This window comes from Triticum urartu, chromosome 2A (assembly GCF_056163025.1).
Source record: "Triticum urartu cultivar PI428250 chromosome 2A, HENAU_Tu73, whole genome shotgun sequence".
Lineage (NCBI taxonomy): Eukaryota > Viridiplantae > Streptophyta > Magnoliopsida > Poales > Poaceae > Triticum > Triticum urartu.
The window spans coordinates 41,959,883-42,031,971 of record NC_141874.1 but is presented as its reverse complement, the minus strand read 5'-3'; the positions used below and the strand labels follow the sequence as shown (position 1 = coordinate 42,031,971).

General features: G+C 48.1%; 1 protein-coding gene and 1 pseudogene across 4 annotated transcripts; one reads left to right on the top strand and one right to left on the bottom strand.

Moving 5' to 3' along the window:
- The first annotated feature begins 21,368 nt into the window (after positions 1–21,368).
- LOC125540801 (DIBOA-glucoside dioxygenase BX6-like) lies at positions 21,369–62,418 on the top strand. 4 transcript variants are annotated; one of them, XR_015615668.1, is made up of 4 exons: positions 21,369–22,351; positions 55,810–55,904; positions 55,990–61,080; positions 61,164–61,939. XR_015615668.1 is itself a non-coding variant. In XM_087542945.1 (3 exons), the coding sequence occupies exons 1-3, from the start codon at positions 21,440–21,442 to the stop codon at positions 56,186–56,188; spliced, it is 1,206 nt and encodes a 401-aa protein (XP_087399071.1). In that variant the 5' UTR covers positions 21,369–21,439; the 3' UTR covers positions 56,189–61,939. The 4 variants fall into 4 exon arrangements, 3 of the variants coding, with proteins under 3 accessions (XP_087399071.1, XP_087399072.1, XP_087399073.1); XM_087542945.1 differs by having other exon boundaries at positions 55,990–61,939; XM_087542946.1 differs by lacking the exons at positions 55,810–55,904; positions 55,990–61,080; positions 61,164–61,939 and adding an exon at positions 61,961–62,418 and having other exon boundaries at positions 21,378–22,351.
- LOC147983431 (uncharacterized) lies at positions 41,557–43,534 on the bottom strand (annotated as a pseudogene).
- Positions 62,419–72,089: the final 9,671 nt, after the last annotated feature.

Sequence of the window (72,089 nt, the reverse complement as noted above, 5' to 3'; positions counted from 1 at the left end):
TCTCCATGTTCCAACAAGGAACAAACTTCAATCTTCACCTGCAACTAACAATGCTATAAGAGGGGCTGAGCAAAGCGGTAACATAGCCAAACAACGGTTTGCTAGGACAAGGTGGGTTAGAGGCTTGGTTCAACAATGTGGGAGGCATGATAAACAAGTGGTAGGTATCGCAGCATAGGCATATCAAAAGAGCGAGCAACTAACAAGCAAAGATAGAAGTGATTTCGAGGGTATGGTCATCTTGCCTGAGATCCCGCAAGGAAGAAGAACGAGTCCATGAAGAAGACAAATGGACGTAGTCGAACGGATCCTCACAAACGCAACGTTATCGGAACCAACCCGAAGAAGCAACACCGGAAAGAAAGCAAACAATATAGTAAAACAACCATCACATAATCATGGCACGATGCGCAATCAAGTATGATGCATGTCCGGTTTAAAGAGGCATGGCATGGCAAAGTGCACAAGCAATTCTACAAATTAAGTGGAGATCAATATGCAACGAGTTGCATATTGACGAAACACCACAACAAGTTATTTAGTTCGATCTCGTTTAAGTACCCAACAAAATTAAATGTTGTTAAACATGGCAAGAGGGTGAAGCAAAGAAACTATCTATCTAGGCAAGTTTAAATGAGGCCGGAAACAACGAACAACAATTCCGGTAAATCCCCATGTGCATATATTAGGTTTTGTCCTGTTCTGCCCTAAACCATATTTTATAGTTATTAAACATGCAAGATGATGCCACCATGTTAAACTATGCATTTTTCTACCCCATTTACATATAAAGTTTGTTAAAAACGGAGCTACGGTTATTTAGTTATGAATTAAACCATTTTATCATGACATAGGAGCAAATTTAACCAAACACCATTTTAAACATTTTAAACATAGATGAAAGTTTCATATTATTAAACTAGATGAGATTCTAAGCAAGTTTCATATATAAATTATTTTAAACCGATGCACGGTTATTAAGTTATTATACGCATGTAGTTTAGGGACCTTTCTGCAAATCTACAGTCTCAGGATTAATAGAAAAAAACATTCTGCGGAAAAAAAATATGTCCCGGGCCAAATCTGGCCGGCCCAAATGTGCACAGGGACAGGGGCTGCCTCACCAGGCCTCATGGGCCGGCTTGTGGAGAGGCTGGGCGCAGCTGTGGAGGCAGACTGGGCCTACTGGATCTGGGCCACGCACGGAGGGTATGGGCCCCGGAGGCCCACGTGGTGGCTGGGCTCGCTGGGGAAAACGAGAGTGGGAGGATTTTTGGATCAGGAGGGGATCCCGAGGAAGGGGAGACAAGAGGAGTGGCGGCGGCGGAATGAGAGGATGGGACAAGCTACCACAAAATTAGGGTTGGACTAGTTTATATATAGGCCTGCGGATTAGGTTGGGGCTATCTCGTCCCTTGGATCGAAATCGGACGATCGCGAATAAAATAGCTAGGGCGTCCAAATAAGAAAACGTCGACGTTTTGTAGATGTTTGGGGATGATCTGGGCACAACGGTGACGACTGCTCGGGTCGGGTCTGGGACAACTTTCGGGCGCGCGCGAGGAGGGTCGCGGGCTGACGAGAGAGGTTAGGTAGGGCCTGGCGGAGAGTAGTGGGCTGTGTAGACGGTCTCGAGCTGAGAGAAGAGAAGAGAGAGACCCGGCGGCTGTTTCCGGAGACCGAAAACGTCCGACGAAAAGACCGGCTATAATGCCGCTATAGTTTAACGGTTGGGCTATCAAACAAACTCCGAATGTGATGAAACTTGACAGGCGGTCTATCTACACTATAATAAGACCACACGCCAACTTTCATCCCATTCCGAGAACATTTTCCGGCCACTTATAAAATACTATTTCGGACATGTCGCGGGCGCGTGCGAGTGTGCCTAGACTCAGAACGAACAACGGAAGGAACGAGGAGGCCGGGACGGATGCAAGTTTTGAAAACATGATGATGCAATGCGGATGATGACATGACAAGATGCAACACGCAATCAAATGACAAGGCAACAACAGCAAATAAGCAGAGGACACCTGGCACATCGGTCTCGGGCGTCATAGGGCGCCCCCACCCTCGTGAGCACCTCGTTCCTTCCTTGACGTAGGGTCCAAGTCCATCGGGTGTGTTTCCTTCCAAAAATAAATTCTCAAGTTGATTTCGTTCCGTTTCGACTCCGTCTGATATTCCTTTTCTTCAAAACACTGAAATAGGCATAAAACAACAAATCTGGGCTGGGCCTCCGGTTAATAGGTTAGTCCCAAAAGTAATATAAAAGTGGATAATAAAGCCCAATATTGCCCAAAACAGTAGATAATATAGCATGGAGCAATAAAAAATTATAGATACGTTGGAGACGTATCAAGCATCCCCAAGCTTAATTCCTGTTCGTCCTCGAGTAGGTAAATGATAAAAAGATAATTTTTGATGTGGAATGCTAGTTGGCATAATTTCAATGTAATTCTTCTTAATTGTGGCATGAATATTTAGATCCATAAGATTCAAGACAAAAGTTTAATATTGACATAGAAACAATAATACTTCAAGCATACTAACAAAGCAATCATGTCTTCTCAAAATAACATGGCCAAAGAAAGTTATCCCTACAAAATCATATAGTCTGGCTATGCTCCATCTTCACCACACAAAATATTTAAATCATGCACAACCCCGATGACAAGCCAAGAAATTGTTTCATACTTTTGGTGTTCTCAAACTTTTTCAATCTTCACGCAATACATGAGCGTGAGCCATGGACATAGCACTATAGGTGGAATAGAATGGTGGTTGTGGAGAAGACAAAAAGGGAGAAGATAGTCTCACATCAACTAGGCGTATCAACGGCTATGGAGATGTCCATTAATAGATATCAATGTGAGTGAGTAGGGATTGCCATGCAACGGATGCACTAGAGCTATAAATGTATGAAAGCTCAACAAAAAAAATAAGTGGGTGTGCATCCAACTTGCTTGCTCACGAAGACCTAGGGCACTTGAGGAGGCCCATTATTGGAATATACAAGCCAAGTTCTATAATGAAAGATTCCCACTAGTATGACAAAACAAGAGACTCTCTATATGAAGAACATGGTGCTACTTTGAAGCACAAGTGTGGAAAAAGGATAGTAGCATTGTCCATTCTCTCATTTTCTCTCATTTTTTATTTTTTTATTTGGGCCTTTTCTATTTTTTATGGCCTCTCTTTTTGGGCTTCTTTGGCCTCTTTTATTTATTTATTTATTCTTATTTGGGCTTCTTTGGCCTCTTTTATTTATTTTTCGTCCGGAGTCTCATCCCGACTTGTGAGGGAATCATAGTCTCCATCACCCTTTCCTCACTGGGAGAATGCTCTAATAATGATGATCATCACACTTTTATTTACTTACAACTCAAGAATTACAACTCGATACTTAGAACAAGATATGACTCTATATGAATGCCTCCGGCGGTGTACCGGGATGTGCAATGACTCATGAGTGACATGTATGAAAGAATTATCAATGGTGGCTTTGCCACAAATACGATGTCAACTACATGATCATGCTAAGCAATATGACAATGATGAAGCGTGTCATAAACGGAACGGTGGAAAGTTGCATGGCAATATATCTCGGAATGGCTACGGAAATGCCATAATAGGTAGGTATGGTGGCTGTTTTGAGGAAGGTATATGGTGGGTTTATGGTACCGGCGAAAGTTGCGCGGTACTAGAGAGGCTAGCAAAGGTGGAAGGGTGAGAGTGCGTATAATCCATGGACTCAACATTAGTCATAAAGAACTCACATACTTATTGCAAAAATCTATTAGTTATCGAAACAAAGTACTACGCGCATGCTCCTAGGGGGATAGATTGGTAGGAAAAGACCATCGCTCGTCCCCGACCGCCACTCATAAGGAAGGCAATCAATAAATAAATCATGCTCCGACTTCATCACATAACGGTTCACCATACGAGCATGCTACGGAAATCACAAACTTCAACACAAGTATTTCTCAAATTCACAACTACTCAACTAGCATTAATCTAATATTACCATCCTCATATCTCAAAACAATCATCAAGTATCAAACTTCTCTTAGTATTCAACACACTCATAAGAGAATTTTATTATTCTTGAATACCTAGCATATTAGGATTTTTAAGAACATTACCATGCTATTTAAGACTATAAAAATAATATAAGTGAAGCATGAGAGTTCATCTATTTCTTCAAAATAAAACTACCACCATGCTCTAAAAGGTATAAGTGAAGCACTAGAGCAAATGACAAACTACTCCGAAAGATTTAAGTGAAGATCAATGAGTAGTCGAATAATTATGCAACTATGTGAAGACTCTATAACATTTAATAATTCAGATCTTGTTACTCTATTCAAACAGCAAGGAAAGCAAAATAAAATGACATTCTAAGAATAGCAAACATCATGTGAAGAAGCAAAAACTTAGGATCAACCAAAACTAACCGATAGTTGTTGAAGAAGAAAGGTGGGATGCCAACCGGGGCATCCCCAAGCTTAGATGCTTGAGAATTCTTGAAATATTATCTTGGGATGCCTTGGGCATCCCCAAGCTTGAGCTTTTGTGTCTCGTTAATTCCTCTCATATCATTGTCTCCCTAAATCTCAAAAGCTTCATCCACACAAAACTCAACAAGGACTCGTGAGATAAGTTAGTATAAACCATTGCAAAAACCTTATTATACTCTACTTTAGCAAATTACTAAAATCATTATTCAACATTGCATAGTAAATGCCTCTGCATATTTAATAGTCCTATCCTCAAATAGAATCATTAAAGAAGCAAACATATGCAAACAATGCAAACATAACAACAATCTGCCTAAACAGGATAGTCTGTAAAGAATGCTGCAACATCCATACTTCCCTAGCTCCAAAAATTATGAAATAAAATTCCCACTGTAGTAAATTTATCAGATCTTAATATGCAAAAGGTTTAAACATTTTATCACATTCTGACTTTTCTTGGGAATTATTGCAACAGCGGTAAACTTTCTGTTTTCAAACAGCAACATGTGGACTTCTAAAATAGGCATAGTAAAGGCTATCAATTCCACTTTTATTGAAATAAAAGATGAAAAACATTGTTCTAAATAACAGCAAGCAAATCCTAACAAAATAACTTGACGCTCCAAGCAAAACACATATCATGTGGTAAATAAAAATATAGCTCCAAGTAAAGTTACTGATGAACGAAGACGAAAGAGGGGATGCCTTCCGGGGCATCCCCAAGCTTAGGCTCTTGCCACTCCTTATTCCATAGTCCATCGAATCCTTACCCAAATCTTGAAAACTTCACAACACAAAACTTAACAGAAAGCTTGTAAGCTCCGTTAATATAAGAAAGCAAAACACCACTTCAAGGTACTGTAATGAAATCATTCTTTATTTATATTGGTGTTAAAATTACTGTATTCCAACTTCTCTATGGTTTATAAACTATTTTACTAGCCATAGATTCATCAAAATAAGTAAACAACACATGAAAAACAGAATCTGTCAAAAACAGAACAGTCTGTAGTAATCTGGATCAAACGTATACTTCTGGAACCCCAAAAATTCTAAAATAAATTGTTGGACCTGAGGAATTTATCTATTAATCATCTGCAAAAATAATTAACTAAATAACATTCTCTAACAAAAAATGGCAGCAATTCTCGTGAGCGCTAAAGTTTCTGTTCTTGACAGCATGATCAACAAGACTTTCCTAAAGTCTTCCCAAAGGTTCTACTTGGCACAAACACTAATTAAACACATAAAACCACATCTAAACAGAGTCTAGATGAATTATTTATTACTAAACAGGAGCAAAAAGCAAGGAATGAAAATAAAATTGGGTTGCCTCCCAACAAGCGCTATCGTTTAATGCCCCTAGCTAGGCATGATAATTTCAATGATGCTCACATGAGGGATAAGAATTGAAACATAAATAGAGCATCATGAAGAATATGACTAGCACATTTAAGTCTAACATGCTTCCTATGCATAGGGATTTTGTGAGCAAACAATTTATGGGAACAATAATCAACTAGCATAGGAGAGCAAAACAAGCATAACTTCAAAATTTTAAGCACATAGAGAGGAAACTTAATATTATTGCAATTCCTACAAGCATATGTTCCTCCCTCATAATAATTTTCAGTAGCATCATGAACGAATTCAGCAATATAACCAGCACCTAAAGCATTCTTTTCATGATCTACAAGCATAGAAATTTTATTACTCTCCATATAAGCAAGATTCTTCTCATTCGGGATAGTGGAAGTATCATAAGAGACTTGGATACTATAAATTGTTTCAACATTAAAAGAGTAATGTTCAGAGAAGGGGTAATCATAATCATAACAAGTTTTATAAATATAATCACTACTTTTTATAGCATATGTATCATCACAATAATTATCATAAGTAGGAGGCATGCTAACATCATTATAAATTTGCATATCAAAACTTGGGAGACTAAAAATATCATCTTCATTAATCATAGCTTCCCCAAGCTTGGGACAAACATTAATTGCAGAAAATATATTCTCAAAAACATCATCTTCATCAAACATAGCATCCCCAAGCTTGGGCTTTTTCATATTATAAGCATAATCACTCTCATCATTAATAGTATGGATAGCACCAATAGTATAGCAATTATCATATTCTCCCAAGCAAGTGCCAAAAAGATTTTCAAGATCATAAGAAGTATCATTATCTTCCCAATCATAATCATCACAACAAGCAATAGGCATAACAAGATCATCATCAAGTGTATCATCTTCATTTTCATGAGGCACAACAATAATAGGAGCAACTTTATTTGGGAGAGATACCTTTTTACCCCTCTTCCTTTTTCTTTTCTTCTTATTCACCACATCATGTGTGGGTTCAATCCTCTTTTTTGGAGCTTCTTATTAATGAGATTGGTTGAATAGGAGGCTCCTCCTCATTACCTGATTCATCATAAGAAATAATAGGAGGGTATTGGGAAGTCTCTTCCCTTTCATTAGTATTCTCTTCATCTTCTATTTGTTTTCTTTTCTTTATGTAATTGGCAATATAAGGATTTTCAATGCAATTCACCGCACAATACATATAAATCTTCTCTAGATCAAAATGAAGAACTTTATCAAGATTAAACTTTGGAATACCCTCAGTTATACGTTTCATTTCTTCATAACCCAAAAGAAGGCTAAGCTCTTTATGATGCTCAAGGGTAATCAAATTATCACAATGTTTGAACACGACTTGATCATGAAACAAATAGCATTGGAGCTTTAAATGACCATGTTCATTGCAAAGTTCACAAGGGGCACGAAAAATATTGAATTTTTCAGCACATTCATCTAGCTCTTCTTGCAACAATTTGGTTTCTAAGTACTTACGCCTCTTGCAATATCTATCTTCCCTATTTGGTGTGTACTTGCAAACCTAGTCTACTCCACAAAAATTGACATGTTTACAGGAGGCATTTTCATCATAACTAGTGCAATCATCATTAGCATCATGGATATTCAAATAATTTGTACTAACAACATTGCAATCATGCTCATCATTCAAATATTTAGTGCCAAACATTTTATAGATTTCTTATTCTAGCACTTGAGCACAATTATCCTTTCCATCATACTTACGGAAGATATTAAAAAGGTGAAGCATATGAGACAAACTTAATTCCATTTTTTATAGTTTTCTTTTATAAACTAAACTAGTGATAAAACAAGAAACTAAAAGACTCGATTGCAAGATCTAAAGATATACCTTCAAGCGCTAACCTCCCCGGCAACGGCGCCAGAAAAGAGCTTGATGTCTACTACACAACCTTCTTCTTGCAGACGTTGTTGGGCCTCCAAGTGCAGAGGTTTGTAGGACAGTAGCAAATTTCCCTCAAGTGGATGACCTAAGGTTTATCAATCCGTAGGAGGCGTAGGATGAAGATGGTCTCTCTCAAGCAACCCTGCAACCAAATAACAAAGAGTCTCTTGTGTCCCCAACACACCAAATACAATGGTAAATTGTATAGGTGCACTAGTTCGGCGAAGAGATGGTGATACAAGTGCAATATGGATGGTAGATAAAGGTATTTGTAATCTGAAAATATAAAAACAGCAAGGTAGCAAGTGATAAAAGTGAGCGTAAACGGTATTGCAATGTGTGGAAACAAGGCCTAGGGTTCATACTTTCGCTAGAGTAAGTTCCCTCAACAATACTAACATAATTGGATCATAAAACTATCCCTCAACATGCAACAAAGAGTCACTCCAAAGTCACTAATAGCGGAGAACGAACGAAGAGATTATGGTAGGGTACGAAACCACCTCAAAGTTATTCTTTCCAATCAATCCGTTGGGCTATTCCTATAAGTGTCACAAACAACCCTAGAGTTCGTACTAGAATAACACCTTAAGACACAAATCAACCAAAACCCTAATGTCACCTAGATACTCCATTGTCACCTCAAGTATCCGTGGGTATGATTATACGATATGCATCACACAATTTCAGATTCATCTATTCAACCAACACATAGGACCTCAAAGAGTGCCCCAAAGATCTACCGGAGAATCACGACGAAAACGTGTGCCAACCCCTATGCATAGGTTCATGAACCCGCAAGTTGGTCAACTTAACATACATCAAGTGGCACGCGGTATCCCATTGTCACCATAGATATCCACAGCAAGACATACATCAAGTGTTCTCAAGTCTTTAAAGACTCAATCCGATAAGATTACTTCAAAGGGGAAACTTGATTCATTACAAGAGAGAAGAGGGGGGAAGAAACATCATAGGATCCAAATATAATAGCAAAGCTCGCGATACATCAAGATCGTATCACCTCAAGAACACATAGCTACTGGTACATACCCTCAGCCCCGAGGGAGAACTACTCCCTCCTCGTCATGGAGAGCGCCAGGATGATGAAGATGGCCACCGGAGAAGGATTTCCCCCTCCGGCAGGGTGCCAGAACGGGTCTAGATTGGTTTTCGGTGGCTACAGAGGCTTCTGGCGGCGGAACTCCCAATCTATGTTGCGTTCTGGAAGTTTTAGGTCACGTAGGTATATATATATGGGTGCAGGAGGTACGTCAGGGGAGCCACGAGGGCCCCACGAGACAGGGGGGCGCGCCCTAGGGGGGGGCGCCCCCACCCTCGTGAGCACCTCGTTCCTTCCTTGACGTAGGGTCTAAGTCCATCGGGTGTGTTTCCTTCCAAAAATAACTTCTCCAGTTGATTTCGTTCCGTTTCGACTCCGTCTGATATTCCTTTTCTTCAAAACACTGAAATAGGCATAAAACAACAAATCTGGGCTGGGCCTCCGGTTAATAGGTTAGTCCCAAAAGTAATACAAAAGTGGATAATAAATCCCAATATTGCCCAAAACAGTAGACAATATAGCATGGAGCAATCAAAAATTATAGATACGTTGGAGACGTATCAAGGAGGAGGGCCGGGGAGTGGATAAGGGGGGCGGTATGCCGACGGCATGGCCGTCGACATAGGCTTGGTCCCACGTGCCACATGGCAATCTATGCCGACGGCTAAGCCGTCGGCATAGATACTTTGCATTTTTTATTTTTTTATTATGGCATATGTGTGACTCTTAGCACACTGTAAAAAATAGCCCCACCTCACCCAAAGACAAGCAACATGACCTGTTTAAATAGTTAGCTAATCCATACGACGTGAGCCCTCGGGGGTGGTGTGGTGGCATGTCCGAAGAGGCAGCACGCGTCTCCGGGGTGTGCCCCCCTCACGGACAGTGCCGCCGCCGACACCTGGAGGGGGTAAACGGACGCGTCGGGTCTACACGGAGGGGATCTTGCTGTGGGTCTGGCCCGGATGTTGCTCCAAAGTGTTCCTATGGGCTGTCCTAACATAACCAGGTGAATACGTCCACTGGTCAAAGCCCGCCCGTGCAAAGTCAAAGGGGTAGATCCCGTGGTCAAACGCTATAGGGTTAGGCGGGACGGGGGCCCTGGGGGGGAGGGGTAGCAATGCCACCAGAGCGTCGCACCAGTGTTGGAAATATGCCCTAGAGGCAATAATAAATTAGTTATTATTATATTTCCTTGTTCATGATAATCGTTTATTATCCATGCTAGAATTGTATTGATAGGAAACTCAGATACATGTGTGGATACATAGACAACACCATGTACCTAGTAAGCCTCTAGTTGACTAGCTCGTTGATCAATAGATGGTTACGGTTTCCTGACCATGGACATTGGATGTCATTGATAACGGGATCACATCATTAGGAGAATGATGTGATGGACAAAGACCCAATCCTAAGCCTAGCACAAGATCATGTAGTTCGTATGCTCAAGCTTTTCTAATGTCAAGTATCATTTCCTTAGACCATGAGATTGTGCAACTCCCGGATACCGTAGGAGTGCTTTGGGTGTGCCAAACGTCACAACGTAACTGGGTGGCTATAAAGGTACACTACAGGTATCTCCGAAAGTGTCTGTTGGGTTGGCACGAATCGAGACTGGGATTTGTCACTCCGTGTAAACGGAGAGGTATCTCTGGGCCCACTCGGTAGGACATCATCATAATGTGCACAATGTGATCAAGGAGTTTATCACGGGATGATGTGTTATGGAACGAGTAAAGAGACTTGCCGGTAACGAGATTGAACAAGGTATCGGGATACCGACGATCGAATCTCGGGCAAGTATCGTACCGCTAGACAAAGGGAATTGTATACGGGATTGATTAAGTCCTTGACATCGTGGTTCATCCGATGAGATCATCGTGGAACATGTGGGAGCCAACATGGGTATCCAGATCCCGCTGTTGGTTATTTACCGGAGAGTCATCTCGGTCATGTCTGCATGTCTCCCGAACCCGTAGGGTCTACACACTTAAGGTTCGGTGACGCTAGGGTTATAGAGATATTAGTATGCGGTAACCCGAAAGTTTTTCGGAGTCCCGGATGAGATCCCGGACGTCACGAGGAGTTCCGGAATGGTCCGGAGGTAAATAATTATATATAGGAAGTGCTATTTCGGCCATCGGGACAAGTTTCGGGGTCATCGGTATTGTACCGGGACCACCGAAAGGGTCCCGGGGGTCCACCGGGTGGGGCCACCTGCCTCGGGGGGCCACATGGGCTGTAGGGGGTGCGCCTTGGCCTATATGGGCCAAGGGCACCAGCCCCAAGAGGCCCATGCGCCAAGAGAAGAGGAAAAGGAAGAGTCCTAAAGGGGGAAGGCACCTCCGAGGTGCCTTGGGGAGGAGGGACTCCTCCCTGGCCGCACCCTTCCTTGGAGGAAGGGCCAAGGCTGCGCCCCCCTCTCACTTGGCCCTATATATAGTGGGGGGAAGGGAGGGAAGCACCAACCAGAGCCCTGGCGCCTCCCTCTCCCTCCCATGACACATCTCCCTCCTCCCGCAGCGCTTGGCGAAGCCCTGTTGGAATCCCGCTACTTCCACCACCACGCTGTCGTGCTGCTGGATCTCCATCAACCTCTCCTTCCCCCTTGCTGGATCAAGAAGGAGGAGACGTCGCTGCTCCGTACGTGTGTTGAACGTGGAGGTGCCGTCCGTTCGGCGCTAGGATCATCGGTGATTTGGATCACGACGAGTACGACTCCATCAACCCCGTTCTCTTGAACGCTTCCACGCGCGATCTACAAGGGTATGTAGATCCAATCCTCCCTCGTTGCTAGATGACTCCATAGATAGATCTTGGTGACACGTAGGAAAATTTTGAATTTCTGCTACGTTCCCCAATAGTGGCATCATGAGCTAGGTCTATGCGTAGTCTCTATGCACGAGTAGAACACAAAGTAGTTGTGGGCGTTGATTTTGTTCAATATGCTTACCGTTACTAGTCCAATCTTGATTCGGTGGCATTGTGGGATGAAGCGGCCCGGACCGACCTTACGCATACTCTTACGTGAGACTGGTTCCACCGACTGACATGCACTAGTTCTTATGAAGGTGGCTAGCGGGTGTCTGTCTCTCCCACTTTAGTCGGATCGGATTCGATGAAAAGGGTCCTTATGAAGGGTAAATAGCAATTGGCATATCACGTTGTGGTTTTTGCGTAGGTAAGAAACGTTCTTGCTAGAAACCCATAGCAGCCACGTAAAACATGCAAACAACAATTAGAGGATGTCTAACTTGTTTTTGCAGGGTATGCTATGTGATGTGATATGGCCAAAGGATGTGATGAATGATATATGTGATGTATGAGATGATCATGTTCTTGTAATAGGAATCACGACTTGCATGCCGATGAGTATGACAACCGGCAGGAGCCATAGGAGTTGTCTTAATTTATTTATGACCTGCGTGTCAACATAAACGTCATGTAATTGCTTTACTTTATTGCTAACCGTTAGCCATAGTAGTAGAAGTAATAGTTGGTGAGACAACTTCATGAAGACACGATGATGGAGATCATGATGATGGAGATCATGGTGTCATGCCGGTGACGATGATGATCATGGAGCCCCGAAGATGGAGATCAAAAGGAGCAAAGTGATATTGGCCATATCATGTCACTATTTGATTGCATGTGATGTTTATCATGTTTATGCATCTTGTTTACTTAGAACGACGGTAGTAAATAAGATGATCCCTCATAATAATTTCAAGAAAGTGTTCCCCCTAACTGTGCACCATTGCGAAAGTTCGTCGTTTCGAAGCACCACGTGATGATTGGGTGTGATAGATTCTTACGTTTGAATACAACGGGTGTTGGCGAGCCTAGCATGTACATACATGGCCTCGGAACACATGCGAAACACTTAGGTTAACTTGACGAGCCTAGCATGTACAAACATGGCCTCGGAACACAAGAGACCGAAAGGTCGAGCATGAGTCGTATAGAAGATACGATCAACATGAAGATGTTCACCGATGTTGACTAGTCCGTCTCACGTGATGATCGGACACGGCCTAGTTGACTCGGATCATGTAATCACTTAGATGACTAGAGGGATGTCTATCTGAGTGGGAGTTCATAAGATGAACTTAATTATCCTGAACATAGTCAAAAGGTCTTCGCAAATTATGTCGTAGCTCACGCTTTAGTTCTACTGTTTAGATATGTTCCTAGAGAAAATTTAGTTGAAACTTGGTAGTAGCAATTATGCGGACTAGGTCCGTAAACTGAGGATTGTCCTCATTGCTTCATAGAAGGCTTATGTCCTTAATGCACCGCTCAGTGTGCTGAACCTCGAACGTCGTCTGTGGATGTTGCGAACATCTGACATACACATTTTGATGACTACATGATAGTTCAGTGTGTAATGCTAAATGGTTTAGAATTGAGGCACCAAAGACGTTTTTGAAACATCGCAGAACATATGAGATGTTCCAAGGACTGAAATTGGGATTTCAGGCTCGTGCCCACGTCAAGAGGTATAAGACCTCCGACGATTTTCTTAGCCTGCAACTAAGGGAGAAAGGCTCAATTGTTGAGCTTGTGCTCAGATTGTCTGAGTACTACAATCGCTTGAATCGAGTGGGAGTTAATCTTCCAGATGTGACAGTGATGGTTCTCCATAGTCACTGCCACCAAGCTATTAGAGCTTCATGATGAACTATAACATATCAGGGATAGACATGATGATCCTTGAGCAACTCGCGATGTTTGACACCGCGAAAGTAGAAATCAAGTTGGAGCATCAATTGTTGATGGTTAGTAAAACCACTAGTTTCAAGAAGGGCAAGGGCAAGAAGGGATACTTCATGAAACGGCAAATCAGTTGCTGCTCTAGTGAAGAAACCCAAGGTTGAACCCAAAACCCGAGACTAAGTGCTTCTGTAATGAGGGGAACGGTCACTGAAGCAGAATTACCCTAGATACTTGGTAGATGAGAAGGCTGGCAAGGTCGATAGAAGTATATTGGATATACATTGTGTTAATGTGTACTTTACTAGTACTCCTAGTAGCACCAGGGTATTAGATACCGGTTCGGTTGCTAAGTGTTAGTAACTCGAAACAAAAGGCTACGGAATAAAGGGAGACTAGCTAAAAGGTGAGATGACGATATGTGTTGGAAGTATTTCCAAGGTTGATCAAATATCGTACGCTCCCTCTACCCTCGAGATTGGTATTAAAACCTAAATAATTGTTATTTGGTGTTTGCGTTGAGCATAGACATGATTGGATTACGTCTATCGCAATACGGTTATTCATTTAAGGAGAATAATGGTTACTCTGTTTATTTGAATAATACCTTCAATGGTCTTACACCTAAAATGAATGGTTTATTGAATCTCGATCATAGTGATACACATGTTCATGCCAAAAGATATAAGATAGTAATGATAGTACCACCTACTTGTGGCACTACCACTTAAGTCATATCGGTATAAAACGCATGAAGAAGCTCCATGTTGATGGATCTTTGGACTCACTCATTTTTGAAAGGATTGAGACATGCGAACCATGTTTGTTGGTAGATGTGCATGAAGAAACTCTATACAGATGGATCGTTTGGACTCACTTGATTTTGAATCACTTGAGACATGCAAATCATACCACATGGGCAAGATGACTGAAAGCCTCGTTTTCAGTAAAATGGAACTAGAAAGCAACTTGTTGGAAGTAATACATTTTGATGTGTGCAGTCCAATGAGTGCTGAGGCCTGTAGTGGATATCGTTATGTTCTTACTTCACAGATGATTTGAGTACATGTTGAGTATATTTACTTGATGAATCACGAGTCTGAATTATTGAAAGGTTCAAGTAATTTCAGGGTGAAGTTGAAAGATCGTCGTGACAAGAGGATAAAAGATCTATGATATGATCATAGAGATGAATATCTGAATTACGAGTTTGGCACAGAATTAAGACATTGTGGAAATTGTTTCACAACTAATATAGCCTGGAACACCATAGTGCGATGGTGTGTCCGAACATCATAACTGCACCCTATTGGATATGATGCATACCATGATGTCTCTTATTGAATTACCACGATAGTTTATGGGTTAGGCATTAGAGACAACCACATTCACTTTAAATAGGGCACCACGTAATTCCGATGAGATGACACCGTATGAACTATGGTTTAGAGAAACCTAAGCTGTCATTTCTTAAAAGTTTGGGGCTGCGACGCTTATGTGAAAAGGTTTCAGGCTGATAAGCTTGAACCCAAAGCGGATAAATGCATCTTCATAGGACACCCAAAACAGTTGGGTATACCTCCTGTTTCAGATCCGAAAGCAATAAGGGATTGTTTCTGGAATCGGGTCCTTTTTTGAGGAAAAGTTTCTCTCGAAAGAATTGAGTGGGAGGATGGTGGAGACTTGATGAGGTTATTGAACCGTCTCTTCAACTAGTGTGTGGCAGAGCACAGGAAGTTGTTCCTATGGCACCTACACCAATTGAAGTGGAAGCTTATGATAGTGATCATGAAACTTCAGATCAAGTCACTACCAAACCTCGTGGGATGACAAGGATGCGTACTACTTCAGAGTAGTACGTAATCCTGTCTTGGAAGTCATGTTGCTAGACAACAATGAACCTACGAGCTATGGAGAAGCGATGGTGGGCCCGGATTCCGATAAATGGCTCAAGGCCATAAAATCCGAGAGAGGATCCATGTATGAAAACAAAGTGTAGACTTTGGCAGAACGGCTCGATGGTCGTAAGGCTATTGAGTACAGATGGATTTTAAAAGGAAGACGGACAATGATGGTAAATGTCACCATTAAGAAAGCTCGACTTGTCGTTAAGATGTTTTCCGACAAGTTCAAGGAGTTGACTACGATGAGACTTTCTCACTCGTAGCGATGCTAAGAGTCTGTTGGAATTATATTAGCGATTACTGCATTATTTATGAAATCTTGCAGATAGGATGTCAAAAACATTGTTTCCTCGACGTTTTTTTGAGGAAAGGTTGTATGTGATACAAACCGGAAGGTTTTTTTGTCAATCCTGAAAGATGCTAATAAGTATGCAAAGCTCCAGCAATCCTTCTAGGGACTGGAGTAAGCATCTCGGAGTTGGAATGTATGCTTTGATGAGATGATCAAAGATTTTGGGTGTATACAAAGTTTATGAGAAACTTGTATTTCCAAAGAAGTGAGTGGGAGCACTATAGAATTTCTGATGAATATATGTTGTTGACATATTGTTGATCAGAAATGATGTAGAATTTCTGGAAAGCATATAGGGTTATTTGGAAAGTGTTTTTCAATGGAAAGCCTGGATTAAGCTACTTGAACATTGAGCATCAAGATCTATAAGGATAGATCAAAACGCTTAATGGTACTTTCAAATGAGCACATACCTTGACATGATCTTGAAGGGGTTCAAGGTGGATCAGTCAAAGAAGGAGTACTTGCCTGAGTTGTAAGGTATGAAGTTAAGACTTAAAGCTCGACCACGGCAGAAGAAAGAGAAAGGACGAATGTCGTCCCCTATGCTTTTGTCATAGGCTCTATACGGTATGCCATGCTGAGTACCGCACCTGATGTGTGCCTTGCCACATATCTGGCAAGAGGGTACAAAGGTAATCTAGGAGTAGATCACCAGATAGCGGTCTAAATTATCCTTAGAGGAATAAGGATATGTTTCTCGGTTATGGAGGTGATAAAGAGTTCGACGTAAAGAGTTACATCGATGCAAGCTTAACACCTATCCAGATAGCTCTGAGTAGAGATACCGGATACGTATAATGGAGCAACAATTTAGAATAGCTCCAAGTAGAACAGTTATTTGAAATGGCTCCAAATATAGCGTAGTAGCTGCATCTACAAGATGACATAGAGATTTGCGAAGTACATACGGATCTGAAAGATTCAGACCCGTTGACTATAACATCTCTCACAAGCATAACATGTTCAAACCCAGAACTCATCGAGTGTTAATCACATGGTAATGTGAACTAGATTATTGACTCTAGTAAACTCTTTGGGTGTTAGTCCCATGGGGATGTGACCTTGAGTGTTAATCACATATCGATGTGAACTGGATTATTGACTCTAGTGCAAGTGGGAGACTGTTGGAAATATGCCCTAGAGGCAATAATAAATTAGTTATTATTATATTTCCTTGTTCATGATAATCGTTTATTATCCATGCTAGAATTGTATTGATAGGAAACTCAGATACATGTGTGGATACATAGACAACACCATGTCCCTAGTAAGCCTCTAGTTGACTAGCTCGTTGATCAATAGATGGTTACGGTTTCCTGACCATGGACATTGGATGTCATTGATAACGGGATCACATCATTAGGAGAATGATGTGATGGACAAAGACCCAATCCTAAGCCTAGCACAGGATCATGTAGTTCGTATGCTAAAGCTTTTCTAATGTCAAGTATCATTTCCTTAGACCATGAGATTGTGCAACTCCCGGATACCGTAGGAGTGCTTTGGGTGTGCCAAACGTCACAACGTAACTGGGTGGCTATAAAGGTACACTACAGGTATCTCCGAAAGTGTCTGTTGGGTTGCCACGAATCAAGACTGGGATTTGTCACTCCGTGTAAACGGAGAGGTATCTCTGGGCCCACTCGGTAGGACATCATCATAATGTGCACAATGTGATCAAGGAGTTTATCACGGGATGATGTGTTACGGAACAAGTAAAGAGACTTGCCGGTAATGAGATTGAACAAGGTATCGGGATACCGACGATCGAATCTCGGGCAAGTATCGTACCGCTAGACAAAGGGAATTGTATACGGGATTGATTAAGTCCTTGACATCGTGGTTCATCCGATGAGATCATCGTGGAACATGTGGGAGCCAACATGGGTATCCAGATCCCGCTGTTGATTATTTACCGGAGAGTCATCTCGGTCATGTCTGCATGTCTCCCGAACCCGTAGGGTCTACACACTTAAGGTTCGGTGACGCTAGGGTTATAGAGATATTAGTATGCGGTAACCCGAAAGTTGTTCGGAGTCCCGGATGAGATCCTGGACGTCACGAGGAGTTCCGGAATGGTCCGGAGGTAAAGAATTTTATATAGGAAGTGCTATTTCGGCCATCGGGACAAGTTTCGGGGTCACCGGTATTGTACCGGGACCACCGGAAGGGTCCCGGGGGTCCACCGGGTGGGGCCACCTGCCCCGGGGGGCCACATGGGCTGTAGGGGGTGCACCTTGGCCTATATGGGCCAAGGGCACCAGCCCCAAGAGGCCCATGCGCCAAGAGAAGAGGAAAAGGAAGAGTCCTAAAGGGAGAAGGCACCTCCGAGGTGCCTTGGGGAGGAGGGACTCCTCCCTGGCCGGACCCTTCCTTGGAGGAAGGGCCAAGGCTGCGCCCCCCTCTCACTTGGCCCTATATATAGTGGGGGGAAGGGAGGGCAGCACCAACCAGAGCCCTGGCGCCTCCCTCTCCCTCCCATGACACATCTCCCTCCTCCCGCAGCGCTTGGCGAAGCCCTGTTGGAATCCCGCTACTTCCACCACCACGCCGTCGTGCTGCTGGATCTCCATCAACCTCTCCTTCCCCCTTGCTGGATCAAGAAGGAGGAGACGTCGCTGCTCCGTACGTGTGTTGAACGCGGAGGTGCCGTCCGTTCGGCGCAAGGATCATCGGTGATTTGGATCACGACGAGTACGACTCCATCAACCCCGTTCTCTTAAACGCTTCCGCGCGCGATCTACAAGGGTATGTAGATCCACTCCTCCCTCGTTGCTAGATGACTCCATAGATAGATCTTGGTGACACGTAGGAAAATTTTGAATTTCTGCTACGTTCCCCAACAACCAGGCCCTCATACATGCGAGGTGGTGTGGTGGCATGTCCGAAGAGGCAGCACGCGTCTCCGGGGTGTGCCCCCCTCATGGACGGCGCCGCCACCGGCACCTGGAGGGGGGGGGGAACGGACGCGTCGGGTCTACACGGAGGGGATCTTGCCGTGGGTCTGGCCCGGATGTTGCTCCAAAGTGTTCCTATGGGCTGACCTAACACAACCGGGTGAATACGTCCACTGGTCAAAGCCCGTCCGTGCAAAGTCAAAGGGGTAGATCCCGTGGTCAAACACTACAGGGTTAGGCGGGACGGGGGCCCTAGGGGGGTAGCAATGCCACCGGAGCGTCGCACCGGGACCTCATACAAGCCGCGTGCCGGGTGCCTACGCCCGCCACCATGCTTCTACAACCTTAGGAGGGCCACCGCAACACCTGGCGGCATTGCTACCTCCCCAGGTACACCATCCCGTCTAACCCTGACACAGACGACTGTCGGGTCTATCCCTTTGACTTTTGTTGGACGTTATTTGACCGGTGGACCTTTCCATGATGAATACCAGAGTTTTTAATAAATTCAATTATTACGTTTTTTAGATTTTTAGTTTACCGTGTGTATGGGACCCAGTGCGTGCAAAGTCAAAGGGCTAGATCCCGTGGTCAAACTCTAAAGGGTTAGCAATGCCACCGGATTGTCGCACCGGGCCCCCATACATGCTGTACGGTGTGGTGGCATGTCCGAAGAGGCAGCACGCGTCTCCGGGGTGTGCCCCCCCTCACGGACGGCGCCGCCACCGGCACCTGGAGGGGGGGGGGGACAGACGTGTCGGGTCTACACGGAGGGGATCTTGCCGTGGGTCTAGCCCGGATGTTGCTCCAAATTGTTCCTATGGGATGACCTAACACAACCGGGTGAATACGTCCACTGGTCAAAGCCCGTCCGTGCAAAGTCAAAGGGGTAGATCCCGTGGTCAAACAATACAGGGTTAGGCGGGACGGGGGCCCTAGGGGGGTAGGAATGCCACCGGAGCGTCGCACCGGGACCTCATACAAGCCGCGTGCCGGGTGCCTACGCCTGCTACCATGCTTCTACAACCTTAGGAGGGCCACGGCAACACCTGGCGGCATTGCTACCCCCCAGGTACCCCGTCCCGTCTAACCCTGACACAGACGACCGTCGGGTCTATCCCTTTGACTTTCACTAGACGTAGTTTGATCGGTGGACCTTTTCACCTTGTTGTCATAGCCCAGCTATAGCTACACCCCCAACATAGTCCCGGCACTACCCACCCCAAGATTCCCTCTGCGTCGGCCCGACGTGGCCATTTTCCCCCCTCCGGGGCACGGCGGCATCGACGCCCGTGAGGGGGGCACACCCCAGAGCCGCGTGCCTGCGCCTGCCACCACGTTTCCACAACCGTAGGAGGGCCCACCGCAACACCTGGCGGCATTGCTACCCCCCACAGGTACCCCGTCCCGTCTAACCTCTCCGTGACACGACGGAAGAAGGCCCGTGTGGGGGGCAATCGATATATGTTTTCTATACATTTAAGTTAATGAAATTAGTATTGGAGAAAAATAAAAAATAAAAAGAGAAAATAAATAAAATATTAAAATATTATTAGAAATCTATGTCTATGGCAAAGCCGTCGGCATAGCTACGACCACGGAACGGTAGAGCCCTGGATCGATGACGTGGTGTAGGGCGGGGATCGATGACGTGGCAAAAACCATGAGCCAGGCCTATGCCGACGGCCTAGCCGTCGGCATAGAAATGCCACCCCGCAGGACCGGCGAACGACGCGGATCGATGACGTGGCGGCGCCGCGGATCGATGACGTCGGCATAGCTATGCCGACGGCCACCGTTAGCCTGTCGGCGTAGCCTGACGCCGTCAAACTGCCGTCGCCGTCCGGGTAGACGGGCCCACGTGATATGCCGCCGGCCGCCGTAGGTATATTCTAAGCAACGCCGACGGCTGATCTATGCCGACGGCCCCCGTCGGCATAGAGGGTCATACGCCGACGGCTTTAGCTGGGCCGTCGGGGTATGCCCATCTATGCCGACGGGGGCCGTCGGCATAGATTTGGCCGTCGGCAACACAAGTTTTTCTGGTAGTGCATCTCCGGGCGAGCGGTGAGGACCCCGGCAGCTCCAGGATGCGTGTGGGTCTGCGCGGAGGATGTAGGCGAAGGTGGTGGTGCCAGATTGAAAATATCAATCCATCGTCAGTGTAGTACGATCATAGTTTTAAACAGTGCGTTAAGCATCTTAGTGCCGGACCTTTCCCAAATACTATAGTGAAGCTATAGCGCGCTATTTAAAATATGTGTTCATTTGTTTGGACCAAAGTCTTTTAGCGCAAAACCTTTTATAAACACTATAGCGGGCTATTTAAAACAGTGAGTACGATCCATCACTGTAACTGATGAATGGCTTCCGAATATGGTTACAGTTTTGTGCTTTCAATTATCCACTGTTTGTTGACGAGTCATTGTAATTAAGGAGGCGAGAATATTGCCGCCCGGAGACAGGGACGGAGAACATCCACGTCCGCGTGTAGCGATGTACGTACGCGACATGGTACACAAGAAAACGATTTATATCAACCGATATGGAGAGCCGTCACATGATTTTATCCATGTAGATGGATCTCTAGCTACATGGTTCATCTGTCACCATCGCCGGCCGGCCACCAGCTGCCAGGTTAGCAGAGCATATATACTCATTTAAGATGAAGGAATGTTGCACTTATGGCGTCCCATCTCACCTGCCCCATCAGAATCATGCCCATCACGGAAGCAGTACTCGCCGTGGCCTCAGACGGTTTTGACCGCCGGCGAGAGCTGCAGGAGTTCGACGACACCAAGGCCGGCGTCAAGGGCCTGGTCGACTCCGGCAGCAAGTCTATTCCGGCCATCTTCCACCACCCCGCGGGCTCCCTGCCCCAGGGCCAGGAGGCAGTCACTGCCACTGCCACTGCCACTGATGCGGCGGTCCCGGTCATCGACCTCCTGGCCGCCCCGCGGCAGGAGCTGGTCGGCCTGGTGAGAGCCGCAGCCGAGACGGCCGGGTTCTTCCAGGTGGTCAACCACGGCGTGCCAGGCCAGGCCATGGCCGCCGTGCTCGCGGCGGTGAGGCGGTTCAACGACGAGCCCGCCGAGGCGAAGAGGCCCTATTACACCAGGGACACCACCACCGGCAAGGTGCGTTTCTACTCCAACCTGGACCTCTTCCAGTCGCCGGCGGCCTGCTGGCGTGACACCATCTTCTGCGACATGGCGCCGGAGCCGCCGCAGCCGGACGAGCTGCCGGAGGCCCTCAGGGGTGTGCTCATCGAGTACGCTGATGCTGTGCGGAAGCATGCGCTGTGGGTGTTCGAGCTGCTCTCGGAGTCCCTCGGGCTGGCCGGCGACTACCTGGTCCGTGAGATGGGCTGCGGGGAGAGCCTCAAGGTGGCCGGCAACTACTACCCGCCGTGCCCGGAGCCGCACCTCACCCTCGGCAACAGCAGGCACACCGACCCGACTTTCCTCACCGTCCTCCTGCAGGACGCCGTGGGCGGCCTGCAGGTGCTTCTCGACCACGGAGGCGGCCGCAGGGGCTGGGTGGACGTCCCTCCCGTGCCCGGCGCTCTCATCATCAACGTCGGCGACCTTCTCCAGGTATTCACCGATCGCTCAAGTATCCATCAACAGCCATCCACGTGCGTGCATTCCGCCGGGGCTGATTCCGGCCTGCCTCTCGAACGTACTCGTCCAGCTCGTCAGCAACGGCCGGTTCAGGAGCGTGGAGCACCGAGTTCTGGCCAACAAAAGCGCGGACACGGCGAGGGTCCATCCAAGAACGCTGCCACGGAGAGGGTCCAGTTCGTCAGCAACAGCCATCCAAGAACGATTGCCTGCGGAGTGACTTTAGGTCTTCTGGCAGTCGAGTGGTTGGCTTCGTGGTCGAGTGATAGCTTCTTGGTCGAATGTCTTGAATCCGTCGAGTGGGATACCTTCAAGTCGATTGAAAGGTGACTTCCTCTAGAGACGTCCTTGGGTAGGTCTCTTTGGACGGGTCCGTGCCCCTACCCTAGGTACGTAGCTTCATCAGCCACGTCTTCGTCTATCTTCAGATTTTCTGAACTGCTCTTTCGGCCGCAGTTGACCTCTCTCGGAGGCGCCGCACAAAGACTGCTTCTCCATGGCCGTGCACATGCAGCTATCGCCGCACCCGCTCCAGCAAAGTTGGCACTTACGTCCATAGCACTGACATAAGTGTCAGAATCACTCCCCGCATCTATAGCTTCGACACAGGTTTCCGAACCACGATCATGATGGCAAACTTTTCCTTCCGCAAGCTCGACAATTTCTTTAGTCAACGCTTGTGAGTCTGGATCCTCGTCATCCACTAGTTTACACATTAACATCATGTCACCATCATCTCCTTGTTGGGCCATGAGCGCCTTCTGCTTTGGTGCTTCCTCGCAGTCAGCCTTGAAATGGCCGAGGAGGCCACAATTATAACACCTCACTTTCTTGATGTCAAGCTTTCTCCTCGGTGGTGGTGCAGCCTCATCGTCTGAGTCGCCACCCGAGTCGGCGAAGTTCTTTCTCGCCGAACGCTGCTTCCCCTTCTTTTTGCTGCTACTCGTGGATCCGCCTTGATTTTCTAGGGCAATCCACGGCGCCTTTGTGAGCATCACAAGCTCGTCGTTCTTCCCATCCCCAAGACTGCACCGCATACGCTCATCGTGAGCCTTGTACCGTCCGACAAGATCGTCGATGGAGAGTCGTGAGATCGACGCACTGCTCGATCGCCGTGACAATTTGCAGGTACCGGGGAGGGACCGCGCGCAAAAACCGCCGGACAACCGAGGCCTCCGTGAGGTTTTCTCCAAGCGCGCGAATCCGATTGACGAGAGTAGCTACCCGTGAAGCGAACGCATCTACGGACTCATTGTCGCCCGTGACCAAAGTCTCATAGTTTCTTAGGAGAGTTTGGAGAATGGCTTGCTTGACGCGGGTGTGTCCCTTGAACATGAGCTTCAGCGTATCCTACACCTCCTTCGCCGTTGCTTTGGCGATCAGGTGCTGGAGGACATCCATCGGCACCACCGAGTAAATCGCTGACGCCGCCTGCCGATCCTTCCGGTGCTCGGCTCCCTCCTTCTTGTACGCATCGCCTCCGGGATCCACCGCGTCCCATAGCTCATTGGCGCGGAGACCACACTCCATGAGGGCCTTCCAGACCCCAAAGTTCTCGCGATCAAACCGTGGGTACGACGAACTTACGGGAGCAGCAAATACTTTAGCCGCACCGGAGTACTCCGTCAGCTGCTTGTTCTTCTCGTCGTCCGCTATGATCCTCCGTTACTAGAAGATTAACTTTGCTCTGATACCAATTGTTGGCCCAGATCCAACACCGAGTACTTTCCAGCAACAGCGATGACCGACGATGAACCAACTCGCTGACTGAACTCAGCGAAGTTCCTTTATGCCGAGATGCACCGCAGTGCAAAGCTAGCCATACCAAGCAAGCTAGCACACAGGAGGATTGATTCCTTGAGAAGCTTGTACGTGGAACTAGCTTTAAGCTAGCTATCAACTCGCCGAGCGCCAAGACGGCTGCGTACTAAACTCTCGAGAAACTCACGCACGCGAGACCGGCGTATTGCCACAGTCGAGCCTGTCTGAATTGTATTACTTCACAACTCACGGTATTGTTTACAGGGGGTCTACATGGGTATAAGTATCAGCTAGGCTGCCGTAGTTCCTAGACCGAATCAGCCAAGAAACTAATCCTACAAGGATACTAATTGGTGCACTAGTTGAACACGTACACACATATAGTCGGACTGGACGTTGGATTTACTTCCAACAATCACCCTCTAAACACGACGTCGTCAAGTTACAGCTCCGACGCCAATCCTTTCTTGCATCTTCAAGAACTTCTCTCGGTCCAAAGACTTGGTTAGCATATCCGCCAGCTGATCATCGGTGCGAATGTAGTTGACCTTCATCTTATCTTCTTCCACGCAGTCCTTCTTGTAGTGATACATCGTATCAATGTGCATGCTTCTATCATGCCGCATTGGATCCTCGCGTAGAAAACTTTCAGACTTGCTATCAACAATAAGCACCACTTGTTCCGGATCTCGATCCATGAGATCACCGTGTAGCCTCGCCAGCCACACACGGTGACACGCCGCAGCGGCCGTTGCAAGATACTCTATTGCATCAACTGCGGATACTTTACTCTTCATACTCAGCTCAAGACAAGATTTCATTGAAGCATCAACTGGATTGCAATCTTTCATGCCACGGCTTTGAAGTACCTTCCTTGTGTATACCTCCTGGCATAGTGTGATCCCCTCCGGCTTTTGATGTTCCTCCATCCTGAGGTAGTAACTCAAAATACCAAGATCATCCATCTTGAAAAGCTCCTTCATTTGTAGCTTGAACTTTACAATCACCTCTTCATCTGCTCCTGTAATTAATAGGTCGTCGACGTAGATGCCAACTAGTAGACGATCCCTTCCTTCACCTCTCTTGTACATTGCATGCTCTAGTGGGGCTTTCTCAAATCCAAGAGAAATCAATGTTCGATCAAGTTTGATGTTCCACTCCCGAGGTCCTTGCCATAGCCCATACAAGATTTTGTGTAAGTTCAACACCTTGTGCTATTCTCCCTCTTCGATGAAACCCGGTGGTTGATTAACCTACACATCTCCTTCTATCTTGCCATTCAAAAACACGGAGTTTACATCCATGTGATGTACTTTCCATGATTCCTGAGCCGCGAGAGCGATGAGTAATCTCACCGACTCCATCTTTGCAATGGGAACGAACACTTCTTCGAAGTCCATACTTTCCTCTTGCACATACCCTTTGGGCACAAGCCTCGCTTTGTGCTTCATGCACACTTCGACATCTCTCTTGACCTTGAATTCCCACTTGAGCTCCATAGCCTTTTCATTGTTGGGAAGATCCACAAACTCCCATGAATTATTATCATGGATCGACCCCAACTCTTCTTTCATAGCATGACGCCAATACTCCTTCGTATTTGCATCCATAAATTTCACCGATTCATCGGCACTTGCTAGACACCGTCGTCCGCTCCCTTTCACTTTTACCGGGTTAATTGTCCGAAGAGTATTCTCCAGATGTTGGTGTAACGCCGGCTGTAGCAGTACAGGTGTAGGTGTTGGTGTCTTTTCCTCCAGTGCTTTCGAAGGTGAAAAACATCTTTTTCCTGGAGATGCCAAACCTCCAATTCCTGGCGTTTCTAACCCTTCCAAAACAGTCTTAACACATGGGCTGCTTTCCGGCCACCAGCCACAGTCTTTGCTAATTTAGCATGTGGCTCTTCACGTGGTGGTGTGCTCCCTTAAGAGGAGCTGGTCACTTGGACTTGTCTAGCTCCACGACCACACCAATGTGAGGCGTCCTGCTGGTGGCTACCTCGGCTTGCTCTAGCCATGTCCGTTCGGCTGCACTCTGGCACGCTGTTGGGGATCGTAACAGAAATTTAAAATTTTCTACGCATCACCAAGATCAATCTATGGAGTAATCTAGCAACGAGTGGAAGGGGAGTGCATGTACATACCCTTATAGATCGCTAAGAGGAAGCGTTGCAAGAACGCGGATGAAGGAGTCGTACTCGTAGCGATTCAGATCGCGGTTGATTCCGATCTAAGCGCCGAACCACGGCGCCTCCGCGTTCAACACACGTGCAGCCCGGTGACGTCTCCTAGACCTTGATCCAGCAAGGAGAAAAGGAGAGGTTGGGGAAGACTCCGTCCAGCAGCAGCACGACGGCGTGGTGGTGGTGGAGGAGCGCGGGACTCCAGCAGGGCTTGCCAAGCACTACGAGAGACGAGGAGGGAGAGGGGTAGGGCTGCGCCAATAGGGGAAGAACTTCGTGTGTTGGGCTGCCCCTTTGCCTCCACTATATATAGGGGGAGAGGGAGGGCTGCGCCCCCACCTAGGGTTTCCACCCTAGGGGTGGCAGCAGCCCCAATCCCCATCTGGGGTGGCGGCCAAGTGGGAGGGAGAGGGAGGCGCACCAGGCATGGGCCTTAGGGCCCATCTGCCCTTAGGGTTTGCCCCCTCTTCTCTCTAGGCGCATGGGCCTTGGTGGGGAGGCGCCCCAGCCCACCTAGGGGCTGGTCCCTTCTCACACTTGGCCCATGTATGCCTCCGGGGCCCGTGGCCCCTCCCGGTGGACCCCCGGACCCCTCCGGTGGTCCCGGTACACTACCGGTGATGCCCGGAACACTCCCTGTGGCCAAAACCATACTTCCTATATACCAATCTTTACCTCCGGACCATTCCGGAACTCTTCATGACGTCCGGGATCTCATCCGGGACTCCGAAAAACATTCGGTAACCGCGTATGTACTTTCCCTATAACCCTAGCGTCATCGAACCTTAAGTGTGTAGACCTTACGGGTTCGGGAGTCATGCAGACATGGCCGAGACAACTCTCCGGTCAATAACCAACAACGGGATCTGGATACCCATGTTGGCTCCCACATGCTCCACGATGATCTCATCGGATGAACCACGATGTCAAGGATTCAATTAATCCCGTATACAATTCCGTTTCTCTATCGGTACGATACTTGCCCGAGATTCGATCGTCGGTATCCCGATACCTTGTTCAATCTCGTTACTGGCAAGTCTCTTTACTCGTTCTGTAACACATCATCCCGTGATCAACTCCTTGATCACATTGTGCACATTATGATGATGTCCTACCGAGTGGGCCCAGAGATACCTCTCCGTTTACACGGAGTGACAAATCCCAGTCTCGATTCGTGCCAACCCAACAGACACTTTCGGAGATACCCGTAGTGCACCTTTATAGCCACCCAGTTACATTGTGACGTTTGGCACACCCAAAGCACTCCTACGGTATCCGGAAGTTGCACAATCTCATGGTCTAAGGAAATGATACTTGACATTAGAAAAGCTTTAGCATAGGAACTACACGATCTTGTGCTAGGCTTAGGATTGGGTCTTGTCCATCACATCATTCTCCTAATGATGTGATCCCGTTATCAACGACATCCAATGTCCATGGTTAGGAAACTGTAACCATCTATTGATCAACGAGCTAGTCAACTAGAGGCTTACTAGGGACATGGTGTTGTCTATGTATCCACACATGTATATGAGTTTCCTATCAATACAATTCTAGCATGGATAATAAACGATTATCATGAACAGTGAAATATAATATAATAATAACTAATTTATTATTGCCTCTAGGGCATGTTTCCAACACACGCGCTCTCCGGTAGATGTAGCACTCGTTACGCTGCCAGGTGGTGGTGGTGAAGCGGCTGCTTCAGGCCCTCCTGGCCGAGCGCCTCTGCCTTCCAGATGTTGAGCATGCTGCAAGAGGCCACCACTTGCCGCGTGTACTGCAGCATCCGACATGGCTTGGCTCGCCTCGCCATCCTCTGACATAACGCCCACGATCTTTCTGGCAGTGCCTGTCGTCAAGTACATGCCATGCTGGTCAGGTCCGAGCGGCATACCTCGCCACACATCTCGATTTGCCCTGTGATGTTTTGACACGACCACATCGAGACGCCTTCTGCCGTGGACTTCTGATGCCACTGTCGTGGTTCTAACTCTGACAGTGATGTAGGGGTTATGTATGGAGAGGCTAGGTCTCAGCTATTGGGAAGTTGTAAACACACCAAGATGTACGAGTTCAGGCCCTTCGCGGAGGAAGTAACAGCCCTACGTCTCGGTGCCCGGAGGCGGTCGATTGGATTACTGGCGTGTGAATAATAGGGGTGCGAACCCTTCATACTGAGGAGGGGGTGGCTTATATAGAGTTCGCCGGCCCCCTGCTGCCCTCGGTAATGCAGGGTTTAAGGTACATTTAGGGTCGGGCGTTACTGGTAACGCCCCTAATAAAGTGCTATAATGATCATAAAGACTACTCAATAGCCGACCGTTTTCCTGCGAAGTGACTTTAGGTCTTCTGGCAGTCGAGTGGTTGGCTTCGTGGTCGAGTGATAGCTTCTTGGTCGAATGTCTTGAATCCGTCGAGTGGGATACCTTCAAGTCGATTGAAAGGTGACTTCCTCTAGGGACGTCCTTGGGTAGGTCTCTTTGGACGGGTCCGTGCCCCTACCCTAGGTACGTAGCTTCATCATTAGCCCCCGAATGGATCGAGGTTTTGAGTGGGGAAAGAGTTGGGGAACTCCCCGACTGGCTCTTTGGGCTACGTGAGTGCCTCGCTTCGGGTCAATCGTCACGGATGACGTTGCCAACCTTTTTCAGTCGCCTTGATCCATTCCAGGCCTTTCGTCGAGTGAATTTCTTTACTTGTGACATACCGAGCGCCGACGCGGGCGGGGTCTTCTGTTTTGACAAGTTGTTCTGCGGCCCGCGAATGTCGCGGGATTCGGATTTTGGGAAGCGCGCGGGACGGGAGCGGCCGCAGTAATCGCAAGCGATAAAGCGGAGGCTCCTCGATCCTCGCGACACCAATTTCGCCACGTACTGCGCGCGTCTGCTGCGGGATTTGACTGGATAGCCTGGGCCTACCAGTCAGCCACTCGGAAGCGGTCCCTTATAAGTTGCCGGCTCGGGGTTTCCAAGCCGTGCGCTCCTTTCTTCTTTCTTCTTCCTCTCTTCCTTCGCAAGCCCTTCCGCCACCTCCGTTCTCGCCCCAACGCAGCAGGCCCGTGCAAGACTTCGCCGGCGACGATGACGAAGGGCAAGACCTTCGCTCTGGAGCGCGCGAAGAAGGCGGCGGCATAGGGGAAGGGGAAAAGATCTGCTCGGGGCGGATCCTCCTCTAGGACCGCTCTGCCCAAAGGTTGGATCCAGGGCAACTGGATGCCGTCGGTGCTCCGGCAAGAGGACCTCGACGACATGGTCGAGGGGGGAGTCATTCCCCACAAAGCCGCGCGTCTCCCGGGGGGTGAGATCGAGCCTCAACCCCGCGATGGTGAGTGCGTGCTCCTAGCCACCCATATCGACCGAGGGTTTTCTCTGCCGCCCCATCCTTTTTTCCGGAGTTTCCTGAATTTCTTCGGAGCGCAGCTCCATCACTTCACTCCCAACTCCATCGTATACCTCGCCGCTTTCATTTCTATGTGCGAGGCCTTCTTGGGTTGCCGCCCCCACTGGGGACTCTTCAAGCACATCTTTACCTGTCGCTCTCAATCGGTCAAGAAGGCCAAGTCGAGTGACGAGAAGACGCAGGTGATCTAGTTGTGCGGGGGCTTGGCGATCCAGACGAGGGGGAAGAGCTGTTTTCCATCCATTACTTTCCCGGAGTCGGTCCGTGGTTGGCAGGCGACTTGGTTCTACTGTCAGGACCAGGCGACCCCAGGACAGTCGACTGGTCTTCCTCCTTTCTCCCTCGACCGAGCTGAAAAACCCGCTTCTCTGAAAGTGGCACCGGAGGAAAGGGCCCAAGTCAAAGTGTTGGCCGGTCGAGTGGTTGAGCTCGTTCGTGAGGGTGTGACTGGGATGGACCTGCTGGAGGTCTTCCTCCAGAGGCGCATCCAACCGCTCCAGGCCCGTGACCACCCGATGTGGTTGTACTGGGGTCTCGATGACACCACTCGGATCCACCCGGAGGAGGTCACCGACGAGATGCTGGAGGGGTGGCTATCGAGCATCACGGGGAACAAAGACAACCCCCGAGGAGCCAGGAGGGTAACTCCACTCGACAGCTCGTATGAAGTGGACCAGGTATGTCTTTATGCTCCCGACTGAAATCTTGTTTTCTGCATTGGTCTTCTTTGAGTTGGTCGATTGACTTTCGTCTTGTCTATTGTTTTCCAGGCGACCACCGAGATGTACTCGACGCCCAACGGGGCTCAGGAGCCAACTGAGGAAGGGGAGGCGAGCGGAGGTGAGAGTGGGGACGACCAAGGCGAGTGGGAGTCCGACGGTGAAGGGGAGGGAGACGATAACGTCGACTCCAGCGAAGAGGAGGAGGAGGAGGTCGAACCCCCTCGCCCAGAGGGGCGGTCCAAGCACACACACGACCCAGCGCGGGAACGTGGCAAGGCGACTGCTTCTGTTGGGCAGTCGTCGAAACGCCCTCGGACCTTTTCCCCTACGCCGACTGGAAAGGTTCCCAAGCACCCACGCACGACGCTGTCCAAGCCGCCCAAGCCTCTGCCCAAGATGAAGATAGCTGTCCCTACCATTTCCGGGTAATAATAAAACTTGCTTTCCTTCATCGACCATGGACAGATCCTTGGTCGATTCATTGAGCCAACTGACTAGCTTTCGGGATTTGCAGCGCTGCTACTTCTGATGTCTCCGCCAAGGACAACGACCAAGAGATGGAGGATGCTGTTACCTCCAACCCTGGTACGATTACTGACGTTCTGCCTTGAGTCGACTGATCATTTATTGCAACTTTGGTCGATTGAATGTTTCCTTTGTAGCCCCTCCTCATGTTATCAACCTCCCGGATGACGACGACGATGGTCCGTTGAGGGTGAGGAGGCATAAGAAGGCGTCGGCTGACAAGGCCCCCCACTCCGCTCCGACGTCCGAGGTCATAGCTCGGGATGGTGGTGACACCGCTCGGGCTTCTGTGACCTTCGCCGTTCCTCTGGCGAGTGCGCGGCCCTCGTCGTCGACTGCGGATCCATCTTCGCTTTTTGCCGCATACCCCGTCCCTGAGGACCAAGCGGCTGCTGCCAAGGAGGCTATACGCCAGGCGGGGATCATGATGGAGCAAGTGAAGATGGCTCGGGAGGCCAGCCAAGCAGCCTATGACGCGAGTTCGGCTCTTCAGAGCAAGATCCAGGTCAGTCGACTTCAACACTTGTTCTGTTATGATATGTTGTTTGAAGAGTCTCTTTTCCGAAGATCTTTTGTATCTGTATCTGTACACCCACTGGGTGTGTCTGCCAATCCTTGGACGAGTGGGGGCACGCTGAGTGCACCCACTGGGTGTAGTCCCCGAGACTACGGTGGACTGCTGGCAGTCGACTGTAGTCTTTACATTGTGTTGCTGTAGCTATATTTCTTCACTCGGTTTGGTCGGGCCAGGTCGAGTGGAACTTTTTCTCTCTTTCTCTTTTTTTTGGTCAAACCAGTGGGGGCACGCTGAGTGCACCCACTGGGTGTAGTCCCTGAGACTACTGTCGAATGTTTTTTGATTCGGCTGTGGTCTTAGAAACGTCATCATCGTCTCTTAGTTACTCGGAAGCAACTTATCTTGGACGTCTGTCGACTGATTTTTGTTTTTACAGAAATCTTGCGAACTTGTAGCTCGCTATACTGAGTTGGAGAATCAGCAGATCCAGCTCAACCTTAGCTTGAAGCTTGCTCAGGAGAACTTGAAGAAGGCGCAAGAAGAAGCAAAAGGTATGGCTGGTGAGGTTCTCCATTCTTAACGGGTGACTTTTCTTTCTTGTACATTCTTGATGTTGGTTCCACTCGACGCGCCGCAAATAAACTGGAGGAAGCTCTGAAGAAGAAGGACCAAGATCTTGCAGAGGCACAGAAGGAGGCCTCGAGCAAAACGAAGCTCGCAGAAGAGAAACTGGCTTCGGTTGGAGCTCTTGAACAGGAGAACTCCAGACTGAAGACTGCTCTCGAGGCAGCTAATCGAGACGCCAGTCGACTGAAGAAAGAGAATATGGCGCTGCACGACAAGGCGGGTGAGCTGTCGGGGAAGGTAAAAGATCTGGAGGCTTATCTCGGTGGACTCGCCAAGAAGCTGTTTGTCATGCTCGAAGGTAATTATTCCAACCCAGTTGTCTTGTAGTTGTCGAGCCTGCGTACGGCCACCGTCTTACCCTTGAATCGTGTTTGCAGAATTCTTCCAGAACTTTGAAGAGGAGACCAGTCGAGTGGAACCAGTCTTGGACCATGTTAACTCTCTCGTGAAGGACGAGGCTGCAATGAACATGCTCCGTCTGGAGTCTCGTACTGCCAGCGTCGTTGACTATCTGGCTCGGCTGAAAGTTGCGATGTCGTGGATCAACGCATCACTCTGGCCTGGGACGACGCTTTAAAACGACCTCGAGTCTCTGATGGCTCGACTTAATGAAGTCCCAGGTCGAGTGGCGGAATGGAAGAAATCTTCTGCTAGATGTGGTGCTGATGTCGCTCTGTCCCTGGTCCGCGTCCATTGCAAGGAGGCGCGAGAAGAAAAGCTGGCGGCCATCCAAGTTGCCAATACCAGGAAGCACAGCTTTCAAGACTTCATGGAGACCTTCATCGCTGCTGCCACCCGTATTGCCGACGGGATCGACTTGGATGAGTTCGTCGCCCCTTCCAGTCCTCCTCCTGAGGAGTGAAAACTTTAAATTTACCTCGGGATGCCGAGTGGATTTGTAACCGTTTAAACTCTGCCTTAAATTTGCCTCGGGATGCCGAGTGGACTTGTAACAGTTAAACTCCGCCGAGCCGAGGGCTCGAGTACTTTGAGGTCTGGGACCTTTTAGGCTTTATCTGAACTTGATTTCTCGTTGGATACCTTCATGGTTTGATTCGTCGAGTGGAACTTGATCTTCACTCGGAATAACCTTGTATTTGCGGCGCAACTCCGAAGGCGAAGGCAGCAGTCGACTTGCGCCTCATCGTCCTTTCGGATTGGGTTGTGTCTGTACTTAGGCGAGCACTGGGCCGCAGCTAAGTTGCTCTCACTCGATAGGATTTTTAAATACTTAGGCGAGCACTGGGCCGCAGCTAAGCCCCCGAGTGGGAGGTTTGCTCTCCACTCGGTAGGATTTTCAAACTTAGGCGAGTGTCTGACCGCAGCTAAGTCTCTTAGTGGGAGAACTTAGGCGAGTACTGGACTGCAGCTAAGCCCCCGAGTGGGAGGTTTGCTCTCCACTCGGTAGGATTTTTCAATACTTAGGCGAGTGCTGGGCCGCAGCTAAGCCCCCGAGTAGGAGGTTTGCTCTCCACTCGGTAGGATTTTCAAACTTAGGCGAGTGTCTAACCGCAGCTAAGTCTCTTAGTGGGAGAACTTAGGCGAGTACTGGGCCGCAGCTAAGCCCCCGAGTGGGAGGTTTGCTCTCCACTCGGTAGGATTTTTCAATACTTAGGCGAGCGCTGGGCCGCAGCTAAGCCCCCGAGTGGGAGGTTTGCTCTCCACTCGGTAGGATTTTCAAACTTAGGCGAGTGTCTGACCGCAGCTAAGTCTCTTAGTGGGAGAACTTAGGCGAGTACTGGACTGCAGCTAAGCCCCCGAGTGGGAGGTTTGCTCTCCACTCGGTAGGATTTTTCAATACTTAGGCGAGCGCTGGGCCGCAGCTAAGCCCCCGAGTGGGAGATTTGCTCTCCACTCGGTAGGATTTTCAAACTTAGGCGAGTGTCTGACCGCAGCTAAGTCTCTTAGTGGGAGAACTTAGGCGAGTACTGGACTGCAGCTAAGCCCCTGAGTGGGAGGTTTGCTCTCCACTCGGTAGGATTTTTCAAACTTAGGCGAGTGTCTGACCGCAGCTAAGTCTCTTAGTGGGAGAACTTAGGCGAGTACTGGACTGCAGCTAAGCCCCCGAGTGGGAGGTTTGCTCTCCACTCGGTAGGATTTTCTCAAACTTAGGCGAGTGTCTGACTGCAGCTAAGTCTCTTAGTGGGAGAACTTAGGCGAGTACTGGACTGCAGCTAAGCCCCCGAGTGGGAGGTTTGCTCTCCACTCGGTAGGATTTTTTCAAACTTAGGCGAGTGTCTGACTGCAGCTAAGTCTCTTAGTGGGAGAACTTAGGCGAGTACTGGACTGCAGCTAAGCCCCCGAGTGGGAGGTTTGCTCTCCACTCGGTAGGATTTTTCAAACTTAGGCGAGTGTCTGACCGCAGCTAAGTCTCTTAGTGGGAGAACTTAGGCGAGTACTGGACTGCAGCTAAGCCCCCGAGTGGGAGGTTTGCTCTCCACTCGGTAGGATTTTCTCAAACTTAGGCGAGTGTCTGACTGCAGCTAATCTCTTAGTGGGAGAACTTAGGCGAGTACTGGACTGCAGCTAAGCCCCCGAGTGGGAGGTTTGCTCTCCACTCGGTAGGATTTTTTCAAACTTAGGCAAGCACTGGGCTACAGCTAAGCCCCCGAGTGGGAGGTTTGCTCTCCACTCGGTAGGATTTTTTCAAACTTAGGCGAAACGGATTCGCAGCTAAGTCACCCACTGGGGGATTTCGTATGTAAACAAAAGTGACAGCAATTATTGGAACACTCTTGCCTTTGATAAAAACGAACTACAGAAATTTTTCTTATTACATCTTTTCCAAGGGAGAACTCAAGTGTAAAAGGGGCGGAGTAGTTCTGCATTCCAAGCTCGTGGCTCGTCGATCTGGCGATCAACATTGTAGAGGTGATACGCTCCATTGTGAAGGACTCTGGTCACGATGAAGGGGCCTTCCCAAGTGGGAGCAAGCTTGTGCGGTTTCTGTTGATCCACTCGGAGGACCAAATCTCCTTCTTGGAAGGCTCGACTCTTCACATTCCGGGCGTGGAATCGACGCAAGTCTTGCTGATAAATGGTCGATCTGATCATGGCCATCTCCCTCTCTTCTTCTAAGAGGTCAACCGCGTCTTGCCGGGCTTGTTCTGCTTCATCTTCGGTGTAAAGTTCGACTCGGGGTGCGTTGTGAAGAAGATCGCTCGGCAGAACTGCTTCGGCTCCGTAAACCAGAAAGAATGGGGTTCTTCCAGTCGACCGGTTAGGGGTTGTTCTTAATCCCCATAGAACTGACGGAAGCTCGTCGACCCAGCCACCTGCCGCGTGCTTGAGATCACGCATCAGTCGAGGATTTAGTCCTTTGAGAATCAGATCATTTGCTCTCTCAGCTTGTCCATTCGACTGGTGATGGGCGACCGATGCGTAGTCGACTCGAGTGCCTTGAGAGGCGCAAAAAGCTCTGAACTTGTCCGAATCAAAGTTTGACCCATTGTCAGTGATGATGCTATGCGGGACTCCATATCTGAATGTTAGCCCTCTGACGAAACTGATAGCAGTGCAAGCATCAAGATTCTTGATGGGCTTAGCTTCAATCCATTTGGTGAATTTGTCGACTGCCACAAGCACATGAGTGAAACCGCTCCTGCCTGTTCTCAGTGGACCAACCATGTCTAGTCCCCAGACAGCAAAGGGCTAGACGAGTGGAATGGTCTTCAGGGCTGATGCAGGCTTGTGTGACATGTTGGAGTAGAACTGGCATCCTCCACACTTGTCGACTATCTCTTTTGCCATCTCATTTGCTCTTGGCCAGTAAAATCCCGCTCGGTATGCTTTAGCCACAATGGTCCGAGAGGACGCATGGTGACCACAGGTTCCCGAGTGGATATCATCAAGGATTATCTGACCCTCTTCTGGTGTTATGCACTTCTGACCGATTCCAGTCGCGCTCTCTCTAAACAACTGTCCTTTTATGACTGTGAAGGCCTTGGATCGGCGGATGATCCGTCGAGCCTCTTCCTCATCCTCTGGGAGTTCTTTCCTTAGGATATACGCGATGTACGGTATCGTCTAGTCGGGAGTGATTGTCAAGACTTCCATGATTAGGTCGACCACAGCAGGAACTTCGACTTCAGTCGGATCTGTGGCACTTTTTGGCTGCGAGGCTTCTTCTGTAAAAGGATCCTCTTGGACTGACGGCGAGTGAATGTGTTCCAGGAACACGTTGCTGGGAATGGCTTCTCTCTTGGAGCCTATCTTTGCCAAATCGTCAGCTGCCTGATTTTTCAGTCGGGGGATGTGATGAAGCTCTAACCCCTCGAATTTCTTCTCTAGCTTTCTCACTGCATTGCAATATCCAGTCATTGCCGGACTTCTGACGTCCCACTCCTTCATCACTTGATTAACCACCAAATCTGAGTCGCCATAGACCATGAGGCGACGGACGCCGAGTGAAATGGCCATGCGCAACCCATACAAAAGTGCTTCATATTCTGCTTCATTATTGGAGGAATCGAACTGAATCTAGAGAACATATCTGAGCTTATCTCCTCGGGGGGAGACTAGGACTACCCCAGCACCGGAACCATTCAGCATTTTAGACCCATCAAAGAACATGGTCCAGTGCTCCGAGTGAACTTGAGTCGGAAGTTGCTGTTCAATCCACTCGGCGATGAAATCTGCGATTGCTTGGGACTTGATAGCCTTCTTTGCTTCAAACTTGATATCTAAGGGAAGGAGTTCAATCGCCCACTTGGCCACTCGACCAGTTGCATCTCTATTGTGCAGAATCTCTGACATTGGGGTGTCGCTGACGACTGTAATGGAGTGGTCAGAGAAGTAATGTGCAACCTTCTTGGTGGTCATATAAATCCCATATACAAGCTTCTGGTAGTGGGGGTATCTTTGTTTTGAAGGGGTCAAAACTTCAGACACATAATATACTGGGCGCTGAACTCTGAAGGCCTTTCCTTCTTCTTCCCGCTCGACCGTGAGTACTGCACTGACAACTTGTCCCGTGGTCGCAATGTACAGCAGCAGAGGCTCTTTGCTGATTGGCGCAGCAAGCACCGGCTGGGTGGAGAGCAGGGCTTTGAGCTCTGCAAACGCTGCGTCAGCTTCTGGAGTCCACTCGAAATTGTCAGACTTCTTCATCAGTCGGTAGAGAGGCAACGCCTTTTCACCGAGACGAGAAATGAATCGACTCAGAGCGGCCAAGCAACCTGTAAGCTTCTGGACGTCGTGTACACGCACAGGGCGCTTCATCCGGAGTATGGTGCCAACTTTCTCGGGATTGGCGTCGATTCCTCGTTCAGAAACGAGAAAACCGAGTAACTTTCCACCTGGAACTCCGAATGTGCACTTTGATGGATTGAGCTTGATATCATATCTTCTGAGGTTAGCAAAGGTTTCGGCAAGGTCAGTCAGTAGGTCGGAACCTTTCCGTGACTTAACCACAATATCATCCATGTATGCTTCTACGTTCCGACTGATCTGGGTGAGCAAACACTTCTGAATCATCCTCATGAACGTGGCTCTAGCATTCTTGAGGCCGAAAGGCATGGTGACATAACAGAAGCACCCAAATGGGGTGATGAAAGCCGTTTTGATCTCGTCGGGTCCATACAGACGGGTCTGATGGTACCCTGAATAAGCATCTAGAAAAGACAAACGCTCGCACCCCGCGGTTGAGTCCACTACCTGGTCGATGCCGGGGAGAGGGAAGTGATCTTTCGGGCAGGCCCGATTGATGTGTTTAAAGTCAATGCACATGCGAAGTGACATGTCCTTCTTGGGGACCATGACAACATTGGGAGCCACTCGGAGTGGTAAATCTCTCGGATGAACTCCGCTGATAAGAGCCGAGCCACCTCCTCGCCAATAGCTTTCCTCTTCTGGATGGCGGACCGTCGAAGATGTTCTTTCACAGGCTTGAACTTCGGGTCGACTCGTAGACGGTGCTCAGCCAGCCCCCTGGGAACTCCAGGCATGTCAGAAGGCTTCCATGCGAAGACGTCCCAGTTCTCACGGAGGAACTGGATGAGCGCTTCTTCCTATTTGGAGTCGAGCGTCGTCGAGATGTGAGTCGGAGCAGCATCGGGGTCGGTCGGGTGAATGTGAGCTGTCTTAGTTTCACCGGAGGACTGAAAAGCAGATTCTGAAGCAGTGTTCTTGGCTCGTGGCAATTCACTCGGGTCAGCAGTCTTCTGGTACTCTTGCAGCTCAACAACTGCCATCTGAGCATCAGCGATCTTTGAGCCTTTCTGAAAACACTCTTCTGCTTTCTTTCGGTTGCCTGTAACAGTGATTACACCTTTGGGGCCAGGCATCTTCAGTTTGAGGTACACGTAACATGGTCGAGCCATGAAGCGTGCGTAAGCTGGCCTGCCCAGAATGGCATGATAGGCACTTTGGAAGTCAACAACCTCGAATGCCAACTTTTCCTTGTGGTAATTCTTTGAATCACCGAAAACCACATCAAGAGCAATCTGGCCGAGTGACACGGCCTTCTTCCCAAGAATGACTCTATGGAAGCTCATGTTACTGGTACTGAGTCTAGACATCGGAATGCCCATCCCTTTCAATGTTTCAACATATAGTATGTTCAAGCCACTGCCACCATCCATCAGGACTTTGGTCAGTCGAGTGCCTTCGACAACTGGGTCGACCACCAAAGCTTGCCTCCTAGGGGTGGCAATGTGCGTAGGGTGATCGGACTGGTCGAATGTGATGGCAATCTGCGACCACTTCAGATAACTGGGTGTCGCCGGAGCAACCATGTTCACCTCACGGTTAATGACTTTTAGTCGACTTTTGCTTTCGACATCAGCAAAAATCATCAGGGTGGAATTGATTTGGGGGTATCCATCGTCGCTATCTTCCTTGTCCTCGAATCTGTCCGACTCTTTTTCCTTATCTTTGGGCTGTTTGCCTTGAAACTGCTGGATTAGGAGTCGGCACTGTCGAGTGGTATGCTTTGGGTAAATAAAATTACCCTCTTCATCTTTCTTGGTGTGGATGTGACATGGCAGATCCAAAACATCGTTTCCATCCTGATCCTTGACTTTCTTGGGCTTCCAGGTGCCCTTGGGTTTTCCCTTGAAGTTTCCCTGGGCTACGGCCAGGGCCTCCCCAGGAGCGGCTGGCTCGGCCTTCCGCTTCTGTTTCTGACTGGAGTTTCCTCCGGTTTCTTGGGCGACTGCCTTGTGCTTGCCACTCCGGAGTCAGTCCTCGTCTTCACCATTAGCGTACTTGGTGGCAATCTCCATCATCCGATTCATAGACATCTCTCCAGTTCGACCAAACTTCAGATTCAACTCTCTGTATTTAACGCCTTCCTTGAAGGCACAAACTGCTTGATGGTCTGGCACATTCTCAACCGAGTGATGCAGTGTGATCCACCTCTGGATGTATTCCCTCAGAGTTTCATTCGGCTTCTGCACGCAAGACCGCAACTCTGTAAGGCCTGCAGGTCGCTTGCATGTTCCTTCAAAGGTTGTGACAAACACTCGGGAGAGGTCCTCCCAAGTGTAGATGCTGCTGGGTGCCAACTGATTCAGCCACGCTCTGGCTGAGCCCTCTAACATGAGAGGCAAATGCTTCATGGCCACCTCATCATTGCCACCGCCGATCTGTACAGCCACTCGGTAATCTTCGAGCCAAGTGTCAGGCTTAGATTCGCCGGTGAACTTGCTGACCCCAGTCGCCAGCCTGAAGTTGGGAGGAATCACTGCGGCTCTGATGGCTTGACTGAAACACTCTGGCCCTGAAGCACGTGCTCTGCTACTGGCAGGCGCATCTCTGTTGTGGCCCTCTCGATGAGCTCTGTTCCTGTCAACCAAACCTTGAACGAGGATGGATCTCGCATCAAAGCCTGGGTCTCTGGGGTCGACTGGAATCCTCTGCCCAACACTATGAGGGCGTCTGTCATCTTGCCGTCGAGGCGCAGATGACCCACTCCTCGGGGGAGGGGTTGGCACTCGACGTCGATCATCATGGTCGAATCGGTGATCATACTGCTCATTCCTCCTGTACTGATCATGCCGGTCACCACGTCCCTCACGCCTCAGGGGCGATCTCGGGCTGTGAGCTGACTCGACTGTATCTGTTGCGATGGATCGACTGTGGATCCTGTTCCGTGGCTGAGAGACAGCGGAATTCTGGTTTCCCGCCGCCCGGAGCAGCGCTCTGATCTGCAACAAGCCCCTGCCCGCCTCCGACTGGGAGCGCTGAATTGACTCTGCTATACGGGCCGCAGCGGCCAAATTCTGAACTAGGGTTCGGTATACCTGCGGCGGTGGGAAGAGCTGACGCCGACTGGACTCGGGAGCTTGCTGACGTCGACTGGACTCGGGAGCCCACTGACGCGCTTGCTCGTCGAGTATCCACTGGAGATTCTCCAGTCGAGTGCGCTCGGCCAGGTTAGCCAAGCGCGCGTCCTCCAAGGCCCGGGCCTCGGGGGTTTCTCCGACAATAGGAGTGTGGAGCGCGTCCATGTTCCGACAGCGAAGCTCCTCTCGCTGCAATGATGTGAGAGGTTCGGGGAGATACTCATCGTGGGGATGCGACGGGTCGCCCCCACCCGCGCCTCCATCAGCGCGAGGGAAACCGGGAGGACTGTGCGTCCCATCGACCGCCAGAACCTCAGCCGCTGGGTCGCTACTGTCGCACTCGGATGCGGTCTCCGCGGAGCCAGTTGACAGGTCGAACAGGCCGCAGAGGGATTCGTCGGGCTCGATTGCCGCGACTTGCGGGGTGGCCGACTGGCGAGCCACGGCATGCCTCACCCACCTATGAAGTCTCGACCGACCGGAGCGCTTACGCCGGTGGGAGGCAGAGCGAGGAGACGATACGGGGGCCGACCGATACTGGGTCGACGGCTGCCGCAGGAGGACGCCACGAACGCGTGCGCGGAAATGCGTCGCGCCGCGGACGGGGAGCGCGTCGATGTCGAGTGGTGCCTCCTGGAGCCAGGCGTAGTCGTCGGCGATGAACGTGAGCGCGCCGAGACGGATCTCGCGGCCCTCCACCAAAACTCCGCACGAAACCATGATCAAAGGGATCAAAAAAAATCGCAACTTCTCCAATTAGGCGCTAAGATTCCTGCCCCAAGGTGGGCGCCAACTGTCGTGGTTCTAACTCTGACAGTGATGTAGGGGGGTATGTATGGAGAGGCTAGGTCTCAGCTATTGGGAAGTTTTAAACACACCAAGATGTACGAGTTCAGGCCCTTCGCGGAGGAAGTAACAGCCCTACGTCTCGGTGCCCGGAGGCGGTCGATTGGATTACTGGCGTGTGAATAACAGGGGTGCGAACCCTTCATACTGAGGAGGGGGTGGCTTATATAGAGTTCGCCGGCCCCCTCCTGCCCTCAGTAATGCAGGGTTTAAGGTACATTTAGGGTCGGGCGTCACTGGTAACGCCCCTAATAAAGTGCTATAATGATCATAAAGACTACTCAATAGCCGACCGTTTGCCTGCGGAGTGACTTTAGGTCTTCTGGCAGTCGAGTGGTTGGCTTCGTGGTCGAGTGATAGCTTCTTGGTCGAATGTCTTGAATCCGTCGAGTGGGATACCTTCAAGTCGATTGAAAGGTGACTTCCTCTAGAGACGTCCTTGGGTAGGTCTCTTTGGACGGGTCCGTGCCCCTACCCTAGGTACGTAGCTTCATCAGCCACGTCTTCGTCTATCTTCAGATTTTCTGAACTGCTCTTTCGGCCGCAGTTGACCTCTCTCGGAGGCGCCGCACAAAGACTGCTTCTCCATGGCCGTGCACATGCAGCTATCGCCGCACCCGCTCCAGCAAAGTTGGCACTTACGTCCATAGCACTGACATAAGTGTCAGAATCACTCCCCGCATCTATAGCTTCGACACAGGTTTCCGAACCACGATCATGATGGCAAACTTTTCCTTCCGCAAGCTCGACAATTTCTTTAGTCAACGCTTGTGAGTCTGGATCCTCGTCATCCACTAGTTTACACATTAACATCATGTCACCATCATCTCCTTGTTGGGCCATGAGCGCCTTCTGCTTTGGTGCTTCCTCGCAGTCAGCCTTGAAATGGCCGAGGAGGCCACAATTATAACACCTCACTTTCTTGATGTCAAGCTTTCTCCTCGGTGGTGGTGCAGCCTCATCGTCTGAGTCGCCACCCGAGTCGGCGAAGTTCTTTCTCGCCGAACGCTGCTTCCCCTTCTTTTTGCTGCTACTCGTGGATCCGCCTTGATTTTCTAGGGCAATCCACGGCGCCTTTGTGAGCATCACAAGCTCGTCGTTCTTCCCATCCCCAAGACTGCACCGCATACGCTCATCGTGAGCCTTGTACCGTCCGACAAGATCGTCGATGGAGAGTCGTGAGATCGACGCACTGCTCGATCGCCGTGACAATTTGCAGGTACCGGGGAGGGACCGCGCGCAAAAACCGCCGGACAACCGAGGCCTCCGTGAGGTTTTCTCCAAGCGCGCGAATCCGATTGACGAGAGTAGCTACCCGTGAAGCGAACGCATCTACGGACTCATTGTCGCCCGTGACCAAAGTCTCATAGTTTCTTAGGAGAGTTTGGAGAATGGCTTGCTTGACGCGGGTGTGTCCCTTGAACATGAGCTTCAGCGTATCCTACACCTCCTTCGCCGTTGCTTTGGCGATCAGGTGCTGGAGGACATCCATCGGCACCACCGAGTAAATCGCTGACGCCGCCTGCCGATCCTTCCGGTGCTCGGCTCCCTCCTTCTTGTACGCATCGCCTCCGGGATCCACCGCGTCCCATAGCTCATTGGCGCGGAGACCACACTCCATGAGGGCCTTCCAGACCCCAAAGTTCTCGCGATCAAACCGTGGGTACGACGAACTTACGGGAGCAGCAAATACTTTAGCCGCACCGGAGTACTCCGTCAGCTGCTTGTTCTTCTCGTCGTCCGCTATGATCCTCCGTTACTAGAAGATTAACTTTGCTCTGATACCAATTGTTGGCCCAGATCCAACACCGAGTACTTTCCAGCAACAGCGATGACCGACGATGAACCAACTCGCTGACTGAACTCAGCGAAGTTCCTTTATGCCGAGATGCACCGCAGTGCAAAGCTAGCCATACCAAGCAAGCTAGCACACAGGAGGATTGATTCCTTGAGAAGCTTGTACGTGGAACTAGCTTTAAGCTAGCTATCAACTCGCCGAGCGCCAAGACGGCTGCGTACTAAACTCTCGAGAAACTCACGCACGCGAGACCGGCGTATTGCCACAGTCGAGCCTGTCTGAATTGTATTACTTCACAACTCACGGTATTGTTTACAGGGGGTCTACATGGGTATAAGTATCAGCTAGGCTGCCGTAGTTCCTAGACTGAATCAGCCAAGAATACTAATCCTACAAGGATACTAATTGGTGCACTAGTTGAACACGTACGCACACATGTAGTCGGACTGGACGTTGGATTTACTTCCAACAATCATTTGTACTTGCATGCCTTTTTTTGGAGAAACTTTCGATCTGTTTATCAAATATCATAGCAGTACAAAGGATACCCGGCGTAAATATAATTACATCAACGTCCGTATACCATTTAGCTCCAATGCATGTAGTTATCGCTAGTCAATGGCGCTCCTATTGTCATCATCGTCCCCTCCCTCAAATGAGCCGGGGAAATTTTGCTGTAGTGGACAACCGGAAAACCGTCATGCTAAGACCCCAAAGAACTTTTTTTAGATAAAAGGCGCGAGCCCGACTTTATAGATAAAGCCACCAGGCAGAGTCACAACCATAGACCAATATACCAATCTTTATGTCTCGACCATTTCGAGACTCCTCGTTATGTCCGTGATCACATCCGGGACTCCGAACAATCTTCGGTACATCAAAACGCATAAACTCATAATATAACTGTCATCGAAACCTTAAGCGTGCGGACCCTACGGGTTCGAGAACAATGTAGACATGACCGAGACACGTCTCCGGTCAATAACCAATAGCGGGACCTGGATGCCCATATTGGTTCCTACATATTCTATGAAGATCTTTTATCGGTCAGACCGCATAACAACATACGTTGTTCCCTTTGTCATCGGTATGTTACTTGCCCGAGATTCGATCGTCGGTATCCAATACCTAGTTCAATCTCGTTACCGGCAAGTCTCTTTACTCGTTCCGTAATACATCATCCCGCAACTAACTCATTAGTTGCAATGCTTGCAAGGCTTAAGTGATGTGTATTACCGATAGGGCCCAGAGATACCTCTCCGACGATCGGAGTGACAAATCCTAATCTCGAAATATGTCAACCCAATATGTACCTTTGGAGACACCTGTAGAGCACCTTTATAATCACCCAGTTACGTTGTGACGTTTGGTAGCACACAAAGTGTTCCTCCGGCACACGGGAGTTACATAATCTCATAGTCATAGGAACATGTATAAGTCATGAAGAAAGCAATAGCAACATACTAAACGATCGGGTGCTAAGCTAATGGAATGGGTCATGTCAATCAGATCATTCAACTAATGATGTGATCCCGTTAATCAAATAACAACTCTTTGTCCATGGTTAGGAAACATAACCATCTTTGATTAACGAGCTAGTCAAGTAGAGGCATACTAGTGACGCTCTGTTTGTCTATGTATTCACACATGTATTATGTTTCCGGTTAATACAATTCTAGCATGAATAATAAACTTTTATCATGATATAAGGAAATAAATAATAACTTTATTATTGCCTCTAGGGCATATTTCCTTCAGTCTCCCACTTGCACTAGAGTCAATAATCTAGATTACACAGTAATGATTCTAACACTCATGGAGCCTTGGTGCTGATCATGTTTTGCTCATGGAAGAGGCTTAGTCAACGGGTCTGCTATATTCAGATCCGTATGTATCTTGCAAATCTCTATGTCTCCCACCTGGACTAGATCCCGGATGGAATTGAAGCGTCTCTTGATGTGCTTGGTTCTCTTGTGAAATCTGGATTCCTTTGCCAAGGCAATTGCACCAGTATTGTCACAAAAGATTTTCATTGGACCCGATGCACTAGGTATGACACCTAGATCGGATATGAACTCCTTCATCCAGACTCCTTCGTTTGCTGCTTCCGAAGCAGCTATGTACTCCGCTTCACATGTAGATCCCGCCACGACGCTTTGTTTAGAACTGCACCAACTGACAGCTCCACCGTTTAATGTAAACACGTATCCGGTTTGCGATTTAGAATCGTCCGGATCAGTGTCAAAGCTTGCATCAACGTAACCGTTTACGATGAGCTCTTTGTCACCTCCATATACGAGAAACATATCCTTAGTCCTTTTCAGGTATTTCAGGATGTTCTTGACTGCTGTCCAGTGATCCACTCCTGGATTACTTTGGTACCTCCCTGCTAAACTTATAGCAAGGCACACATCAGGTCTGGTACACAGCATTGCATACATGATAGAGCCTATGGCTGAAGCATAGGGAACATCTTTCATTTTCTCTCTATCTTCTGCAGTGGTCGGGCATTGAGTCTGACTCAACTTCACACCTTGTAACACAGGCAAGAACCCTTTCTTTTCTTGATCCATTTTGAACTTCTTCAAAATCTTGTCAAGGTATGTGCTTTGTGAAAGTCCAATTAAGCGTCTTGATCTATCTCTATAGATCTTTATGCCTAATATGTAAGCAGCTTCACCGAGGTCTTTCATTGAAAAACTCTTATTCAAGTATCCCTTTATGCTATCCAGAAATTCTATATCATTTCCAATCAGTAATATGTCATCCACATACAATATCAGAAATGCTACAGAGCTCCCACTCACTTTCTTGTAAATACAGGCTTCTCCGAAAGTCTGTATAAAACCAAATGCTTTGATCACACTATCAAAGCATTTATTCCAACTCCGAGAGGCTTGCACCTGTCCATAAATGGATCGCTGGAGCTTGCACACTTTATTAGCTCCCTTTGGATCGACAAAACCTTCCGGTTGCATCATATACAACTCTTCTTCCAGAAATCCATTCAGGAATGCAGTTTTGACATCCATCTGCCAAATTTCATAATCATAAAATGTGGCAATTGCTAACATGATTCGGACAGACTTAAGCATCGCTACGGGTGAGAAGGTCTCATCGTAGTCAACCCCTTGATCTTGCCAAAACCCTTTTGCGACAAGTCGAGCTTTGTAGACAGTAATATTACCGTCAGTGTCAGTCTTCTTCTTGAAGATCCATTTATTCTCAATTGCTTGCCGATCATCGGGCAAGTCAACCAAAGTCCACACTTTGTTCTCATACATGATCCCATCTCAGATTTCATGGCTTCAAGCCATTTTGCAGAATCTGGGCTCACCATCGCTTCTTCATAGTTCGTAGGTTCATCATGATCTAGCAGCATGACTTCCAGAACAGGATTACCATACCACTCTGGCGCGGATCTCAATCTGGTTGATCTACGAGGTTCAGTAGTATCTTGTCCTGAAGTTTCATGATCATTATCATTAGCTTCCTCACTAATTGGTGTAGGTGTTGCAGAAACAGGTTTCTGTGATGTACTACTTTCCAATAAGGGAGTAGGTACAATTACCTCGTCAAGTTCTACTTTCCTCCCACTCACATCTTTCGAGAGAAACTCCTCCAGAAAGTTTCCGAACTTAGCAACAAAAGTCTTGCCTTCGGATTTGTGATAGAAGGTGTATCCAATAGTCTCCTTTGGATATCCTATGAAGACACATTTCTCCGATTTGGGTTCGAGCTTATCAGGTTGAAGCTTTTTCACATAAGCATCGCAGCCCCAAACTTTCAGAAACGACAACTTTGGTTTCTTGCCAAACCATAGTTCATAAGGTGTCGTCTCAACGGATTTTGATGGTGCCCTATTTAACGTGAATGCGGCCGTCTCTAAAGCATAACCCCAAAACGATAGCGGTAAATCAGTAAGAGACATCATAGATCGCACCATATCTAGTAAAGTATGATTACGACGTTCGGACACACCATTACGCTGTGGTGTTCCGGGTGGCGTGAGTTGCGAAACTATTCCGCATTGTTTCAAATGTACACCAAACTCGTAACTCAAATATTCTCCTCCACGATTAGATCGTAGAAACTTTATTTTCTTGTTACGATGATTTTCAACTTCACTCTGAAATTCTTTGAACTTTTCAAATGTTTCAGACTTATGTTTCATTAAGTAGATATACCCATATCTGCTTAAGTCATCTGTGAAGGTGAGAAAATAACGATATCCGCCACGAGCCTCAATATTCATCGGACCACATACATCTGTATGTATGATTTCCAACCAACATCTTGCTCTCTCCATAGTACCGGAGAACGGTGTTTTAGTCATCTTGCCCATGAGGCATGGTTCGCAAGTACCAAGTGATTCATAATCAAGTGGTTCCAAAAGTCCATCAGTATGGAGTTTCTTCATGCGCTTTACACTGATATGACCTAAACGGCAGTGCCACAAATAAGTTGCACCATAATTATCAACTCTGCATCTTTTGGCTTCAACATTATGAATATGTGTCTTACTACTATCGAGATTCAATAAGAATAGACCACTCTTCAAGGGTGCATGACCATAAAAGATACTACTCATATAAATAGAACAACCATTATTCTCTGATTTAAATGAATAACCGTCTCGCATCAAACAAGATCCAGATATAATGTTCATGCTTAACACTAGCACCAAATAACAATTATTTAGGTCTAATATTAATCCCGAAGGTAGATGTAGAGGTAGCGTGCCGACTGCGATCACATCGACTTTGGAACCGTTTCCCACGCGCATCGTCACCTCGTCCTTAGCCAATCTTCGCTTAATCCGTAGTCCCTGTTTCGAGTTGCAAATATTAGCAACAGAACCAGTATCAAATACCCAGGTGCTACTGCGAGCATTAGTAAGGTATACATCAATAACATGTATATCACATATACCTTTGTTCACCTTGCCATCCTTCTTATCCGCCAAATACTTGGGGCAGTTCCGCTTCCAGTGACCAGTCTGCTTGCAGTAGAAGCACTCAGTTTCAGGCTTAGGTCCAGACTTGGGTTTCTTCTCTTGAGCAGCAACTTGCTTGCTGTTCTTCTTGAAGTTCCCCTTCTTGTTCCCTTTGCCCTTTTTCTTGAAACTAGTGGTCTTGTTGACCATCAACACTTGGTGCTCCTTCTTGATTTCTACTTCCGCAGCTTTCAGCATTGCGAAGAGCTCGGGAATAGTCTTATTCATCCCTTGCATATTATAGTTCATCACGAAGCTCTTGTAGCTTGGTGGCAGTGATTGGAGAATTCTGTCAATGACGCAATCATCTGGAAGATTAACTCCCATTTGAATCAAGTGATTATTATACCCCAGACATTTTGAGTATATGCTCACTGACAGAACTGTTCTCCTCCATCTTACAGCTATAGAACTTATTGGAGACTTCATATCTCTCAATCTGGGCATTTGCTTGAAATATTAACTTCAACTCCTGGAACATCTCATATGCCCGATGATGTTCAAAACGTCGTTGAAGTCCCGGTTCTAAGCCGTAAAGCATGGCACATTGAACTATCGAGTAGTCATCAGCTTTGCTCTGCCAGACGTTCATAACATCTGGTGTTGCTCCAGCAGCAGGCCTGGCACCCAGCGGTGCTTCCAGGACGTAATTCTTCTGTGCAGCAATGAGGATAATCCTCAAGTTACGGACCCAGTCCGTGTAATTGCTACCATCATCTTTCAACTTTGCTTTCTCAAGGAACGCATTAAAATTCAACGGAACAACAGCACGGGCCATCTATCTACACTCAAACATGCATAAGCAAGATACTATTAGGTACTAAGTTCATGATAAATTTAGGTTCAATTAATCATATTACTTAAGAACTCCCACTTAGATAGACATCCCTCTAATCCTCTAACTGATTACGTGATCCAAATCAACTAAACCATGTCCGATCATCACGTGAGATGGAGTAGTTTCATTGGTGAACATCAATATGTTGATCATATCTACTATATGATTCACGCTCGACCTTTCGGTCTCTGTGTTCCGAGGCCATATCTGTATATGCTTGGCTCGTCAAGTATAACCTGAGTATTCCACGTGTGCAACTGTTTTGCACCCGTTGTATTTGAACGTAGAGCCTATCACACCCGATCATCACGTGGTGTCTCAGCACGAAGAACTTTCGCAACGGTGCATACTCAGGGAGAACACTTCTTGATAATTTAGTGAGAGATCATCTTATAATGCTACCGTCAATCAAAGCAAGATAAGATGCATAAAAGATAAACATCACATGCAATCAATATAAGTGATATGATATGGCCATCATCATCTTGTGCCTGTGATCTCCATCTCCGAAGCACCGTCATGATCACCATCGTCACCGGCGCGACACCTTGATCTCCATCGTAGCATCGTTGTCGTCTCGCCAATCTTATGCTTCCACGACTATCGCTACCGCTTAGTGATAAAGTAAAGCATTACAGCGAGATTGCATTGCATACAATAAAGCGACAACCATATGGCTCCTGCCAGTTGCCGATAACTCGGTTACAAAACATGGTCATCTCATACAATAAAATTTAGCATCATGTTTTGATCATATCACATCACAACATGCCCTGCAAAACCAAGTTAGACGTCCTCTACTTTGTTGTTGCAAGTTTTACGTGGCTGCTACGGGCTTAAGCAAGAACCAATCTTACCTACGCATCAAAACCACAACGATAGTTTGTCAAGTTGGTGATGTTTTAACCTTCGCAAGGACCGGGCGTAGCCACACTCGGTTCAACTAAAGTTGGAGAAGCTATCACCCGCAAGCCACCAATGTGCAAAGCACGTCGGGAGAACCGGTCTCGCGTAAGCGTACGCGTAATGTCGGTCCGGGCCGCTTCGTCCAAAAATACCGCCGAACCAAAGTATGACATGCTGGTAAGCAGTATGACTTATATCGCCCACAACTCACTTGTGTTCTACTCGTGCATATAACATCAACACATAAAACCTAGGCTCGGATGCCACTGTTGGGGAACGTAGTAATGATGGTGTAGTCCGCGTACTGGAGGTGGGAGATGCCATTAGGAATAAGATGGGAGCTAACCGGCAAGATGTGACCAGCAGTCGCAGCCCTAGACAGAATATGAGATAAGGCATCTGCCACAAAATCGAAAAGCAGGGGAGACGCCGGATCTCCTTGCCTTAGGCCCCTACCGTTGGCAAAGAAGTTACTGGTCTGGCCATTGACAGCAACCGTCGTGTGCCCACCAGAGACAAGTTGCATCAGGCGGTGTACCACCGCACCATCGAAGTGTTGGGGAACGTAGTAATTTCAAAAAATTTCCTACGCACACGCAAGATCATGGTGATGCATAGCAACGAGATGGGAGAGTGTTGTCTACGTACCCTCGTAGACCGACAGCGGAAGCGTTATGACAACGCGGTTGATGTAGTCGTACGTCTTCACGGCCCGATCGATCAAGCACCGAAACTACGGCACCTCCGAGTTCTAGCACACGTTCAGCTCGATGACGATCCCCGGACTCCAATTCAGCAAATTGTCGGGGAAGAGTTCCATCAGCACGACAGCGTGGTGACGATCTTGATGTACTACCGTCGCAGGGCTTCGCCTAAGCACTGCTACAATATTATCGAGGACTATGGTGGAAGGGGGCACCGCACACGGCTAAGAATATGATCACGTGGATCAACTTGTGTCTCTAGGGGTTGCCCTTGCCTCCGTATATAAAGGTTCAAAGGGGGGGTGCGGCCGGCCTAGAGGTGGCGCACCAGGAGGAGTCCTACTCCCTCCGGGAGTAGGATTCCCCCCCCTTTCCTAGTTGGAATAGGATTCGCGGAGGGGGGGAAAGAGGAAGGGGGCCGGCCCCCTCTCCTTGTCCTATTCGGACCAAGGGAGGGGAGGGGCGCGCGGCCCATCTCTGGTTGCCTCTTCTCTTTTCCACTAAGGCCCACTAAGGCCCACTAAGGCCCATATATCTCCCGGGGGGTTCCGGTAACCTCCCGGTACTTCGGTAAAATCCCGATTTCACCCGGAACACTTCCGATATCCAAATATAGGCTTCCAATATACTAATCTTTATGTCTCGACCATTTCGAGACTCCTCGTTATGTCCGTGATCACATCCGGGACTCCGAACAACCTTCGGTACATCAAAACGCATAAACTCATAATATAACTGTCATCGAAACCTTAAGCGTGCGGACCCTACGGGTTAGAGAACAATGTAGACATGACCGAGACACGTCTCCGGTCAATAACCAATAGCGGGACCTGGATGCCCATATTGGTTCCTACATATTCTACGAAGATCTTTTATCGGTCAGACCGCATAACAACATACGTTGTTCCCTTTGTCATCGGTATGTTACTTGTCCGAGATTCGATCGTCGGTATCCAATACCTAGTTCAATCTCGTTACCGGCAAGTCTCTTTACTCGTTCCGTAATACATCATCCTGCAACTAACTCATTAGTTGCAATGCTTGCAAGGCTTAAGTGATGTGTATTATCGAGAGGGCCTAGAGATACCTCTCCGACGATCGGAGTGAAAAATCCTAATCTCGAAATACGTCAACCCAACATGTACCTTTGGAGACACCTGTAGAGCACCTTTATAATCACCCAGTTACATTGTGACGTTTGGTAGCACACAAAGTGTTCCTCCGGCACACGGGAGTTACATAATCTCATAGTCATAGGAACATGTATAAGTCATGAAGAAAGCAATAGCAACATACTAAACGATCGGGTGCTAAGCTAATGGAATGGGTCATGTCAATTAGATCATTCAACTAATGATGTGATCCCGTTAATCAAATAACAACTCTTTGTCCATGGTTAGGAAACATAACCATCTTTGATTAACGAGCTAGTCAAGTAGAGGCATACTAGTGACACTCTATTTGTCTATGTATTCACACATGTATTATGTTTCCGGTTAATACAATTCTAGCATGAATAATAAACTTTTATCATGATATAAGGAAATAAATAATAACTTTATTATTGCCTCTAGGGCATATTTCCTTCACGAAGCCCTTGGCCAACAGAACTTGGCGAAGAAAACTCCAGCTGACTGAGTCGTACGCTTTTTCGAAATCAAGTTTAAGAACTACAGCCTTAGTGTGCTTTGAGTGAAGGTCATGAATGAATCTCCCCTTAATGAACGCGGATTGGAAGGGGCTAATAACCCGATGGGCGATCAGAGAAATCCTAGTATCCATTCCCTTGGCAGGAATCTTAGCAAAATTGTTAATCAAAGCAATGGGTCTAAATTGGGATATCAAGTCAGCGCCTTTGACTTTAGGAATGAGGGTGAGAACAGCGTAGTTAAGTCTGGAGATGTCAACAGTCCCCAACCAAAAGCTTTGAGAAATAGCCATAATTAACCCCTTTAGCTGAGGCCAGAATTGCCAGAAAAAAGGAATGGAAAAGCCGTCAGGCCCAGAAGCCGCATTCGGGTTGCCAGTCCGGATCGTCTCGAATATTTCCTCTTCCGTGGGAGGGATCAGCAAACTCTCATTATCAGCGCCCAACAGCTGGTCCAGAGGGGACCAAAAGGTCGAAGCCAACTTAAAGCCTAGCACGGGCTTATCAGCTAGGAGGTTAGAGAAGAAATCAACCACATGCCGCATGATCACCGATGGGTCAGAGACCCTGACGCCATCAATCAAAAGGCTATCAATAATGCATCTCCGGCGCCTGCCGTTAGCAATCGCAAAGAAATAAGACGTAGGAGAGTCACCCTTTAAGGTCCAGTTTATAGTACCGCATTGTTTCCAGTATACTTCCTCTTGCCTATGGATGCCCAGTAGCGCCTGTTGTAAACCATATCGGGTTTGCCATTCAGACGAGGACAGCCTAGTACTATCAGCGCGATCATCTAAAACGCCAATTTGAGCCAGCAGCCTAGCTTTGTCCCGCCTAGACTCAGCGTAGTGGTTTTTAGACCAGCCTCTAAGAAATCTACACAAAAAATAGGAGCATTGATGCCAGTCATCCATAGGGCCAAAAGAACGTCGAGTAGAGGAGAGGAAAGACAGAATCTTTTGTGCCACCAACTCATTAAACCCCTCCACTTGGAGCCATGAAGCATCAAACTAGAATCTCGGAAAGCCCGCTGGGCGCAAACCATCATCAAGAATCAAGGGGGTGTGATCAGACCCAACACAAGCCAGGGCTCTAAGACTGGCACGGGGGAATAAGGAATCCCACCTATAGCAAACAAAAACCCTATCAAGAACCGAACGAATTGGGGGAGTTTGATGGTTGGACCAAGTGAAACGGGCTCCAACCCTAGGAATCTCACAAATAGCCGTGTCCCTAATGAATGCATTAAAAGCGTCAGCCAGGGGCCAAGAGAAGTTAGACGAGCTCTTGTCAGATGGGAAACGGAGCATGTTAAAATTTCCCCCGATCAAGAGGGGCAACTGACATGATTCAATTTTAATACTAATCTCGTCCAAGAAGGCGTAAGATATCGCGTGGTCAGCTGGACCATAAACCACCATGATTTCCAACAAGGAGTTGAGGGATCGAAGGGAAACCACCATACTAGCCCAATAAATGCCATGGTCAAAAGCCACAAAATCGAAAGTATCTTTTTTGGCACCAAGCAGAAGGCCACCGGAAAGCCCAGCCGAGGCCACATAGTTCCAATGAAATCTGTCTACCCCAGCAATGGCCGAAAAGTCGCTCAAGGAAAAGGAAGATTTGATAGTCTCAACAAGGCCGATAAAATCTATATGTTCGGATCGAACCAGGTCTTTAAGCTGGTCCCTGCGCCCCCTAGCGCCGAAACCACGAATATTCCAAAATAAAGCCTTCATCTAAAAGATAAGTTTTTGATACGGAGACTGGACCTGCTCGGCGCCATGCAGGATTTAGCACGCTTCCTTGCCACACAAATAGAAGTCATCGGGGGAGCTTGACACCTGTCATCTCCCCCCTCTTCCCCACCGGCCACAACCGGTGGGGCGACCGAACCCACCCTAGCCTCCTTGGCCTTCGCAATATCAGCTTGGGCAGCCTCATTTGCCCTAATAACATCAAGAATATATGAGGGGGAACCCAGGCTAGAATCTATGTAAATACCAACACCATCTAGAATTGTGAGTAAGTGCTCATCTGATTGTGAAGGAAGAACTAAACGCACAGGGGATACAACCGTGGGTAGGGAGGGAGAAGGGGCTGGGAGCGAACCTGAAGGGGGCATATCCCGAGCCGCAGCACGCCGAGCCGCCCGATCGACCACCCGCTCACCGCTATTGGAGACGCGGCCGCTCTTGCGGGCCGTGGACGCAGGCGAGCGCACCGGCACCGGACGTGCATGGCTGGGGGTAGCCGAGCAGAGGACGGGCCCGAAGCCGCACCCATATCAGCATCAAGCCTACGGCAGAGCCCCGCCGCGGACTGCCTCGAATCTCCAGAAGCCCGGCTCTTGGCGGAATATTTGTTGACAGAGGACTTCTTCTTCTCACTACTAGGAAAAGGGCTATACATAGGATTGATACTAATGGCACACCAGGGAAGCAGTGCGCCACTACTATATACTAATGGCGCACCTGTTGGTGATACGCCATTAGTGTGGAAGACACTAATGGCACACCAGAAACAGGGTGCGCCACTAGTATTAATTTTTTTTTCCATTTTTCCATACATACTAATGGCCCATCAGGTAGGCAATGCGCCATTACTAGTTCTAACTAGTAATGGCGCACCTGGCAGAGAGTGTGCCATTACTGTAATTTTTTTCTTATTCTTTTTTTTGCAAAACTACTAATGGCGCACCGTTTCACAGTGTGCCATTACTAGTTTAAACTAGTAATGGCGCACTATTAGACGGTGCGCCATTAGTATATATATTTATATTTTTTTACTTTTTTGCAAAACAGTAATATTTTTTGAAGTCATGCATGAATATTTTTAAATTTCATGGGCACGTTTTGAATTCATGAATATTTTTTCAAATTTGATGATATTTTTTCATATTCATAAATGTTTTACCAATTCACAAATGAATGCAACTAAAAATCCAAAAAAACAAATTTGATGATATTTTCAAATAACAAATTTGATGATATTTTTTTAAAAAATTATTACTATTTTTATAAAAAATTATTACTGTTTCATATTCATATTCATTTTCTAAAAACTTACTCGATGCAAATAATAATAATAATAATAATAATAATAATAATAATAATAATTACTAATGGCGCACCGTTGGGTGGTGCGCCATTGATATACAAAAAAAACGTTACTTATGGCGCACCCCTGGATGGTGCGCCATTGCTAAGCCCCCCCCCCACACTAAAATCCCCAATCTCCATTTCTCTCTAATCCCTCCCCTGCCTCGTCTCATCCGCGCCTGACCACCACCGCCCACCACTTCTCCTGTGCTCGCCGTCCCCGGCCGTGCTCGCTTTCCCCGCCGCACCCGACCACCTTCCTCACCGTCCCCCCTCCGCCCGCGCCCGCGCCCTCGCCGTCCCCCTCCCCCCGCGGCCCCGCCTGCGTCAACCTCCCTCCCAAGCGCGACAGCTAGGGTTCCTAGCCGCCGCCACCGCTGCCGGCCCCAGCCCGCTCCAACGACCCCCGCGCCCGCTCCACACCCGCTCCGGCTCCCCTTGCAGCCATCCCCAAGGTGAGCTATCTGGGCTAGCTAGGGTTCACCGCAAGCAAAGAAAGAGAGGAAGAAATCCCCCCGTCCCCCCGCCGCTTTGCTGAATGTCGATGGAATCAAATTTGCCGCCCCGCAGGTGAAGGAGGACGGTGCTTTCCTGCCGTGGCTGCGGAGCAAGGCCGGGTCTGCCATCTCGTCGGTGCTGCGCATCGGGACCTCGCCGCTGGGAAGGTCTGTTCTTGGCTACTATCGATTTGCTACATAGAGCAGAGCAGAGCAAAGCAGAGCAGTAACAGTGTCCTTGTTCGCGTCGCAGCCGACCCAGGAGGGGGACTGCACCGGATCCGCCATCGCCGAGGAGCCGCACAATACCGGATCCACCTCGTCCTCTTCCTCGGGTCGCCATCGTCTTCCTCAACTCCGGCCACCTCAACTCCGGCCACCTCAACTCCGGTCTCCGCTCCACCTCTGTTCCGTGGTTCAGTACACTAATCCTATTGTCTGTGACTACTTGATTTAACTTGATGTACTTCCCACTACAAGTTGATTTACTGAATATGCTACTCTAGTTCCCGGAGCTGGGTTTCTATTTGTGTGTTTGGTATACAGTTTCTAGTTTGTGCATCACTATAAGAGGAGTGCATTTTTCTAGGTTCTCTCACAATCTCCATATGTTAGTTTGTTATCTTTTATACTTACAGTACAATAGGTTAACAGCTTGAAAGCCAGACAGTGAGGCTTTCTAGTGTATGGTCCTAACACACAACAATTTTATTAGTTGAGGTTCACACTAGACAAACTTGTGCCAGCTAAGAAAAAAATAGAGTTCTACATTAACTTGTCTGCCAGCTGGAGCAAGAAGCCTGAACTAGTTTTCCTTAGCTATCGCCTCATTTAGAAAATATTGGACAAGATCCCAAGAGACTTGGAGATATGTACAAGATCAGTAAGATAATAGCTTGCTGTTTAAGCATCATTGCAGTCAAACTCTGGAATATTTACAACGAAAATGACCAAATGTATGGCCAGTGCCATCAGGAAATCACAGGTGAACCAATGCATCATAGTGGAACACTAAACTGACAATTCCATCATATGTATCACCAATCTTCTTGATTAGTGATTACCTGAATTAGTTTGTAAACTGTAGAGGTGGTTAGGCTCTGGTTAAAATAAAAACAATAATAGAAGTTTTGTATTTTGTAAGTAAAAAAACCCACATATGCACCAGAGTAGACCTATGCATCAGAACCAAAGTAGACCTAGCTCTGCATTAGTTGTTTTGTGCTTCAAGTGTCTCAGTCAAGGACAAACTGAGTGGTTGCAAAATAATATTATGTGGTCAATGTGCATTAGTTCTGAACTGGTCAACCATGAATTGGGATGATAATGTTATTTTTCCTTCTTAACGGTATGGTGTCATAATCAGAACAAAGCTGCTGCAAATGCATACTTTTTTTTACAAGTGCATCTGCACCTTCTGATCCATTTAGAGTTATCATAAATATATTTCCAAGGTTTTTTTCATTTCACTGTAGAGTCTTTGCTTCTGGACTCAATGCACATTCATCAGTCGTAAGAGATAAATACTAGTAAGTCAAGGGCACCAGAATTTGATCATGCCTCTTTTGAGAAGTATTTCTATTGATTCAAAATTGCCATGGCAAAAATATGTTTCAGAAAATGACATAGACTATAATTTCCTGGCATGATCCATAGAATAAAAATGTAGAATAAAAAATGCCATGATCCATACACTATAATTTTTTGTTGGGTGACATATTATATCTGGAATGGAAGGTCACATAAGTTGAGCTGATTTTTGTCCATATGAAAGCAGAGGACCATATGGTCTGTGGATGGGTTTTGTCTCCGACCATTGTGTCGTGATGATTTTGCAGGTACCCCGAGAGGCCCTTGAGTTTGCCAGAATGTCGATTAACTTCCGTTCCGGCAAATTCGGGTACTCCATATGTCCTATTTTCAGCAAAGGTCATGCTGAAATTTTCCGTGAATTTTAGCATGACTTTGCTAAAAATCGGACATATGAGGTACTTGCTACTAATGCATGGGCCAGGGTATCTTAGTACTTAGTTAAGTAGGATCAACTGCCCCTTTATTCTTGCTGCATTAAACCATAGGTGGCAATAGAGCCAAGTGATTAGTGCCAAGTGATTAGGCCCAACCTAGGGTGCCTCGGCATCGATAAACCCTAAATGATGAAAACTTAACTTGGCTGCCCCGGATGCCTCGGTGTCGATGAGAACCTAAATGATGTACTCTTAGGCTTTTAGGGTGCCTCGGCGTCGACAAACCCTAAATGATGAAAGCTTAGGATTTTAGGGTGCCTCGGTGTCGACAAACCCTAAATGATGAGACCATGATCTTGTTCCTTGATAATAACCAACTTTTTGACCAAACTTTTTTCCTATTTAGAGCGAAACATGGCCCACAACGAGGAGGCCGGTGGTTCGGGCGGCAAGAAATTCTGGGAGCTGTCCCAAGAGATGGAGGAACAACCTCACCGCTATGAGGACGCCGCGGAAGACACCGATCCTGATTACACAACCCCTAGTGGCGTCGGGGATGACACCACTGATGGTGCCGCCGAGGATGCCACCACTGATGATGGCGGCGCACACACAGATGGCAGCCAACCGAAGAAGCAAAGGAAGGACCGGCGCCCGAATGCGCTCCGCACCCTCAAGGAGGAATTCACTCAAGTGGACTCCGACGGGAATCCAACGGAGCCCAAACATATAGTCAAGGGGTACTCGCTTCAGCTCGGGTGCATTCTCCGAAGCACCGCCTTGATCAACACCGAGAACCTTAGGCATAAGGATCGAGGGAATTTGCGCAACCTCCTCTTCACGAAGCTGCACGAATGATACAAGTTCCCCGCCGAATTTGAAAACACACGCCTCTCAGGGAATAAAGTGAACAATGCCTCCCTCACGAAGATGAGCACGGCCCTGTCTACTTGGAAAAGCGCGGTGAAGAGAATGATTGATAAAGGTGATAGTTATGAGAAGATCAAGGCGAAATATCCTTTGATGAGCGAAGATGAGTACAAGGAGTTCAAGATCAAGTGCGAGAGTAGTGCAACCTCCGAATCAAGTCAGTGGGGGAAAGAAATGCGGGATTTGAACTTAGGGGAACACAAACTCGGTCCCGACGGTTACAGAGTGGCGGAGCCTATATGGGACAAGGAGGACGCGGAACGTCCGAGCAAGGCCTACCGCCCCGCTTCGAGAAATACAGCGGTGACAAGCAGACCAGGAACTATGTCAGGGCTCGGTACAAGGAGGACGCGATAACAAAGGAGCTTACCACGGATCCGAAGACCAGGGCGCTTGAGCTTCTTCTGGTAAGGAATACACCCCCGCGTAATTAGCTCCATATGGTTGCACTCTAATTAATCCCCAATATTTCTAAATGGTTCACGTTCCTTTCGCAGGAAACTGAAAGCAGTAGCGCGGGGTCGTCTAAGAGCTCCCCTTTCGACACCCCTTTAAATAGGGCGTTGAACGTAATGAAAAACAAGGATAAGATCACTAAGCCGACATCAGCTGGTCGTGTGGCCGGCAAAGGCTTGTCCACAAAATGGGGGTCATACTATACCGTTGGTGTGCGGAAGGAGAAAAAGACCAGCTCGGAAAGCCAGACGCGCGAGGTTGAAGAACTCAAGGCACAAGTGGCGCGGATTTCGGAGCTTGTCCAATAGCAAGTGCAACAACAACTTGGAACGACGCTCAACGCCATGGTGCCTACGTTGATTCATGGGCTGACGACGTGGATTGCGGGCGGCCAACAGGGGCCTCCCCCGATTCCCAGCTTCACGGCCAGCAACTCGCATTGGTGTCTCCGGCGGCGGCGCCATTGGTGTCTCCGGCGGAGGCGGTATTCGTGTCTCCGGCGCCGGCACGGGCATTGAAACTTAATGCACCCGGGTGTACGCCGGCCGGCACCTCGCCAGCAAGCGCACCCTCCGTCAGTTGCACGCCCGCCGTTGGCGGTGCCTCGACATTAGCCGAGCTCGACGGCATCACGGTAACCAAGCCTCTCGGCCGATGACTTCATCTCCTTGCCTTTGACTGGGCATCCCTGACGCCCTGTACATGTTTTCGCAGGGCACCGCCGACGTTCCTTGCACTCTTCTGCATTTCGTGGGCGCCGAGTTGGTCGATGTCGCCAAGGGCAGAATCGTTCAACCGGGCAACCCCATGTTCCACGGTAATCCGATGCCACCCACAATGTATAGGGTTGAAGTGGTTCGGGTGCTGCCAGGCTGCGACGAGCTGTTACCTCCTATTCGACCCGCTGGGGCCGACGAAGAAGATGAGATAACCCTCAGCACCTGCGTAAACTGACCCCTGCTTTGGCCGAAGAGCCAGATTCGTTTGGGGGCGGGGGACACCACCCCACAGACAAGACCGCCAGTCGTGCCGGCGCCAAGCCATGGCAAGAACGGCGCAACGCTACGGGACCTGCCGGACATCCCTATGGCACAGGATCCGGACAGCCCTATGGCACAGGATCCAGACGGCGACGACAACGACGACGGTACATTTACCAAAGTTGATAAGTACTTTGCCGAACATGGGTAAGCTGACGAGTTCTGCGGGCCTCTTTCTCAAGAACCCAACCAAGACGACCGCGATCTAGCTGGTACGGCGGAGAAATCCAATTGCAACAGGCATCGTCTGGCGTTCAGTTCTCAGGACACGCCTCCAGCTCCCGCCTTCACCGAGCCTCAGATAGCTGAGGTGCGAAATATTATCAGCCCCAACACGCTCAAGAAGGCGGTCTGTGAGAAGAACTCGGTCCCATTACAGGAGATCAAGAAGAAGGGACGGAAATGAAAGACTAACAAGGGCGCCGGTGCGAGCCAGCCGGCACCGAGTTCGATCCGTGCTCAGGACGGGCCACCTTCACCTAAGGATATCTCGAGGAGGGTGCATGTGGCGGGTAGGGCGATGCTACCGCCAAATATGCTGAATGCTGCAACCGGTGCTATGCGGAGTTTGCACGACAGTGTTCTTTCTTTGGAGAAGCGGCGTCTCAGAGAGAAGGATGTGGCATACCCGGTTTTCATGGCCAAGGTGCCAGAGGGCAAGGGCTTTGTGGATGGGGACATCGGGGGTACGATCGTCCTGCGGTTTGATGACATCTTTGCTATGTTTAACCTTCATCCGCTGCATTACACCTTCGTTCGGCTATTTTCGCTGAGTATGGAGATGCGGATCATTAGAAACAAGACCCCAGACATCGTGATAGTCGACCCCTTCTACATGCGTGCCAAGCACTTGAGCAGCGCTGGGGACCGCCAAGTTGCGAGTTCACACCTCGAAGGCGTCATTCTGGCAAACCCAGATAAGGATAACTTCCTTGTGCCTTACTTTCCCGAGTAAGTCATCCCTTAACCGCCCTGTAACATATGATTTCTTAGATTTTGATCGTTTTTTTTCTAACATTCCGTGTTCTGTGCAGTGACACACATTGCACACTCATCCTCTTAAGCCCGAAATATTCCATGGCCACGTATTTAGACCCGAACCGTAACTCCAAGATAGACTACACAAATGTCAAGCAAGTTCTTGATGATGTTCTCCCCGCCTACGCCAAATCTGGAGGCACCTTCACCAGGGCAATTCGTAAGTACGGCAAGCACATGTTCTCACACAATACGAAGTTCTGCTATGTCAAGCAGCCGCCTGGCGGTCAGAAGGATGCCTACTACGCCCTCCATCACATGCGGGCAATCGTAAGGGACCATCATCAACTTCTGCTACCAGATAATCTCAAAGATTGGGCCACGAGCTTGTCGGCAGTCCAGGACGCGGACCTCAGACAAGAATTCTTTCGCATCCAGTCGGAGTTTGCGGACATCATCCATCAAGATGTCCTTCATACCTCGGGGCAGTTCTTCCTCAGATATCAACTGTCCAACAGTGAGATAGATGAAATGCTACAAATGCAGGGTGACAACGACCACGATTTCATGACCATCACGACAGACGGCGGCTTCATCCACGTTCCTGTCCGATGAGTCGAGTCGAAAGTAGTGATGTGTAGTTCTGAAACATTGATTGGCTCATGTTGTAATTATACTTTAATGAATTCGTATGTCTCTTTGGTTTGGACAGTCGTTCAACTTAGATGTAATCGATACTATTTATTAGTAGGACCATGAATCATGCTATTAATGTCTTGCTTTTCTCTTCCGATCCTTTTGTTGCATACTTACATATTGCTTATGTATTGTCTGTTGTTTGGCTTGTGCATAGACATGCCGTCGTATGTCGTGTACAAGGGTAAGATTCCCGGAGTCTACGACGACTAGGAGGAGTGTCGGAGACAGGCTCACCGTTTCAGCGGTAATAGTTACAAAGGGTACACCACTAGGGCGGAGGCCGAATCTAGATACGCCCGCTATCTAGCGGGAGAGAGGAGGGAGCGTTGGAGGAACCGGATGAAGACCAGTTTGATCGCGATGATGCTCATCGTGATGACCACAGCTCTCTTCTATGTGATGGTAGTTTAGATGATCGATGTCGACTTGTAATGTGAAGACAAACTCGATACTCGCGGTCTTGAGACTTGTAATGTTTTATCTTTGTTCGGTCTTTTGAATTCGGAGACTAATATGATGAATTGTATTCGGAGACTAATCTTCTATTGTATTCGATGAATCTGATGTTGCTGTCTATATTCTGTCTAATAATATATTTTATATTCTGTCTAATAATATATTTTATAACCTGCGCAAAAATCAGAAAAGGAAAAAAACCAAATATTCATACTAATGGCGCATCACCACCAGGTGCGCCATTATTATGCCAAAGGATACTAATGGCGCATCAACAGAGAATGCGCCATTAGTATGACAAAGCCATGCTTACGTATGGCCCCCCGGGAGGCACTCTAATGGCGCATGCTGTTACATACTAATGGCGCACTAGTTGGTGCGCCATTAGTATACCAGATACTAATGGCGCACCAGTGGTGTGCCATTAGTAAAAATTACTAGTGGCGTGCTACTAATGGCGCAACGGTGATGCGCCATTAGTAGGCAAAACCGGTGCGCCATTAGTAGGCCTTTTCCTAGTAGTGTCTTCTTGGACACAGCAGGGCCAGCCGGGGGGAGATCTTCAATGCCAGACAAGGAGGGAGAAGCGGGACGAGCAGGGAGGTTGGAGCACACAGCCGAGAGAGGAGTGCCCTTAGCCCCACCCGAAACCGCATCCCCTCCGCCCAAGCCAGGCGCCGCATCTTGGGTCCCCTTACCAGCAGGAGCATTTTCCTTTAGCAGATCTTGATCTTCAGGAGAAAGCCCATCCCACTCCAACTGAGTGAAACGGGGGTCAGTCCCATGCATGGAGTCGTCAGGGCCCCCCTCCCCGTCTTTGCTTTTATCACCATTGCTAGGGGCCGGGGGGAGGAGGAGGAGGAGGCGACACCGGACCCGAGGCCCCCTCCACCCGCACCCGGAGCCGAAAGCCGCCAGCAGCAGGGAATACATCAATGGAGCCGCGAATGCACAGGTGATCGACACACCAGACCCGGAGCCGGGCCGACCACAGAATAGCCAGGGAGGCTTGATCCATTTCGATAGGCTTCCCGATGAGCACCCCGAAAGCCATGAGGAACGCCGTGGTGCGCATGCTAGGAGGGACATCTTCGACCAGAACCCACACATCCGACAAAGAAGAGATCGCTTTAGACCCGTTGGAATTAGTTTTAACCGAGACCACAAGTTGATTCAGAGGCAGAGTGAAGCTAGTGCAAGAGGAGATCATACGGAGGCTTTCTTTGGAGGGGAAGGTCGCAGCAAAATCGAACTCAGAAAGTTGGCGAATTTGCCAATCCCAACCACCCTCATCCCATAACTGAAGTTCATCGAGAAGGGTCTGGGAAGAAATGCGTTTAGCCTGGACAGAGATAATGCCAACATTGGAAAGCGAAGGGATAGGGGCTGCCTCTGGGATCCCCTTGTCTAAGGCAAAGAAAGAGCACCCTGGAAGGCCAGTTCCATAGTGAACAAAGGCGGAGGGCTTGACACGATTCTGGCAATCCACCGTGAGGTGGCCATCTTTTCTGCAGATGAGACAAAAGGGGGGGTTTTCACAGCGAGATTGGAAATGCCCGGGGCGGTTACACGCGAAGCAGGTTAGGATGGGATTGGAGACTTGAGATTGGGGAGGGTTGCGACCAGATCGACGAGGAGGAGGAGGGAGAATGCCATCACCAGATGAGACAGGGCCAGATCCAGCCCCCCGCCCGACAGCAGGGCCAACAGGGCGGCGGACCAGGGCCCCCGACGCCCCACGGGGGACGGAGCGAGACGGGCCACCCCCAGCCGCCACCGGAGCACGCACCGGCGCACCGCCCCGGGGAGCAGCACCCAGCGGGGGGGAGGGGACGCCAGGGGAGGCCCCGACGAACCCGCCCGACTGGCCGCCGCCGCCAGCTCCCAGGGATCAATCGCCGCCGATGGGGCACCAGATGCGGGGGGGAGAGGTGCAGAAGGGACCGAACCCGAGGCGCGGGGAGACACGCCGGCCGATGCCGCCGCCGACCCCGCCACCGGGGCGAGGGAGGCCTGAAGCTTGGCACGGAGCACCGCCTCGTACTCCAGATCTGCGGCCGCCACGCCAGAACCATCGCGTCCTTGCTTCTGGCCAGAGACCGCCTCACTGGAGGACGCACGGGAGCGGTCCATCGCAACCACCGCCGCAAACGAGAGGGAGAGCGGAGGGGGAGGAGGAGATCTGGCGAAGCGTCGAATGGGGAGACAGTAGCGAGTTAGGTCGGATGAGAAAGTCGGAAACCCTAGAAAGGGGGGAACCGCACCCCTCCGCACCCATAAATACCCCGACCGAGCCAGGCCCGGCTCGATAGAAGGCCTCATAGGAGGGGTGGGATGGACCTGGGCCACCCGCGGCCCAGAGCCCAAAGAAGGAAGAGGGGGAAAAACAGACAGAGATGACAAGGCAAACCCCGCAAGGGGCCCAGCAGGCCCAGGGGCACCCGACGGGGCCCGCTCCGCAGGCGGGGGAGCCAGCGTCGCCCACGATCCCAGATCTAGGGTTGGCACCAACTCCGACGCCGCCGGCACGCCGGAAGCCGCAACTGTGGCCGAGCAAGCAAGAAGATCCGTCAGAGAACCCAACACAGAAGGCGGCGTCGTCCCTGCCACACCAGCAGAACCCAACGAGACCACAGTAGGGGACCAACACGTCGCACGCCGACGACCACGCGAGACGCGACGCCACCCATCACCCTCCAAGGAAGGCCTAGCGGGGCGCCCCCGCCCCCCGGGCGCGAACTTGCGCCGGCGACCCGCCGCCGCAGCCATGGAAGGACAGCACGCCGAGACAGGGCGGGGAGGAGGGGAGGAAGCCTCAGAGTCCGACTCAGAGCCATCGGGATCCAGAGCCCAAAACTTGTTGGCCCGGAGCGGGGAGATGCGGCCAGAGCGAGGAGGGGAGGACCGAGCGCAGAGCAGGGCGGCACGCGACGCCGGAGCGGAGCCCGGAGGGAGCAGCGGAGGGGTGGAAGGGGGAGACGCAAGGAGCAAGGTCGCCGACGGGGAGGAGCCCAACGCAGGAGTCGCCACAGGGGGGAAGGGGGAGGGAGGGGAGCGGAGAGCCATCCAGTCCAAAATCTGAAGAGGACCCCAAAGAACTAGCGCACCAGAACAACAACCGTTGCCATTAAAAAGAAGTTTAGGTCTGAAGGATCCAATCCATAACATACGAACGAAGACTGAAAAATGCGGATGCACTAAAGACAAACATCGACCGAATCATGCGAGTTTCACTGTCGGGACGGAGGCTAGGCATGTAGAACTTTATTCCATCTTTAGAGAATCGCAGCCGCCGCCTCGCTTTTCTAAGCGGGGAACAAACCCTAAAATAACTTAAAAAAATACACCACAAAATGAAGTAGGAGCCCTTCCATCAGTAAGGGCCGGAATCCACCACACCTTCATGGCCCTAAAGTCACAGAAGACGAGGCAGATCGGCGACGACACCCACAGGAGGTGGAGAAACTCTAGAAGCGTGGGAGGGGGAACGTTTCGTGGGTAGTCGTTAATTAGAACGGCTTAGAGCGGTTGGTGCTAATTGGAGGTTGTATGTTTGTTAGCAGTTATTATCTACACAAGAAAAGCAAAACTGCCGCTGCAGGGTTGTGCAGAAGAACCGCCTCCAATGCACTACTCCATATTAGTCATTTCTAACTGATCCTCTAAAAATTAAGGAAGTATCGGCGGCGTAAAGTTAGTGGATTAATTTTTACTCCAGTTCTAACCGACCCCCTATAGTTAGTGGAACTAAAACCAAAATCTAGCTCCAATGCTTGTGGCTGTCGCTAGTCAATGGCACTCTGTCATCATCATCGCCCCTCCCTCACATGAGCCGGTCAAATCTTGTTGTAGTGGATAGCCGGAAAATCGCCATGCTAAGGCACCAAAGGACTAGCGCGCCAGAAAAACAATCGTCGCCATTAAAAAAGAAGCTTAGTTGTGAAGGATCCAATCCATAACACACAAACGCATACAACCGGAAACTGGAACAACACAGATCCACCAAAAACAAACACCGACCGAATCATGCGAGATCAACCGCAGACACGCCTCCACACGCCCTCCGACAACGCGACGTATCGTTGAGACAGGGGCTAGGCATGGAGAAATTTATTCCATCTTCAGAGAACCACCGCCTCTGCCTCATTTTTCTAAGCGGGGAACAAATCCTAAAATAACTAAAAAACACACCTCAAAATGAAGCAGGAGCCCTTCCATCGGCAAGGGCCGGGATCCACCAGGCCCTAAGGTCAGAGAAGACGAGGTAGATCGGCGACGACACCCATGGGAGGTGGAGAAACCCTAGAAGTGTGGGAGGAGGAACATTTTGTGGGGTAGTCGTTAATTAGAACGGCTTATAGCGGTTGGTATTAATTGGAGGTTGTATGTTTGTTAGCAGCTATTGTCTACACTTGAAAAGCAAAATTGCCGTTGCAAGGTTGCGCACAAGAACCGCCTTCAATGCACTACTCTATATTAGCCATTTCTAACCGGTCTCTTAAAAAGTAAGGGAGTATCCGGCGGAGTAAAGTTAGTGGAGTAAATTTTTACTCATTAACAATGACCACACCTAACCGACCCTCTATAGTTAGTGGAACTAAAACCAAAATTGGTATAGATTTTGTGTCCTAGCCGCATCAATTTCAAACACTACACAATATATATCACGAGAATATTAAAATCAAAACATGCATAACATAACTGTCACAACATATAGTTTCATCATCATGAATTTCAAATAAAAAAATGCAAAGTTCACCCAAAATTCATCATTTCAAACGCAATATTTGATCCAAAATCACCACAAACATAGCATGTATATGTTGTGGATCGAGCCAACCAATGGCATGCACCACCACCACCTTGTCCACCACTACTCAAACAAGGTTGTCAACGAAGAAATCAACTCCACCATCATCTCGGCCACCATCAACACTGTGACCCCCTCGGCCATCAGCACCACCGCCATCCGCTCGGCCACCATCAACACCACCACCCCCTCGATCGGCCACCACCATCAACACCACCACCCCCTCAGCCACCACCAACATTCCGAAGGGAAGCTTCCAAGATCTCTCCACGAGTGAGCTCCCAATGCTTCCTTGTGGTTTCATCCATGTGTTTGAATTCATGAACAAGATAGCATATTTTTCGGTCTTCTTGGCATCATGAATCCTCTCCTCCTTAAGTGCAAGCCTACGCTCCTCTGCCTTCATCTGCCTCTCTTCGGCCGCCAACTTGGCCTTCAATTTGTCATCCTTGAACATCGTGAGCTCATTCCACCTCGCCATCTTCTCTTCTTTGCGTTCGGCCGCCAACACCTTCTTGGTGTCGATCATTGCCACAAGTTCTTCTTTGTAAGTGCCACCGAATGCTTTTTTTTTTGCAATCTTGTTTTCTTCCGGTCTATTGTTGGCATATTCGTTAAACTCATTATCCATTCCGGCCAGACGAAGGGTCATCGGTGGTGGCAGCGGGGCGTAGTGGCTGCGCCGGCGGGAGGGGGGGTGGGAGGAAGAGAGACGCCGATTTTTACTCGACCGCGGCGAGAGTGAGCATATTTAGGGAAATTGGAGGGGATATTGGGAGGTGGAGGATAATTTTTACTCCACTAGCTGTTTTTAGGGATCGGCTAGGTGCGTTGTAAGGGAGGATAACCGAATTTCTCCTCCCTTACGGCCTTATAGGGGATCGGTTAGAAATTGCTTTAGTCTCCAAAATATCTTGTACTTACTGTATTTTGATAGTCGAGTTATCGATTGACCAGTTGATGGCTAGGATTAAATTATGCTCTCACCTTCCCTTCCGTGAGGTAAGATAGAGAGTTTTAAAATTTCTTGACGCGACCCTAGGTTGTCTCTTAGGGTCCAGAGAGTAGTTTGCCAATCGCCATCATCACGTAATTATCCAATTAAAATCACGAGTGCCAACCAATTCATCGTTTTCCAACTTGGCAAATCATGCATGTGATGTATGCCTTATAAACCAACTTACTATCGCCTCACTAACTCTTTTGTCCTGCTTGATGCTGCATGCATGTTTAGCAAGGGGTAGGCTACGTATCACTTTCCATGGCTTTAATATTTCTTACCTGATGTAACGTCCTGCTTGTGGCCTTTCCAGCTATAGAAATATTCCAAAGTGAAAGATTCTTTTATGCATGAAACATATGTTTTGCATGGAGTTATACATGGCAAGTCAAAATTAAAAAGAAAAAATTACAGAAGATTCCCTGTTTGTTTTTTTTCTTTCGAAAAGGAGGCATGCCCCCGGCCTCTCTGTATCTCTTGATGTACACAATCATTTTATTAATCAAACAAGTCCAACAAAAAGTCTCTAACCAAAGTACCAAAGTCAAAAAAGAAAGTTTGCTACAACCGGCAAAAATAGGTCTAGATGACTAAACGCCTATCTTATTATTGGACTGTCATCTAAATCAGTTGTATGTATCCCGAGCAATCATCTCCATTGGTTGAACCCAATATCCATATGCACCCTGTGGTCTACATGGCTAAGTAAGGTGTAAGGACCACATATAGATCCAGGTAGACACTCTGAAGATGACCTGCAAATTTTTTGTAATGATTTGTTTGTTAAAGGCAACGCCATTTAGACAATTTCATATGGCCTAAAGTAATGCACATACTTCAATTCGAATATGTGCCGCGGTCTTAGCCTTTATCCCAGCTAATCATGTCCCAAATAGATGTGAGAACGTGACAGGCGGAATAACGTTAAAAGCAACTTGAAAATAAAAAAAACAAAACCGAGAACTCAAGAAAGACGATTACATGGCTGGCCGTATAGGAACGCTATATGCGTAAAAAGTAAATGTAATCTCTGATGCCCTGCTTGTTTGTTCTAGTGCACGTGTACCACATGCAGCTGCAGCAGCTCGGCGATGTGAAAACCGGCAGCCTGCAAACTGGTGGCAATAAACAACTAAGATTTTCTAGGGAAGCATGAATTTGTGGCATTGGTATTACTCTTTCAAAAAAACTAAAACAAACAATGACATAATTTGCACAAAATTTATAATATGCAAGGGTAAGCATATAATAGTGGATTTTTCGCAAAAAAAATTCTGCTAAGTAGGAATGAATTAGTGACATTGGTATAACCTAGAAAGAAGAAAGAAAATGAAATAATAACAAAAAACAAAAACAAAATAATGAAGTTTTAACTGGAAAAATGAATTAGCGGCGTTGATATTACCCTTTAAGAAGAAATAAAATGAAAATTAAACTAAAACAAAATCCAAATAATGAGATTTCTAAGAAAGGATGAATTGGTGGCATTGGTATTACTTTTAAGAAGAATGAAACGGAAAAAAACAAAGATTTGACAAAAAATGCACACAATATACACAAAAAAATATACTTTTTAAAAATATGCAAGGATAAGCATAAAATAGCGATTTGTTTGCAAAAAAAATTAACTATGAAGAAATGAATTAGTGGCATTGGTATCACCCTTAAATAAAAAAGGAAATTAAATTATAGCTAGATTAAAATCAAAATAATAAAGTTTTATAATCAGTAATGAATTAGTGTCATTGGTAATGCTCTTTAAGAACAAAGATAACGAAAATAGTTTAAAAACACTTGCACACAACTTTGCGCTAGAATTGCACTATTGCAATATGCAAACAACAATCACAAAATAGTCTATTTTTCACACATATTAAATAGTATTTGCGTGCATATGTTTACGCTCACTGAGCATCCCGAAAAAAAGAACTAATAAAAAATAACAAAAGAACGCATAAAAACAAAAGGCAGAAAAACTAGCAAAGGGGAAGAGGGATGGGCTGGCGGTACAAGTAATGGGCTTCAACCCAGTGCCAAAATGGACTGACCCAAAATATGTGGTCAGTCAAAAAAAGAAGCCCAAACCAGCTTATAAATAGTCCAGAGAAAACTGTCATGATTCTCGGAGCAAGAGTCAACGGCAAGAAATTGACTGACCCAATTGAAAATTGAGGCGACTTACATATAGCCAAAGTAGAAAAAGATATTCCGGAAGGCCATTGCTATGGGCGAGTTATACCTCGCTTTTAGCGAGTTGAAAGCTGCCCACGCCGGTAGCGCTAATACATGGGCCAGGCGGCCCACCTCTCGAATCAGCAGCAGGCCTCAGCTTGTGTGCATGCAGGTAGTTAGTTTTTCTTTTCTGTTTATTGTATTTTGAAACTTAAAATTAATTTTTTAAAAATAAAGCTGCAAATTTGAAAAAATACTAATATGTTAATCATGCATTTAAAAAATATTAAACATGCACAAAAAAAGTTTCTGGTGTATACACAATATGTACGATGTGTATGAGAAAAGTAGACATAAAACAATATTCTATAATTATTAATTATGTATTTAAAACCTGTTAGGGCAGCGTAAAATTTGTTAGCATAATTTTAAAGAATGATCATGACATTCAAAAAAAATGATTCATTATTTATTTGAAAAATCTTTTACATTATGCAAACAAATGTTCAAAAACATGCCGTGCACTACATTGTGGCCGATGGCGAGCGTCACAACGAGGCGGACGGCGAGGCTGATGAATGATGATGTTGGTGGCCACAACGGTTCCAGCCGATGACGATGAGCGCGCCCACCACCTGCTTCAGGAGCTGCATGTCACCGTAGAAGGCGGCGCGGGAATTGCTCACCGGCACGAACATGCTGCAAAGCGCCAGCTTGGCGGTGCCAGCACCAATATGCGATGGGTTCAAGTATATTAATCTTATCTTAAATGTCCTAATTATTTGCTCAAATATGAATTGAAGTAAACTTGCAATCAAAAAAGTGTTAGCTGACCCCACAACTTACACATAGAAACGCTACTGATTACAAACCATCTAAGAATCTTTTAGAAGAATGTGCTATACAACTTACAAAAACATAATTTTGATGAATCCAAACAATCTCGCAGTCATTCTATCATCTATATCCAACGTCCGATGTCTCTCCAATGACGTATCATCACATCACCAACAAATTGAAATACTGTTCATTAATTGTGTTAATTGCAGTTAATTTGGGAAAGCATATTAATTGCAATAATTTTGAAAACAACATTACTGCAAATAACATTAGGAACAACATTAATTGCATTGATCGATTAAAATTAGAGATCATATTAATTGCATAGGTACTCTTCGTAATGGCATGTCCTGATTGCCTTCTTCCCCTCATCGTATCAGGCCCCGATCGACTAATGACAATGTCGGGAGGGAGTGTGTTTATGTGCTGATGAGGATGCGGTCAATGTTATAGACTCTTTGGTCGCCAAAGTCCCCATATTTCAAGAGCAGCACACAGTCGATCCACCCAGCTAGAGATGCATGCGGAGGCAGCCATGAAGCTTGACCAGAGCAGGTAGGAAGCAACATTGCCTAAGGAGAGTGAAGTTTGTTATAAACCCTGAATTTATACACATCATCGAAATTAAACCCTCACCTCAAAACCCTGGAAATCTATACCCTCAACTCTTTAACCCCGGTTGTCAGTGCCCTTCGTGTCGTTTCCGAACAGGGATTGTAGACATGGCTTACCGTAAATGGGTGGTGGAATGCCCTCGCGCCGATGAATGACGACCATCGTGACTTCTTCCAGGCAGTGGAGAAGGGCTGCTACACCGCCTCTCCACCTCCTCCACGGGTGACTGCCGTCGGCCACCCCAAATCGCTTCCCTTCCTCTACACCCAAATTGATAGGTGGGCACAAATATGAAATACTAGATATGTCTAGGGAGGGGGGCGGGGGTTGTAAAGGAGACCACGGTAAGATGAACTTCCTGCCACCTAGACGTGTGGACCGATCAAAACA

Excerpts from the sequence above, each read along its gene's own strand:
- LOC125540801 (XM_087542945.1), top strand. The coding sequence starts at position 21,440 with ATGGCGTCCCATCTCACCTGCCCCATCAGAATCATGCCCATCACGGAA. Across the intron at positions 22,352-55,809 it reads ACGTCGGCGACCTTCTCCAG|GTGAAGGAGGACGGTGCTTT; the intron begins GTATTCACCGAT and ends GCCGCCCCGCAG. Across the intron at positions 55,905-55,989 it reads GGGACCTCGCCGCTGGGAAG|CCGACCCAGGAGGGGGACTG; the intron begins GTCTGTTCTTGG and ends TTCGCGTCGCAG.